We start from the raw sequence: 72,089 nt of genomic DNA, 5'->3' as shown, positions 1-72,089 counted from the left end.
AAAGTGCTGTGACCTAGGGCAGGGATGGATCCTGTGTGGTGAGACCCCAGGGTAGAAATTCCGGCCCTGCTCTTGGGGATTCAACTTCATTTCCATGGAAGTTTTCTTGCCATTTAGCAGGAGGTAGGCATAGCAGTCAGTCACTCCACCAAGGCCAGCTGCTTGGCCTGTTTCTTTCCTGGATCAGTACATTAGAGTAACAGCAGTCTTTTTCAACTGTTTTTCCACATTCTGAAAACCACAGCCATCTTTCTGCCTCACTCACATTTGTTAAAAAACTCACATGGGTGGCCAGCGCAGATGTAAATTACTCTGTCTCTAATTCCATTTTCTTCATCAAATTCAACAATGACTCATTATGGGTTGAAATGTTTATTCAGAACCAGTGAAAGATTACAGCTGGTAAGGCCAGAGGGCCTTTTTCATCACAATGAGAAATAAACATTGAATTCTGATGGTAACAAGCCATGTACTGCCTTCAAACAGGCATTGCAAGCATCTGATTTCAGGAAAATCTGAAGTCCTTTTTCAGGTTAAAGTGAACCAGAAATGTAACAGCTCAGGGCTGTGTGCAATTTTAGATTGAGTGTCCTTATTATAGGGTAAAAATAGAAATACCCAGATATTATTATTGTGTTGTTCTGAGGTAAAGTGGGAAATAAGCCTGTGGGACTTCAATGTCTTCTGGAATCCTGAGAATGAGATATTTATGAAGACCTTAAGTATACAAAACAATGAAGAAGATAAATGATGTGTTAAATTGTACACTACACTGAAAAGGTAAACATGGATTTGGGATTTTGCAAAAATATAAAATAGACTTCTGGGAAAGAGCTTGAGTCCTAGAGGAAGAAAAGAGCTTAATCTCTTTTCTCTGTGCCCTCGGTCATGACAATGGAAGTAAATCAAGACTGCGGCAGAGAGTTACACTATTTTAAAATTTTCATACTGGTATTTTTATCTCTCTCCTGCCCTTTCTCAAAAATGATCATCTTCCTCTTTCACTTTTAGAGGAGAAGTATTTATATGTGCAAACACTGTTTTTGAAAATCCAAGGAAAAACCATCTTCTTCAAATTCTTGCCAATTTTTCCTTGTTCTCCTTTTCAAAACGGGACCCATACTGATGAACCCATGTGGAGGGCAGCAGTAGAGATGCAGAAGGAAGAAACTTGCGGACACACTGGAGGAAGGAGAGGGTGGGATGAATTGAGAGAGTAGCGTTGACGGATATACATTAACATACGTAAAATAGATAGCCAGTGGGAATTTACAGTACAGCACAGAGCTGGGTGCTTTGCAACAAGCTAAAGGGGTGAGATGGGGTAGTTTCCAGAGGGAAGGGACGTTTGTACACCAATGTCTGCTTCATGCTAACATGTGGCAGAAACCAACACAACACTGTAAAGCAGTTATCCTCCAATTAAAAATAAATAAAATTTTTTAAAAAAGAGAGACCAGAGCTTCTTACTCCTAACTGACAATGGGTAATGAGTGTAGGGAATAGATAAATGATAAATTAGATGGCTGTTCCACCTTCACCTTTCAACAAAAGGTTTCTCATATTGTGGTGTCCAATTGCTTTGTCTTACTATTTGATGTTTCAAATAGGCCAGAAGGAAATCTAGGCCAACCTCCTATCTCCCCAGATCTTGAGGTAATATAGCAGACAGTGTGCAAGGAGGTTATTCATCTTTCATACCCAAAATTGTTAGCAGTACACTCCAATGTCTGATTGACAGGGTGTCTTTTTAAAAAGACATTCTATCACAATCAGCTGGGAGGAGAGAAGCCCAGGTAAAGTTCATTATGATGTCTGACTATTCAAAACCCTCTCAGTCAAAACTGCTACATATGAGCAGGAAGAGGGTCAGTTGGGTTCAGTTCAATCGCTCAGTTGTGTCTGACTGTTTGCGACCCCATGGACCGCAGCACGCCAGGCCTCCCTGTCCATCACCAACTCCCAGAGTCCACCCAAACCCATGTCCATTGAGTTGGTGATGCCATCCAACCATCTCATCCTCTGTCATCCCCTTCTCCTCCTGCCCTCAATCTTTCCCAGCATCAGGGTCTTTCCCAATGAGTCAGCTCTTCGCATCAGGTGACCAAAGTATTGGAGCTTCAGCTTCAACATCAGTTCTCCCAATGAACACCCAGGACTGATCTCCTTTAGGATGGACTGGTTGGATCTCCTTGCAGTACAAGGGACTCTCAAGAGTCTTCTCAACACCACAGTTCAAAAGCATTAATTCTTCGGTGCTCAGCTTTCTTTATAGCCCAACTCTCATATCCACACATGACTACTGGAAAAACCATAGCCTTGACTAGACTGACCTTTGTTGGCAAAGTGATGTCTCTGCTTTTCAATATGCTATCTAGGTTGGTCATAACTTTCCTTCCAAGGAGTAAACGTCTTTTAATTTCAAGGCTGCAATCACCATCTGCAGTGATTTTGGAGCCCAAAAAATTAAAGTCAGCCACTGTTTCCACTGTTTCTCCATCTATTTGCCATGAAGTGATGGGACCAGATACCATGATCTTAGTTTTCTGAAGAGGGTCACATTTGCCAAAATCTTAACCAATAGGGTGGATTAATTCTGCCTAAAGAAGTTAGTAACTGAGCCTTGAAAAATTATAAGGATCAAGTGTCTACTTGATTATGTTTTAATCATAAGTGTTAAAATCAGATACCTGAGCAATAGAACTAGAGAAATAACTTTGAAAACTTAAATTCTGTTAACATATAAGTGACGTATCAGTATTGCTTTCAGGACATAACTATAAATATGAGTCAAGAGGTTTAAGTGATGACAGAGATGAGTCAAAAAGAAAGTCAGACTAGACTAGAAAGAAAACAAGAACAAACATCATAATCCTTTTCTTACTTTTCCAGTATTCTTGAGTATATTCATTACATATGGAAAACGTACCAGCATCACAGACAGAGGTGACGTGATAACCAAGGCCATTGACTAAAAGTGAGATCTGGTACAAGATGCTGAAGCCTATTTCCCTCTCCTCAAAGCAAATCTCTTACCACTTCTTCCTTGCTACGGTTCCTCTCCGTTTGTCATCAGAACAACCAACTAAGCTGCCGTAATTAACATAATCAGATGTTGTCAAGAGAGGAGAGAATTCCTGGTGCATATCTTTAGGAATCTCATTTAGGGAGCTGACCTTTCTTTTCTGAGCCCTTGAGATGTCTGAATATGAAGGTCCAGTCAATCAGCATTTGAAAGCCTCTGTCAGCATCTCATCACCAAGGATACTATGCAGAACCATGTGTGTGTACCTCAAAGGCCAGCACTGATTCATCAAAGATGAGGCAACCGGCAAGGCCGCAAAGACTCTCAAGGCAGAGCACGTGATGTTAGAGAAGCTCTAGCAATACAAGATAGCTGAGATCCTCTAAATCTGTGAAAATAAAGAAACCAATCCTCCCTAGGGGACAGAGGCAATGTAGGAGAAAAGAATATAAGGCAAACTACTGACCCATACTCAATAAATACATAAACACTGGGTAAAATGAGTATTTCCAGTCTTTATACATTATTCCCTCTCTCTACACTAAAAAAAAAAGTGCAAGTGTTAGTTGCTCAGTCGTGTCTGACTCTCTGCGACCCCATGGACTGTAGCCCACCAGGCTCCTCTGTCTGTGGGATTCTCCAGGCAAGAATACTGGAGTGGGTTGCCATTCCCTTCTCCAGGGGATCGTCCCAACCCAGGCATGAGAAACCAGGTCCCCTGCATTACAAGCAGATTCTTTACCATCTGAGCCACCAGGAAAAGCTTTCCTCCAAATTCCTGGCTCTCCTTTCATGTGCAGCCCAATAACCACTTCTGTAAGGTTCATTATGGCATATCACTTCACTCTGCAATTTATCTTTCTGGGAATCCTTACTGTAGGTCATATTTGTTTCCAGCCTCAAAGTTAAAGAGTCTTGCTTGTGTGCTGAGCATGACAAGTAGAATCTAGGTGTGGTGATGGTAAAGCAACCCACCACCCCGACCGTGGTCAAGGCCAGGGCTTTGGACCAGGACTTGCATCTGGGATAGCCCCTCCCCCATTGACATACAACATGACTGACAATCAAGTAGATACTTAGCATTCTAACATCCAGTTTTCTCACCTGTGACCTGGGGATAATAATTTTTAAAAAGCTACCATAAAGACTTCCCTGGTGGTCCGGTGGTTAAGACTCCACGCTTCCAATGCAGGAGGTACAGGCTCCACCCCTAGTTGGGGAACTAAGATCCCACATGTCCCGTGGTGCAGGAAGGGAAAAAAAAGCTATCATATAGAGTAACTGGGAGGATAAAATGCAATAAGAAATGTAAAGTACCACTATGTCCAGTAAATAATAAACACTGTAAATATATGCCACAAAAATATTATTATCAGCATTAGCATGATGAACTCAGTGGTTCACATATTTGTAGTACTCTGCAAAAGAAGATCCCCTGGAGGAGGGCATGGCAACCCACTCCAGTATTCTTGCCTGGAGCAATCTCATGGACAGAGGAGCCTGGCGGGCTACAGTCCATGGGGTCCTAAAGAGTTGGACATGACTGAAGTGACTTAATACGCATGCATAAAAGAATAAGGGCTTCCCGCATGGTGCTAGTGGTAAAGAACACACCTGCCAATGCAGGAGACCCAGAGATGTGGGTTCGATCCCTTGGTCAGGAAGATCTCCTGGAGAAGGGCATGGTCACCCACTCCAGCATTCTTGCTTGGAGAATCCCATGGACAGAGGAGCCTGGCGGGCTACAGTCAGTCCATGGGGTCACAAAGAGTCGGACAGGACTGAAGCAACTTAGCATGCACGCACAAAGGAATAAAACATTTTATTTTGGGGTTCCCTACAGATTATTTATTTCATAAAAATTTACCATCATCAGAGTTAGATTGAAATCTCCCTAATCAAGCTGACAAAATTGGTAAATGCACTAATGATAATATTTTTAGGGAATTCCTTGCAGTCTGGTGGTTAGGACTCGGTGCTTCCACTGTTGGGGATCAATCCCTGGTTGGGGAACTAAAACCCCATAAACTGCAGCACAGCTAAAAATATTTTTTCCCTTTAAAGGCATGCACTTTTTTTCTCATAAATTCACAGGATAAGCAAAGATATGTAAACATACACACTTTTAAAATAGAAGTCATGTTAGAGAAAAAGTAATCACATATTTGTAATTAGCATAATCTCCTCAAATATATAGTAATATATTAAGTCTGTAAAGCAAATTTTAGTTTTAAATTTATTCTCCAGAACAAGTTAAATGTGTTCAAAAGTTTGCTCAGCAACTATCATTTGCTTTCTTCTTAGAAACCACTTTTATTTAAATGGTCTGCTTCTGTCCAGTACTGGCAAATAATAAAAATCCCAAGTGATAGAGTCTGATTATATTACACTAAGTATCAAGTTAAATAATTAAGAATTAATCTTCTTTCTAATGTCTTATATCTCATAGCCTCTCTCATAACTCATCACAAATCACATTTGACATTCCTCTTAAATTAATATTCTTACACAATTCTCTTTCTTTTTAAATAATTAAACTCCCAATTAGTGAAACCACTTTATTTTACTTATAAACTGTATTGTCATTTCTGAAAAAATTTCAAAATTATGAAAAATGTTTATAAATGTGGAAACAGATATGAAGTAGGAAGGATTTAAATTTACAAAGATATAAATACAATAATAATGTGAAAAAAGAATTACCACAGGCCCCAAAACCATTTTTTAATCACTATCACAGTTATGGTAGAGAAACATAAACATGATACATTGCTATGATAAGGGATTTTTACTTTATTCTGAAGTTTACAAAAATTAGACATTTTATTTCTTATTTTGATATATTCTCACAGCTAAATATAGGGGAACTTCATTGCTGGGGGAATGAAATTGAGAATGTTTAAGTAACTTCCCAATAAGTGGTAGAAGCTGACACTTGAACACAGGTACACCTTGCTAATATGCTAAATAACCTCTAGTTCACTTATGAACAATTAACAAGGGTATTACACACAGATTGTAAATGTTTTCAAAGCACTAGAATACAATTAAATGCCTTAAGCGTAAAACTAGAACTATTACTATTTTTATTTCTGATGACAAAAGAGACTCTTACACTGTTTCCAAATCACCTTTAGGAAACAAGTAATCTTACAATGGAGGTCCAATATTATAATGGAGGTCCAATACTGTATGGTGAATTGGGGAACCAGGACCCTGAATTCCTAGACTCTGCTTTGAATTGTTTGACTTTAGACAGTGAACCTGCAAAATGAAGGCGATGAAGCCAATTCTGGCTAAAATACCATCCAATGCAATAGGATGCTTCAATAGACAGAAGTCTTCACTATCATTAATAGAAATGTGCATTCTAAACTGCTGCATAAACCAATTTGAACTTTATACAAAATACACCAAGATTGAATTATGTCCTTAAAAAAATAATTATATGCAACTAAAATCTGACATAGGTTGCTCTTACTGGTTGAATTATGTTCCCTCAAACTTCATTTGTTGAAGTCCTAACACCAAACACCTCCGAACGTGACTGTATTTGGTGTAGTGGTGGTTGTAGTGATGGCTTAGTCGCTAAGTCGTGTCTGACTCTTGCGGTCCCCATGAACGGCAGACCACCAGGCTCCTCTGCCCATGGATTCTCCGGGCAAGAATACAGGAGTGGGTTGCCGTTTCCTCCTCCAGGGAATCTTCCCGACCCAGGGATCGAACTCACATCTCCTGCACTACAGCCGGATTCTCTACTGCTGAGCCATTAAGACAGGGCCGTTCAGAGTGGGCCCTAATCCCATGAGACTGACGTTCTTGTAAGAGGTGATCAGGACATAGACAGGCACAGAGGAAAACCCTTGTGAAGACACGGGAGAGGATGGCTCCCTTCAAGCCAAGGAGAGAGGCCTCAGGAGAGACGGCCATGACAACGCTTTGCTCCCAGACTTCTAGAATCTAGAACTATGAGAAAGGTGTGTTTGTTTCAGCCACCAAGTGTGTGGAACCTTGTTATGACAACCCTAGAAAATGAACAGTTGGCTTTTCTATAGCAGCTATATAATCAAAGCATTCTAATGTACATAAATACAAATATTAAGTAGAAGGAACACTAGGAATCTAATGAAATGTGAAGGTCTGAGAGGTCACATCTTCTCCATAAACATTAAAGTAATCCCTCTCACAACAGCCCACTCAGCACAAAAGCCCTCTAGTGAGCATGAGGGTGAGCCCGCACTGCCTCAGCCACAGCAGCGCTCTGTAAGGAGAAAATAAAAATGGAAACAGTAACCACCAGCGGAAGAAAATAGAAACCCTACAAAAGGCACATACCTTCAATAACCTCTCAAGAAATGTGAAAGTATGTTACAGGGAGTGAAAGACCTCCTGTTTGCACAGCCACCAAATAGGCCACCCACGTCAATGGACTGGGTTCTCTGGAACCTTAACTTTTTGACTAGCTAATTACATTTATATGATTTTCCCTTTCATTTTCCTTGAGACAGTAGCATTAATTAAGACAAATAAACCTTGCTCAGCAGGGTTCTCATCTCTTCCTCTTATGAATTCCCATTGCATTTTATTTCTAATTCTTAGGGCACTTATTAAATTCTGCCCTAGGGTGGGGGTGGATTTGTACACTTCTCTTATTCCAACAGAAAGCAAAGACTTCATTTCATTTCTTGTCATAACTCTTACCTCTACCTATGTCAGAGACTTGCGCCCAATTAACACTCAAGTACAGGATGGGGAACACATGTAAATCCATGGTTGATTCATGTCAATGTATGGCAAAAACCACTACAATATTGTAAAGTAATTAGCCTCTAACTAATAAAAATAAATGAAAAAAAATTAACACTCAAGTAATATTTATCAAACTGAAGTGAACTGAATTACCATTCGATAAACCACTGAAGTGTTATTTTGCCTTTTAGGTCATAGACCAATAGTACCCCAGTAGGAAATTGAGTACAGAAGACTGTGTTCACACCGAAAGTCATGAGAAATGTTTAAAGAGATTAAGCAGGCATGGAACTCCTTAAAATTCAAGGAACTTGTATTTTATCCTAGGGGTGATGAAATGAATTTAAAGCAGGGGAACAACAGTTTCACATTTGCATTTTTTAAGAAAAATGAGTCTGGGTGTCAGTTGGAAAATGAATATAGTCATGATGGAGGCTGGAAGCTGCAGGCAGAGTTGAATTAAAGAACAGTGAAGAGAGGTCTGAGTGTTTTGGTCTTTGTAACTGGGAGACTAGTGAAATCATTGTCAAATCAACCAAAGTACAACCAGGCAACATATATAGATGAAGATTTAAGACTTTTTTTTTTAACTGAAATATTAAGCCTATTACACTCGTGTGTAAAATGCTTTATTTTGAAATGAATGGCTTGATCTTGATGTATTTGTACCTAGATATATACTAAATGCAATGTCCTCCAAGATCAAAATAGACAATACTTCAAGTACCTCTCATGCCCCTTCCTAATCAATAACTTAATAATTACAAGGGAAAAAAAATAGTGATTTTACAGAGAAAATATGGCAGATACCACCTTAACCAAGCTGTCAAAGTTAACATCATCCAAATGACAAACTGACAGTATGCACTTCCAGATGTGATGCACTGCAAAGGGCAAAGACGACAACAAATTCTGTGACCTTCTCCTATTGGGAGTACGGCCGGTGCTCCGTGCCCTGGAATCCCTACCCACGCTCTCTGACTGCACTGACAGAAGAAGTGATGCTCTGACAAGTTCTGACAATTCTACTTTCTTTGTCCTGTACTATTTGCTTTCGGAACCCAGGCAGTCACCACGCTATAAGAAGCCCATGCCACATAGAGAGCCTGCCTACAGATGTGCTGATCCAGTCTTAGCTGAATTCTCAGTTAACAACCAGCAACAGCTGCCTGCCACGTGTGTGGGCCACCTTGGACGTCTGGCCCAGATCAGCCTTCAGATGGCACTTGTTCTGACTGAAATTACACGAGAGATCACAAGGGAAAACTGCCCAGCTGAGCTCCAACAATCTGCAAAACCTTGGAAGATAATAGGGAATTGTTTTTTTTTTTTTTTTAAGCTGCTAGTTTTTGTTTTTTTTTTTAATATAGTTCTTTATTTGCCTGTGCTAGGTCGTGGTTGCGGCACACAGAATATTCACCAAGGAATGCGGAATCCTTAGTTCTGGCATATGAACTGTTAGTTGTGGCATGCAGAATCTAGTTCCCTGACCAGGTATTGAACTCAGGCCCCCTGCATTGGGAGCATGGAGTCTCAGCCACTGGACCACGACGGAAGTCCCTAAGCTGCTAGATTTTGACATGATTTGTTGTGCAGCTATAGATAACTGAAACAGCGGCTAACGTAAAACTGTAAGCTTCATGATGTTATCTTCCCTGTGTTCCTAGTTTCTAGAAGAGTGCCTGGCACACAGTAAATAGAAAACTAAATATTTGTGGTGATGAATAAACAAATGAATAACCAGCAATATTACTGATTCGAGGAAATGATATGAAAAGCCACTTCTCTATTCAATATTATGAAGCAAGGGTGAAATGTTTGTCTTCTCTTGCCTTAATAAATTACTTGAGCAAGCAAAGTTTTAAAAGAATCATGCTATTAATCTTGCATCTACATTCAGAAGTGGGTCGTCCATTTGACCTATCTAAAAGTGGGTCCCTTAAAAAACAGAAGGTGCGACCTAAATATTTAATAAAGGTCTCATTCAGGATGCTGTTTTAAAGGCTTTGGAATCTCTCAAAATCTTTTATCTTACCTTTTGTTACTCCTCCTGAAGCACCATGGTCAGCAACAAAAGGAAAAGAGGTAACAAGAATAACCAAAGAGAAGAAAAGGTGCTCATCTGCTTCGGTGACATTGTGAAATGTTAAGTGTTTTTTCATCTCTCAGCAGCTTATCTGAACCAAAAGCATCAGTGTGGGCCAAGACTAGGGACGGAAGGCTGAAATAGAAATAACTGTATAACAAATAGATAATAGCCTAAAGCACAGAGTTCATAAGAGTTGAATATTCTATGCAGGGCTTTCCCCACAGTAATAGAAATTTAAGTAATATATAGTAACATTAAAGTAATATTAAATTTAATATTAAAACAAATAAAATAATATTAAATATTAAAGTAAATATAAAGTAATATTAAATTTAAGTAATATAATACATAGTAACATAGTATAAATATAGCCCATTTGCACTGTTTCTTAATTGAATAATTAAAAAGCAGCATCTTTTACATACTCACCAATTCATAAAAATTTATGTGGAACCATATGCCATATATTGAAAAAAGCAAGGTAAAAGGAAAATACAATTTAAATCTTACACAAAAACGTACTACTGTGTAATAAGTATCACTGAAAAATGAAACTATAATTACAAAATGAAATAATCTTCATTACATATTTCAGTTAAATTATTAATTTATTTGAATTATTATACCTTCCTAGAAATGCAGGAAGGCATTTAAAGAAAAATCTGGCTATAGTATTTCCCATACATAAGGTATAGTAAAGTAGCAAATTTGCTCAAAATCATTCTAAGTGGAATTTTTATGACAAAACATACATGTATTAAGAGCAATCATTACTTATTCTTTTGAAAAAAAGAAAAAGGCCTGAGGCTTATTTTACAAATAAATCAAACATTACTTTTTTCCTCAGTAGCCTGTTTCCAGATGTAAATGTCAATAATCAATCCTATGCATAAATACTTTTATTATTTTCTTTGGAACCAGAAGCAGAGCTCATTGTCACTGAGGTGACATTGTTGCAGCTCTCTTCTTTAAAAATGCACCTTTCCAAAGGTTATAGTCTCTCAAATAACCAAGAAATCTCTCTGCTCCTCAAGACTACAATGCTACCTATTTCCTCTCATCTCAGGAATTACTTCTCAACATCCAAGTACTAGCTTATCTCATTTTGACTGAATTCTTATCCCCAAATTATTCATCTTTATAGTGACCTACCCATTGCCTTTTTCCTCACAGGAAGTAAGGAAGAATCCATTTGGATGTTATCTGCTATGTACTTCACAACATTAATACATTAAAACTTACAGAAACTCATCTCTGCTTAGGATTCTGTTCTTCTAACTCCTACAGTTCTTCCCAAGACACAGCTCTATTGTCAGAGTGCAGACAACGGCAATGAAAAGCCACAGAATTAGTCACCTGTATGCGCTGAAGGTAAAGCTTTGAGTTTTTACATATGGACTTAGATCTAAGAGCTTCTGTTATTTCACCATTTCTCCTAACAAGTAACTCAGTTCTATTATAATATTCCTAAAGCAGAAGAAATGGAGTAGACAGATAAACAAATGGATAGTCCTCTCAAAACATTTAATGGTCTGTCAAGACAAGTGAGCTAGAGTAGCTATAAAGGGATGAGCTGTATAAGTGATGGCTATTTAGGATGTATAAAATCATTCTAACCCTTCGTGTTCATTTCTTACACATTTTCAGCTTGTACTCGATAAGCTGTCTGTAAGCTGAGCCCCAATTCAGGGCGCTCTGTGCCACTTCAGTTCAACCCCTGGAGGTAACAGGACAGAAGTGTCATCATACTAACCTAAACCTCCAGGGCCCCACCCCCCTTTCCTTGGGATTATGGGTGTTTTAGAGCATGGAGTAGATATGCAGGAGGGGATGTCCATGCGTAAGCATTAGTTGGGACCAAGAAAAGCCTTCTGGCACAGACAGGAGCCTCTCCTGATCGGCTAATGCTGAGGTGCTAAACGTTGACCATGCGGAGCTAAGGGGATTGCAGCCGGATCACACGTGGCCGAGCTCTCCATGAATGCCCTTCACCACACCTCCCGGCTTGTCCAAGACGTTCCAGCTTATGCCTGTTGTCCTAATGTAACTGGTGCCCTCTTCACTCTCAAGCGTCTCAGTTTGAGCAATAAATTATATGGTGACCCTATTTTTGGCAGAACTTTGCCAAATCTGCCCAGTTGGGCAGCTTTTCTGTATCAGCTTCCTGGATCCCAGTTCTGCTCATCCTATGATTAACTTCCCTGTCTTCCCCTAACCCTGCTAACCACGAACCTACAGGAATTATTCCCTTCTTCCTTTTTCATGCCCCATAAAATTGCTCTCCTTCAAACTCCCTCAAAATTACCCTCCTATCTCCTCTCCCTTTTCTTCTTTCATAGGAAACTTTAGACTCAGACAATGTTGATATTTAAACTGCACAGATGGTCAGTGCAACACGCTGGTCATTAAGTATTTTTAAGACATCCCTGATCCAGAGCTCATCAACAAAGAAGTCTCTCAGCCTTACTAAAGCAGTCTACCACAGCAGAGAAGGGCCCGACGTGTATTTTTCCAGAGGTCCACAGAAGATTCTTACACTCAGGGCACTGCGTAGTCCCGGCTTCACACAGCCCGGGCACCTTGCATGCCATCGCACTTAATTTCTATAATCCCACAGAGAAACAACGAAGGGAGTGCCGCGGTCAGGGGCACAAGGTTGTGAAAACAATTTATTAAAGAGTTTAAATCTGGGTTCCAACATTTGCTAGGCAAACTTTTATAGATACCCGTACTTCAATTTTCCTTGTAAAATACGGTAACAGTACTTATCCTCCTACCAGTGGTAAATACTAAGCAAGTTAACACATGTAAAGCACCCAGATCAATGCCTAGTACAGTAATTGCTATAAAAATGCTAGCAATTATTACCTGTTTTACAATTGAGGACACTTCTAACATCACGTGGCTAGGGGTGATGCTGAGATCTACATCCAGATTTTCTGAATCTCAATTCCATCCCTCCTGTGACACCACTACTGCTCAACACTCTCCTACATATGATACAAAGCAGTAATAGGCTAATCGATGATATGGGAAGGACTTCATCATGCAACACTACATAACCACAGCCATATTTATAGCTACCTATCCACAGTGCAGATCTGAATAGTGAAGATGGCTCAGAAACAGCATTACCATGATTCAAGTACAGGTATTGACCTTTATTTGGAAAAGAAAAACAGTTTTGATGATTTGAGTTACCAGAGTTTTAAAACACAATTTTAAAGACAGAATTCTTGTTTTCTTAAAAAAAAGTGGTTTTGAACCAAATATGGTCTAGGTATAATTTATTCATCTGAACACAGCTTAAAACTCCCATCTCTGTCAGTTTTTCTCTTCTCAGCATTACAAAGGCCTCATTCCATCACCATGCTTCATTCCTCAGCACCTTCCGTATTATTTCCAGGGGAAATCCCTGTGAAGTAGGGGATGCCTGTCTTCCCTCAGAAAAACACTGATAACTTGAAATTTTCCTTACCACATTCTATGAATATCCCACAGCTCACAGGAAAAATATACCACGAGGATTTTAAAATCCTAAACTGACTACGTCATAAACTACAGAAAAATCGTAAATAGGTCAGGAAACTTCCCCGGGCTTCTCATCTCAACTACAAAAATTCAAGTCGAATTTGTTCCATCCTCTGTAGTCATTATGCATCTTCACAGTAACCTTTTGACTTAATAAAGCAGCATTATATTCATTTTACAGAGGAAGCAATCTCAAAGAGGTTGTGCAATCTACCCAAACTCCCGGAGGTATTAATATGACAGAGCTAAACTTACGCAATCCTGCTGAAGACCCAAGTACCGGCTCACATTGCTCATAAGTTTGTTAAATGATCGAGACAGCAATCTTCCAAGTCTTTTCCAGTGATCACACTTTATATTTCTACTTGCTCTTTTTTATCTCATCTTTCAACCAGTATTTATATCGGAAAAAAACACATGTATTTGATCACCAAATTCAATTTACCATGGTTCTTTAACTATGCTTTAAAATTTTCTTATACTTTTACACTAAGTCCACAGAAAACTTATTTTTTTTTTCAGAGAGTTTCCACCGCCTGCCTCTCTGAAAGCTTTCGGACTTACCTGTTTGGTTGTCAAAGCAGAGGCTGACAATTAGTGTTTATAAACACTAATTCTTGCTTGTATTTTTTAGAAGTTATTTTACATGTAAAATTCATTCAAAACAAAGTAAACCTCCACTAGTTATTTTTCCCTGGAACAGTAATAAAAATATATTTTCTACTGTTTTGTATCCAGTCTCCTGTCTGCCTTTATTCAGGAAACACTGTTATTGGACTTCAATGTCAAGCGTCCCTTTTCTCAACAAAAAAAAAGTCCCAGTCTTAAGAGTCCGGAAAACTCTTCCTTTCACTATTCCACAGGAAGAATAAACCAGCCACCTACACTAGAAGATGAAGCTCTGAATGTTAAACAAAGGATTCCGGACATTTCCCAAGAGGCTACATGACCAACCTAAATGCTGATGATAGATTTGCTTAAAATACAGTAACTTTTATTTACAGTAAATTTATACATGTGATTAGTCATGCTGATATTACATAAGAACACAAACTAAACCAAAGTTTAAAAGGGAGAAAAATCAATCCTATCAGGCATCCTGAAAATTCAAGAGAGTTCATAAACAGCAAGCTCTCACCAGGAGGGAGCTCAACACAATCGGTAATTTATATAATTTAACATGCTACAAATGAGGAAAATAAACAGGGCATCTGGACAAAGACAGGAAAAGTCAAGATTCTCTTCATTTTGATTGTATTGCTTTCTTGCCTCCAGGGGGGAAGATTTTTACTTCAAAAGTAACAAAATATTTGAGAAGGGAATTTACATCTTGCTGTTCTAGATGGTATTCTTCAGCTATTTTCTTAGCAGTCCATGTGTCTGGATAAAGTTTATGATTATTGAGAAGTGTCAATGCCTCTACAACGGAAATTTTGCCTTTAGGAATGTTCTTAACATTCATAATGTCAAACTGATGGTCTTTCGGCAACCTGAACTCCTGAGGCTTCTGATGTGTTCCGGCATCCTTTACCTAGTATCAAAAGACAAAAACCAAAAACCAGGCTTTTAGGATGAGAGCAAAGATTTGACATCTACTTCTGTGCCTTGAATCTCTATTTTTCTTCTTCAAACAAATATTACCCATGTGTCTCCAAACTACATTTTCTCTTTATAATGAGTCTTAGCTTGATGGCACTTTTCCATATTTCACAACCATAGTTCAATCATTAAATTTAGGTAGAAAACAATCAAATGGATATCATCCACTCACCACATTATTTCATATATATTAAAAGAATAACAAGCTGACTGGAAAAAATAAACTGCTTTAGAAAGGCAGGAAACTGATCCTGCTCTAAGAGCTTACCTGACAATCTTCATCCTTTTTCCTAGTTTTCATATTCAGTTCAGTTCAGTCGCTCAGTCGTGTCCGACTCTTTGCAACCCCATGGACTGCAGCACACCAAGCCTCCCTGTCCATCACCCACTGCTGGAGTTTACTCAAACTCATGTCCATTGAGTCAGTGATGCCATCCAACCATCTCATCCTCAGTCGTCCCCGTCTCCTCCTGCCTTCAATCTTTCCCAGCAACGGGGTCTTTTCCAGTGAGTCAGTTCTTCGCATCAGGTAGTCAAAGTATTGGAATTTCAGCATCAACATGTCTTTTCAATGAACATTCAGGATTGATCTCCTTTAGGATGGACTGGTTGGATCTCCTTGCAGTCCAAGGGACTCTCAAGAGTCTTCTCCAACACCACAGTTCAAACGCATCAATTCTTCGCCACTCAGCTTTCTTTATAGTCCAACTCTCACATCCATACACGACTACTAGAAAAACCATATCCTTGACTACATGGACTTTGTTGGCAAAGTAATGTCTCTGCTTTTTAATATGCTGTCTAGTAGGTCATAACTTTTCTTCCAAGGAGTAAGCATCTTTTATTTTCATGGCTGCAGTCACCATCCGCAGTGATTCTGGAGCCCAAAAAAATAAAGTCAGCCACTGTTTCCACTGTTTCCCCATCTATTTGCCATGAAGTGGTGGGACTGGATGCCATGATCTTAGTTTTCTGAATGTTGAGCTTTAAGCCAACTTTTTCACTCTCTTCTTTCACTTTCATCAAGAGGCTCTTTAGCTCTTCTTCACTTTCTGCCATAAGGGTGGTGTCATCTGCATATCTGAGGTTATTGATATTTCTCCCGGCAATCTTGATTCCAGCTTGTGCTTCCTCCAGCCCAGCGTTTCTCATGATGTACTCTGCATATAAGTTAAATAAGCAGGGTGACAATATACAGCCTTGACATACTCCTTTCCTATTTGGAACCAGCCTGCTGTTCCAAGTTCAGTTCTAACTGTTGCTTCCTGACCTGCATACAGGTTTCTCAAGAGGCAGGTCAAGTGGTCTGGTATTCCCATCTCTTTCAGAATTTTCCACAGTTTATTGTGATCCACGCAGTCAAAGGCTTTGGCATAGTCAATGAAGCAGAAATCGATGTTTTTCTGGAACTCTCTTGCTACTTTTTCGATGATCCAGCGGATGTTGGCAATTTGATCTCTGGTTCCTCTGCCTTTTCTAAATCCAGCTTGAAAATCTGGAAGTTCATGGTTCACGTATTGTTGAAGCCCGGCTTGGAGAATTTTGAGCATTACTTTGCTAGTGTGTGAGATGAGTGCAATTGTGCAGTGGTTTGAGCATTCTTTGGCACTGCCTTTCTGTGAGATTGGAATGAAAACTGACCCTTTCCAGTCCTGTAGCCACTGCTGAGTTTTCCAAATATGCTGCCATATTGAGTGCAGCCCTTTCACAGCATCATCTTTTAGGATTTGAAATAGCTCAACTGAAATTCCATCACCTCCACTAGGCTTTGTTCATAGTGATGCTTCCTAATGCCCACTTGACTTCCCATTCCACGACGTCTGGCTCTAGGTGAATGATCACACCATCATGATTATCTGGGTCCTGAAGATCTTTCTTGTACACTTCTTATGTGTATTCTTCCCACCTCTTTTTAATATCTTCTGCTTCTGCTAGGTCCATACCATTTCTGTCCTTTATTGAGCCTATCTTTGCATGAAATGTTCCCTTGGTATCTCTAATTTTCTTGATATCTCTAGTCTTTCCCACTCTATTGTTTTCTTCTATTTCTTTGCACTGATCACTGAGGAAGGCCTTCTTATCACTCCTTGCTATTCTTTGGAACTCTGCATTCAAACGGGTGTATCTCTCCTTTTCTCCTTTGCTTTTGGCTTCTCTTCTTTTCTCAGCTATTTTTAAGGCCTCCTCAGACAGCCAGTTTGCTTTTTTTTCATTTCTTCTTCTTGGGGATGGTCTTGCTCCATCTCCTGTACAATGTCACGAACCCCTGTCCATAGTTCAGCAGGCACTCTGTCTATCAGATCTAGTCCCTTAAATCTATTTTTCACTTCCACTGTATAATTATTAGGGATTCATTGAGGTCATACGTGAATGGTCTAGTGGTTTTCCCTTTCTTCAATTTAAGTGTGAATTTGGCAATAAGGAGTTCATGATCTGAGCCACAGTCAGCTCCCAGTCTTGTTTTTGCTGACTGTTTAGAGCTTCTCCATCTTTGGCTGCAAAGAATATAATCAATCTGATTTCGGTGTTGACTATCTGGTGATGTCCATGTGTAGAGTCTTCTCTTGTGTTGTTGGAAGAGGGTGTCGGCTATGACCAGTGCGTTCTCTTGGCCGAACTCCATCAGCCTTTGCCCTGCTTCATTCTGTACGCTAAGGCCAAATTTGCCTGTTACTCCAGGTATTTCATGACTTCCTACTTTTGCATTCCATTCCCCTATGATGAAGAGGACATCCTTTTTAGGTGTTAGTTCTAGAAGGTCTTGTAGGTCTTCATAGAACCGTTCAACTTCAGCTTCTTCAGCATTACTGGTTGGGACATAGGCTTGGATTACCGTGATACTGAATGGTTTGCCTTGGAAACAAACAGAGATCATTCTGTCGTTTTTGAGACTGCTTCCAAGTACTGCATTTTGGACTCTTTTGTTGACTATGATGGCCACTCCATTTCTCCTAAGGGATTCTTGCCCACAGTAGTAGATATAATGGTCATCTGAGTTAAATTCACCCATTCCAGTCCATGTTAGTTCACTGATTCCTAAAATGTCGACATTCACTCTTGCCACCTCCTGTTTGATCACTTCCAATTTGTCTTGATTCATGGGCCTAACATTCCAGGTTCTTATGCAATATTGCTCTTTATGATTTATATTACGTGCCTCCAAACACCTTGAGTGAATTCAAAGGTTGCTAGAAATCTTGCCTCTTCAGAGGAAATGAAATAACACAAGACCTCCACAAATATAAATAAAACCACCTATCCACACCCATCTTTCCACCTGTCTGATCCAAGCTTAATCCTCAGGTTTGTGCTCGTATTTCATTCCTCTATCAGCTACATCAACTACAGCCCCCGACCCTTTACTTCCCCTTTCAAACATCCCTGCCTACTATTGCTTTTCAGTAAAATTATGAAAGTGCCCTGGCTGGTGCATAAATAAATTAAAAAAAAAAAAAAAAGAAAGTGCCCTAGTCACCAACTTTTACAAACACTCATCAAACCCAACAATAACTCTTCTTTTATGACCAGTTTCCTTCTTTTCAGTTCAGCTTTAAAAAATAGTACTTGTGATCTCAAATTTAGAGGATTACGTCTTAATCCAGAGGACACTTTTTAAGCAAACACTGCTGACCACTCCCACATACCCACAACTATTTTTTTTTGGTTTCCATACCACCTCTCTCCTAGTGTTCCATCTGTCTCTGCAGTGGTTCCTTCCTTGTGGTCTATTTCACCTCAGCTACCCCGTAAATGTTAGTATGCCCCCAAGTTCTGGTCCAGGCCCTCTTCTCATGCTACACATTCCCCCAAGCCATCCCACCACCCCCTTATTATTATTATCCACACATCAGTGACTCTCAAATATGGTCTCAAAGCTTGACCTTTCTCCTGACTTTCAGATCCCAATTCCCAAATGACTAACTACATTTTTTCTTGATAACCTATAAGTACCTCAAAGATCAACTTGTCCCTTTTCTCTGAAAATAAAATTTTGTCCCCATATTCTCTAGCTCAGTGACCAACCCCACCCACCTCCCATAGCCCACTTCAAGATTCCAAGTTTCTCTTATGTTATAGTTGACACTTCCCTCTCCTCACTCATTACAACCAACCAATGACGAAATCCTGCTCGTGCTTCTAAGTCCCTCTCAAACCTGTTCACTACTCTCCCAGTCACTAACTACCCTTGTCCAAGCCAATGTCTCTTATAGGAACTACTGCAAAAGCCTGGTCTCCTCTTCACTGGATAAAATGCCTTTCCCTCCCTCCCTCCCTCAAAACGAAGCAAATCTGAAGTCACTCTTACACAGGAAACTCTTCAATGACTTCCAACTGCCCTCAGGATAAAACTCAAATTCCTGAGCAAGACAAATAACGACCCTCATGATCTGGCCCCTATTAACTTTCTACCCCAATACTCCCTTCTAACTGTGGCTGTGTGCATTCTCGGTTGCTCAGTTGTGTCCAACTCTTTGCAAGCCCGCCGGGCTCCTCTATCCATGGGACTTCCCAGGCAAGAATACTGGAGTGGGTTGCCACTGCCTGCCTCCTCCAGGGTATCTTCCCCACCCGGGTAACGAACCCACGTCTCCTGCAGATTCTTTACCACTGAGCCACCTGGGAAGCTCCTAACTGTACTCAACTCTAAAGGCACCGCACACTCTCCTACCTTCATATTGTAACTCTGGCCTGAATCACTCCTAACAACTTCACGTTCCAAAAACTCAAGTTTCCCTTATCTTCCTAGTCCTGTATCTTCCTACCACCTAATACATACTTTTTGTATCCAGTTTTCCCTTCTGATTAATATTAAATACTAAAATTAATATTATGACACTGAAAAAATCTGATAAATTCAACGTCCTCTTTTAATTAAAAAAAAAAACTCTTAGAAAATTAAAATAGAACAAAACATCCTAACTGTGATAAAAGTATTTTTCAATCAGACCAAACCATTTTATTTTAATAAATTACAGGCACCCTCTGCAAGGAAAGAACAGGACAGAATAACAGACACAGCAAGAGGAGAATTAAGTATAAATACTAGAAAGAGAGAAAATTGTAATTCCATTTCAATGTATGAGAATATCTTTAGAAAAATATAAGAGAATCAACTGAAAAACAAAGAGAAATAATAACCTAGCAAAGCAGGTACCTGCAATACAAAAATCACTTTTTTGTGTGACATGGTAGCAATAAGTAGTTAAAAACTTAGGGAGAAAAGAGACCCCATAGTAACAATCTTCCCTCTACCCTTCAAAGACTCAATAAAACAAAAATGTTAATTCTCCTCAATTAATCTATAAATTCCAATTCAATTACACCCATAATCAAACTAGGACTTTTTAAGAACCTGTTCATATGGGGAAAAAATGTGTGACAAGAGTCAAAGAACTTCTGAAAAGAAAGAAAGACGATCATAACAGGTATCAAGATACTTTGCAAAGTTTTATTAATTAAAATAGTATAATTCTAGTGTAGACACAGAAAAATAAATAGAACTGATGAATCCGTTAACAGACTTATATGTGTATGTATTAGCATTTTAAATGAGTGGGAAAAGGACTGGGTTATTCAATAAATTATATTTAGACAACTGACCATCCAGTTGAAAAGTTCTCCCTCACCAATAACTTTATTTAATGCCAAATAAAGATTTTAATATAAAATATATAATCATAAAAGTACTGAAAAAATATAGAAGACTGTCTTTATGTTAGACTGAGTCCACACAATGAAACACAAAAAGGCTAATATAGCTCACAAAATTTTGAATAGCGATAAAAAGTCGGACAAAAATAAATTACTTGACATAATGACAGCCACAGCACCACTGATGTCTAAAGACATCAAAAGTCATTAAGAAAATTATGAACTGCCCAAAAGAAAAAGAGACAAACATAAATAGGCACTTCAGCCTTTTCTTAACTATCACTTGCCCATGAATGAGTCTTTTCAGATTTTTCCTAATACCCCTCCAAGAAATTTTAACACCACTGTGTATCTCCTAAGTATTATATTTACATTCCTGTAATTTACACATAAGAAGTATTAAATGTTTTTTGTTCCCCAAGAGTTAATTTTATTTTTTTAAGAGTTAATTTTAGAATGAATAAGTACATGTGAGAGAAACAATACAGAAGTATTATCCAACACCTGTCTAAAGATAATATAAAGAACACGAACATCAACCCCTATACATTTGTGTGTGTGTGTGTGAACATCTGAAAACTGAACCCTGTAACGGTTGTTGTAACAAGCTACAAACCTTATTTTAGATGTGCGTTTTCTCTTCCCTAGTTAAAATTATACTAATAACTATTAACATATCTGTGCAGTTTATTGCCTATCTACAGAGAAACACATTGGAGAATTTTAGGATGAAAAGGGAATTGTCACTGGCACTTCCCTCTCCTTTAATCAAACTCTTCTCCATACTTAGAAGCTTCCTGCCCCCATGAACTCATCTGGCTCACACCCACCCATTGCTCAGGCCTAAGTCTGAATGGCACTTCCTCAGAACCCATCCCTGATCCTTCTATCTCAAACAGCTCCCTGATAACGCTCAGTGCCTACACTTCTTCACAGACCTAGTCATTGTGTACCTGTGGTTGCTCACTTGTTTAATGCTTGTGTCCCTCACAACACTATAAACTCTGTGAGAGCAAGGACTGGAACTGCCGTGTTCATCACTGGACACAGAGCACCTGTGCCTGGTATTTACAGACAAGTTCCCACTCCCAGTGTATTCCGCGATCTCCCTGTTTTTACAAATCCTATCTGAATATTTTCTTAAAAAACAAACAAAAAAAAGCTCACCAACAACACAACACTAAAAAAATGCTCTGAGATCAGAACATACCTCAAAGCATTGAAGGAAGAGAAAATAGTATTAAAGCTCTCTCTTGGTGTCATTCAAATGACCAATTGTCATTTGGTAGAAGTTCCCTACCAAATCCTATAAACTCTGAAATAACAGGTGCATTCAACCAATACTTTCACAAGTCTGTTACTCATTTTTTCACAAGTCTTTTAGATTTCAGTAAATATCCAATGAACGGAGGCATCTGTGTCTTGCTTAGACCTCTGTGCTTCAACTTCGCCAAAGCTCCGCATTCTGGTTCAGAAGCACACTGACACTTTTACACTTGCAGAGCCCTCACTCCCTTTTACTATTTGCCACACTTCTCTACGTGCTTCTCCTGGAGCTCCAAGGAGTTAAATTATATATTTACTTAATGAAAACACACATTACCTGCAAAGAAGACACGGGATCTTGGGAATCAACATACACATCTTTTAGTAAGGACAGCAGTTTGTCATCCTTTCTATCAATTTCTCCCTTAATTTCTGGATGGCCTAAGGAAAGAAAAAGAATGTTACAACTGTAAAGCCAAAGAAAATTTCCTGTAAGATCCTAACACTTAACAGTCACTTTCTCCCCCCAACTTTAAAAGTTTTATTTTGTATTGGGGTATAGCTGATTACGGAGAAGGCAATGGCACCCCACTCCAGTCCTCCTGCCTGGAAAATCCCATGGATGGAGAAGCCCGGTAGGCTGCAGTCCATGGGGTGGCTAAGAGTAGGGCACGACTGAGCGACTTCACTTTCACTTTTCATTTTCATGCATTGGAGAAGGAAATGGCAACCCACTCCAGTATTCTTGCCTGGAAAATCCCAGGGACAGACGAGCCTAGTGGGCTGCCGTCTATGGGGTCGCACAGAGTCGGCCACGACTGAAGCGACTTAGCAGCAGCAGCAGCATAGCTGATTAACAATACTGTGGTATTTCAGGTGAACAGTGAGGGACTCAGCCATACATATACATGTATCCATTCTCCCCCAAATCTCCCTCCTATCCAGGCTGGCACATAATATTGAGCAGAATTCCATGTGCTAAATAATAGGTCCTTGTTGGTTACCCATTTTAAATATAGCAGTGTGTACATGACCTTCCTAAAGCCCCTAACTATCCCTTACACCCCCACCCTCACCCCCCACAACCATAAGTTCCTTTTCTAAATCTGTGAGTTGCTTTCTCTTTAAGACAGTCACTTTATTTTTTGCTTAATCAACATTCACTGGAACACAATAGGACGTGTTTCAAATGTAACTCATAATGCTAGATCAAGTTCGGTGTCCACTGTTCTGCGAAGACGTCTAGACAGCTCTCCTGCAAACGATTCCTTCTGATTTTGATTCCTTGTATCACGCCGCAAAGCGTTAAAGCCGAGGAGGGCGGGGTCAGCATGGGCAGACGCCGACACCCCCAGGACTACGGAGTAGGCGGAGCCGCCGGCTCCGCGGGAGCAAGGAGACAGTCTCAATGTCACCAGCCCGGTGGCTCCACCTTCCCGAGTTCCGCTGACCCGGGTGACTGCAGCTGACCCCGGTCACCCTCTCCACTGCACCGAGGCCCACCACTCAACCCGCACCCGGAGCCCGAGCGCCGGGGCCCGAGGCGCCCCGGCAGCACTCACTGCTCATCTGCTCTCGCAGGAGGTTCTTGGTGGAGGGGTGCCTGGGAGCGGGGGAAGGCTTCATTCTGCTGATTTCCCGCTCCGCCCGGTTCTCTAGGTTGAAATTCCTGACTGCGCGAGCCACCGCAGCCCCCATCTCTTCACAACATGATGCCCTAAGTTACACCACACGTGGTTAAACTGCGGCGCCGGCGACCTCCGGCACACACCGGCGCATGCGCACGCCTGGGGCGATCCGCGCTGGAGCTTCCAAACGCGCGCTAAATGCGTGCGGCTCGCCCCCTAGCGGTCGGGAGGGCGCACGCCGCGTCTCCACCCAGAGTGTCTCAAAGGGAGCGCCTCCCTCTGGGGCGGAGACACGCTCCCACCTGCGGCTGCTTCCCGCGGTTTGGGGCGGGACTTAGGCCTTGGGCACACCTTGTTTTTTACGCTCTGAGGCCTGGTGGAGTTGGGCGGGAAGCTTTAAAAAACAATTTTCTTGCCGGGTTTCCCCCCAGCTTTTCTGATTTAATCCCTCCCGAGTGAGGCCTGCCGTTGGTTCAAGTTTCCCACGTGATCCCAAAGTTGCAGGCTGAGAAGCAGTCGAAGCAAATTGACCTGAGTCTTTCACAGGTCGGTGCAACCGGAGGAAGCCAATAAAAATAGAATTAATGGCTAAAGGAAGGTTCTAAAACAGACCTTTCCTCCTTTTGTGAAAGGAAAATAGTGAAAGTTTACTCATTCTCGATAAATATTCGTTCTGTCGCTCTTTTGTTTCAATGTCGCTTATTTTCCTGTCCCGTTTCCTGTTGCGTTTGAATCTGAGCCCTGTTCTCTTTTTCCATCATCTGTTAAATCGCGCTCTCGTAACGCATTTCACCTATCGATTTCCATTATGCTCCCCTTTTCCTTCTTTTTGTGTATTTTTAATTCTAACTTGTGTTGTGTCTCTATGCCATTAAGCATTGAGTCATTGCGTCATTCCTTAGCCTATTTCTCCTTTGTTCTATACCTTTCTTATTCTTTTTAAGCCACGGAGACCTCCGTGTAACTTAGTGAAAGGAACAGCCAATAGGAAAAAAAAAAACAGACAACAGCAGAAACCAGTGGTGTTACATGTTTTCTTAATCTTCCTCTTTCTCTCTCTATCCTTCCTTCCCCTTCTCTCCCTCCTCCTCCTCCTCCCTCTGAAAGGATTACTGTGTTGCTTTTATTTAAAAGTCTTCAAAAATATTGTCGTTAATTCATAAAGAACCCACTAAAAAGCAGCAGAATTTCCAAAGTTACAGTATTTTTCAGACTGTAGCTGCAAGATCTGTTTTTAGGGTTCTCAGCTCTCCTTAGCAAAATGAGGTTTAAAAGCTGTGAAATGATAGAACAGTAAGTTAAGTAATGATTTTTAAAAGAATCTCAAACTAAAGAAAGGGCTGTTTTCCTTAAAGAAAACTAATAAAATTATTGCATATAGTAATCTTAGCAAAAGTTCTACAAGGAACATAGCTTCCACCATTAACTATCATGAACTGTTTTTACTGGAATTGTTGTTTGGAATTTACAGAGGCTAAAACCAGTATTCTCTGGTAGTGTTAATTGTGAAGTTATCCTGAAGGTGGCAGGCTGCTTCAAGAGTTCCATCTTTGAGACAAGCACACCTATAAGTGCTTTATAGCACAGTTATTCATATTTCTACGTATATACACCAAAACATTTTCCTTTTCCTCACACGTCTATGTGTTTCAACAATTATGGTAGTAATTCCATTCACTGCCTGTTAAAAATGTTTTAAAAGTGAAAAACTCATTTTCATAGAAATTCCACTGTACTTCCAGCAGCATGGAAAAGTAATGTGAGACAGAAGTTATAAGAAGTGTAGGGAGCTATGGGAATTACCCACATGAAAGAATTTATTGAGTTTGCATATTTAAAAAGACTTTGGATTCAATGCATCTGTATCAGGTGGCTCAGACAATAAAGAATCTGCCTGCAATGCAGGAGTCCCAGAATCGATCCTTGGGTCAGGAAGATCCCCCGGAGTAGGAAGTGGCAACCCACTCCAGTCTTCTTGCCTGGAGAATTCCATGTGCAGAGGAGCCTGGCTGGATACAGTCCATGAGGTCGCAAAGAGTCGGACACAACTGAGAGAATCACACACACATACTTGGATTCAGTATTTAAGGAACACCCCGTCCAGGACAGCTGCCTTGCTGGGCCTGGAATGTTCAAGTCCTCAAAGAGCAGGACAGAAGGCAGAGGTACTTGAGAAATACACAATTGCCTGTCATCCCTTGGGAGTCATCTAGAGATAAAACCTGAATCACAAATGCATAAGTCCAGCCCTTCTTGTTAAATATGCAAATTAACATGAAGTGTGAACTCAGAACTCTCTCTGGGCTCATGTTAAGGTTGAAGTCAGGTGCCCATGGAAAGTATAACTAGGATATTGCTCAGAATTAATCATCTCTGTGACTGCCATATGGTGTATATATATTGCTGAATATCCTAGGGTACCAATGAAGTAAACCCAGAGTCTCGCCAACACAAAAGAATGTAAATTTTTTGAGGACAGTAATTATTGTCTTTGTTCACTGCTGTCTGCATCTCACTGAACAATGCCTCGTACACAGTAGGTACTAAACAAATGTCAGATAAATATTGGTGGATGGTGGTTGTTCAGTCACTAATTCATGTCCAACTGTTGCAACCCCATGGACTGTAGCCCTGCCAGACTCCTCTGTCCGTGGGATTCTCCAGGCAAGAATGCTGGAGTGGGTTGCCGTTTTCTTCTCCAGGGGATCTTCCTGACCCAGGGATCAAACCCAACCTTCTGCATTGCAAACAGGTATTTTATTGCTCAGCCACCAGAGAAGCCCAGATAAATATTAAACGAACCCAAAGATGAGCAGGGACTTCCCTGGTGGCTCAGATGGTAAAGAATCCACCTGCAATGTGGGAGTCCTGGGTTCAATCCCTGGGTTGGGAAGAACCCCTGGAAGAGGGAATAGCTACCCACTCCAGTGATTTCCCTGGAAAATCCCCATGGACAGAGGAGCCTGGGGGGCTACAGTCCATGGGTTGCAAAGAGTTGGACGTGACTAAGCAACTTTCACTTCACAAAGATGAGCAGAGCCCTCAAGAGTCTAGGCCTTAGATAGATTTCTGCCTGAACACCAGCCCCTCTACCAGAAATGAGTCCTTGTGAAAGTCACTCACTCTGGTTATGCTCACTTCATCTTAGAACTGGGACAATAGTAATTATCTAATGGATTTCGCACCATTTGAAAATATGAAGTGTCTGATACAGTGCCTAGCTCACAATATGATATTGAGTATTTGCATTGGTTTCCATTTTCCAGAGGAACAGAAAGAAGTTTGAAAAAGAAGCAGATATTCTGAAGCCCTGGTCTATAGGTGAGTAAAATGAATAAAATAAATATCTGAAAGTAAAGTGATTCAAGTTCTTCAAGAATTTAATTTAAAAATATAGGTATTCCAGTTTCAGTTTCTATTCTCTGATTAGCATGCTCTGCACACAGCATTGCTGGGCCAGTTAAGGTGGAAAATTGGGTGGGCGTCATTAGCTCGCCACCAGGCTTTGCCTGGCATTGGCAGCAGAAAGAGTCCCTCCTTGCTCCCTTCCTTCATCCTCAATCTTTCTCTCTCTGTCTAGATTTTTACCTTCCTGCACTCCTTTCTCTTAGAGGAGGAAATGGCAACCCATTCCAGTATTCTTGCCTGGGAAATCACATGGATAGAGGTGCCTAGCGGGCTACAGTCCGTGGGGTCACAAAGAGTCAGACGTGAGTGAGTGTGCATGCACGCCTTTCTTTGAACATAACTCAAAGGCATTCTGTGTTCTCCAAAGGATGGCAGTCACTAAACCCACGTGACAAATGACTCAAGACGCTCAGGAAAGCCCCCAGAGGTTTCATTGACCAAACCCCAATTACAAGTGAGTAGCATGGCGGATTTGTGGAGGAATAGCTCATCCTGGCAGAGTTGTCCAGGTTCAGATGGAACTTCTCCAGGTCCTGGATTTCAGGACCAGGGGCCAAGGAATTTGTGAGTCCAGCTGAGGTCATTTGCCAGATTCCCAAGCTTCACCGGTTCCATTGTGATGTAGTGTTGTGCGTTTGTGAGACCTAGAATATTTCAGAAAAAAAATCCTGAAAACCAGAACAAACTAGGCCTTGGTAGATCCAATATTCATATTGAGAAACTCTAGGTTTCATGGATTAGAATTATCAGCCAACAATTATTCCCAAAAGCCTACTCTGCGGCCACCACACCCATGACTTTTGGTATTGTATTAGTTTCCTTTCGCAACTAACAAATTACTGCCAAATAATGCCTTAAACTGGAGGAGGAAATGGAAACCCACTCCAGTATTCTTGCCTGGAAAATCCCATGGACAGAGGAGCCTGGTGGGCTACAGTCCAAGGGGTCACAAAGAGTTGGACATCCCTGAGCGCTGCTCAGCAGCAGCTGTGCCTTAAAACAGAGCAAATTATAATCTTGCACTTCTGGAGATCAGAAGTTGGAAAGCTGGAAATGGATTTCCGGAGACTAAAATCAAGGTGTCAGCAGAGGTGTCTTCATGCTGGAGGCTCTGGAAGAGAATTCCTTTTCTCGTCTTTTTGGGCTTCTGGACACTTCCAGCGTTTGACAACCAGCAAATGAATCATTTCATTGTAATATCTCATTCTCTGACTATGACTCCCCTGCCTCCCTTTCCCCTCTATTACACCCTTATGATTACATTGGTCCTAATGTGATAATCCAGGATGATATCCCATGTCAACATCCTTAATTCAGTCACATCTGCAAAGTACATTTTGCAGGTTCTGGGGATTAAGAGATGGATGTCTGTAGAGGTCCATGTTCTACCCAGCACAGTCACTGTCTTCAGAACATCTATATCTACCTGTGTGTCTATGATCAAATTAATAAAATTCAAAACTAGAACAATGGAGAGAATGGCTAGTATGCTTTGTTCAGCCCCACAATGCTTATATTCCAAAGAAATAACCTAGCTGTTGAAAGAATAAAGCCATTTTGTTCAGGCAGGTGTATTCTTTCTTTTCGAGTTTGCCTAAGAGCCATAGTAAGCTTCCTAGTAGATTGGTCAGTACCTTGCCAGATCTCTACACTGCACTGAGAGGCAATTCTTCCAGGGTCCCATTCTTTCACCTCCTCTGGAGCACCTACGTCCAACAAGCTTCAGCGAGAAAGAGTATGTACTGGGTTGGCCAAAGAGTTTGTTGGGATTTTTCTGTAACATTTTATGGAAAGTCATGAACACACTTTTTGGCCAACTCCATCATCTCCCTTGTATATAAAGCAGCATGACCGCTTTTCCTAGTTATGGCAGCTTAGAGACACCAGAATTCTGCCACCTTCCTCTCCTTCCCACTCAGTTACTTCCCTCTCAGCTTAGAATTTCACAATCACTCACCTGTTCCTTTGTTTGCATTAATTTTTTTTTTCCCTTTTCTCGACCTAATCCACTTTTAAAAGGCAGGTACGCTTGGGGAAGGCAGGCCATTTGTGGAAGAGTTTATCAGTTCTTTGGACTTGAACTGGAAGAAGAGAGCTGTTGAAAAGTGGGAGAGAGAGGAGGGAGAGGCTACAGGAAAAAGTGGGAAAGGGAAGGAAAGAAAGGAACCAGAGAATAATCAGAGCAGAAAAAGGCGTTGACAGCCCTCCATGGGGCTGAGAAAGCTCCACACCCAGCTCCTCTCCCAGTGGCTTTTCCTTCTGCCATTCTCCTTGTGTAAACTCTTTATGAATGAACAACATTGAAAGAAACAATTATCCAAACCTGTGGGATGTAGGCAAAGCAGTACTTAAAGAAAATGTGTGTGTGTGTTTCTATTAAATGCACATGTTAAAACACTAGAAAGATTGAAGATAAATGAATTTGAGTTAAGCATCCAACTCAAAAGCACAAGAAAAAGAATACAAATCCAAAACATTCTTTAAAGAACTGAAGATAAAGCAGAAATTAATTACATAGAAAACAAAACCAAGTAGTTCTTTGAAAATTTAAAAATCTGACCTAAGTAAAAATAAAGGCACAAATAAAAAACCTTAGGGATTTTTTTGGAAAGAATATGATCACAAATATAGAGAATTTTTTTTAAATGAGAGAAAGTGATAGATGCAACTTTATATACAACTTTAATATATGATCTCTTCTTGAGTGACTTACTTATAGCCAATGAAATGTGGGAACTGTGAATAAAATGAGGTAGGACAGGACAGAATCAAATAGGCATAGATATCCACTGGAGAAGGAAATGGCAACCCGCTTCAGTATTCTTGCCTGGGAAATCCCATGGCAGAGGAGCCTGGTGGGCTACAGTCCAGGGGTTGCAAAGACTCAAACACAATTGAGCAACTAAACAGCAAATGGAACAGACAGACTACAGAATAGAATACATCACTCTCGTGATAACCTTACATAAAGACTCCATCCGAGGAATCAGGAGTGAGAGCCTTCTATTGGCGTTGGAACAGCAAGCTGCCGTGTTGTTAGAGGGTCTTTAGAGAGCCTGTATGGATGTGAGGGATCATAAGGAAGGCTGAATGCCAAAGAATTTGACGCTTTCAAGCCATGGTGCTGGAGAAGACTCTTGAGAGTCCCTTGGACAGCAAGGAGATCAAAAAAGTCAATCCTAAAGGAAATCAACCCTGAATATTCATTGGGAGGACTGATGCTGAAGCTGAGGCTCCAATACTTAGGCCACATGATGCAAAGAGCTGACTCATTGGAAAAGACCCTGATGCTGGGAAAGATTGAGGGCAGGAGGAGAAGGGGACGACAGAGGATGAGATGGTTGGATGCTGTCACTGACTCAATGGATATGAGGTTGAGCAAACTCAGGGAGATAGTGATGGACAGAGAAGCCTGGTGTGCTGCAGTTCTTTGGGTCGAAATGAGTTGGACATGACTTAGCAACTGAACAACAGGGAACCTGTAAGAGGCCACGTGGGCAAGAACATCAGGGGCCTTTTGGAGATAAAGGCAGCCCCCAGGTGACAATGAACTGAATTTTGGTAACAACTGCATGATCCTGAAAGAGGACCTCCAGAAATTAACACAGCCCAGTCAAGTACTGTATTTCAACTGATTCACAATATATACTTGGTTAAATTCAATACCCGTTAGTAGTAATACGGTTAGTCAAGAATAGAAGGAAGCCTCCTCTACTTGATAAAGAGTACATATCAAAAAATTGTAACAAATATAATTCGGAATGGTGAATGTTAGAAGAAAGACCAGTAAAGGCAGTACTTTTTGCTACTGGTCCTATTCAACATTTTGCTGGAGGTCCTAGCTAATAAAGAACGAATAAAGGAAGTAAGAACTATGTTTTCTTTTGACCAGTCAGTGTCTCTGTCTTCCCAGAAAATTTTGGAAATCATTCAAAGAATTATTAGATCTTAAAAAGAATTCAATCAGCTAGCTGTTCTGTACACCAGTGAGAGACTAGAATGGCCAAAAAATTTCATGTGCAATGGTCACAAAAACTATTATGCAGCTAGGAATAGACTTCCAAAAATGTGCAAAACCAAAATTAAGTTAACCACAAAATGTACAAAAAGACAAAAAAGGAACAAGTGGTAGACATAGCATGTTCCTTGATGCAAAGTCTCAACAGTGTAAAAATGTCAATTATTCCACAAATTAATACATAAGTTTGAGACACTTGAAACTTTCCTGGTGGCTCAGATGGTAAAGCGTCTGCCTACAATGCAGGAGACCCAGGTTCAATCCCTGAGTCAGGAAGATCTCCCGGAGAGGAAATGGCAACCCACTCCAGTATTCTTGCCTGGAAAATCCCATGGACGGAGAAGCCTGGTAGTCCATGTGGTCACAAAGAGTCTATGAACACAGTCCATGAGGTCACAAAGAGTAGGACACCACTGAGTGACTTCACTTCACTTTGATACACTTTCAATTGAAATTTTAAAATGAAACTTGACAACTCATAAAGTTCATCTGAAAGAGAAAATGTGAAAAAATAGCCAATGATATTTTTTCACAGATGTAGCATACAGTATATACTGTTTTGCCCATTTGTTCTTTTTCTTTTAAAATAAATTTATACCAATTCTCTCACTCCCCACCTCCTGCCTCTAGAAAACACCAATCAGTTCTCAGTATTTATAAGCTTGTGTTTTTGCTTTAAGATTTTACAAAAAAGAGAGGTTGCATGGTATTTGTCTTTCTCTGACTTACTTCACTTAGCATAATTCCCTCAGGGCCCATCCCTGTTGTTATAAATGGTAAGATTCCATTCTTCATTTATGGCTGAGTAATATGCCATTGTATGTATTTCTTTATCTGGTTTTCCATCAATGGACACTTATGTTGTTTCCATATCTTGGCTATTGTAAATAAGCTGCAATGACCATGGGGGTGCATGTATCCTTTTAAGTTAGTGTTTTCATTTTCTGTGGATAAATACCCTCAAATGGGATGACTGGATCCCTCGCAGAGTCAGACACCACTGAGCGACTGAACTGACTGACTGACTGACTGATGGTAGTTCTATTTTTAATATTTTGAGGAACCTCCAGTGTTTTCCATGGTGGCTGTACCAATCTACATTCCCAAAGCCAATACACAAAGATTCTCTTTTCTTCACATGCTCTCTAACACTTGTTATTTCTTGTCTTTTTAATAATAGTCATTTTTACAGGTGGTGGTGATATCTCACTGTGGTTTTGGCTTGCATTTTCCCCTGATTATTAATGACACTGAGACTCTTTTGATATACCTGTTGGACTCCTGTATGTTTTCTTTGGGAAAATGTCCATTCAGGTCCCCTGCTGGTTCTTAAATCAGATTGTCTGTTTTCTTTGCTGTTGAGTTGTATGGATTGTATATTGGATATTAGCTCCTTATTACATATATGATTTACAGCTATTTTCTCTCATTTAGTAAGTTGCCTCTTCATTTTGTTCATGGTTTCCTTTGCTGTGTATAAGCTATTTATTTTTGCTTTTGCTGCTTTTGTTTTTGGTGTCAGATTCAAATAATAATCACCAAGATCTATGTCAAAGACCTTATGGCCTATGTTTTCTTCTAGGATTTTTATGGTTTCAGATCTCACGTTCATGTCTTCAATTTGTTTTAAATGTTACGTATGTGTAAGATTGTGTTCGATTGTGTTGATTCTTTAGCATGTGGCTGTTCCATTTTCCCAACACCATTTATTGAAGAGACTGTCATTTCCCCGTTATATATTCTTGGTTCCTTTGTCATAAATTGACCATGTATATGTGGGTTTATTTCTGGGTTTTCTATTCTGTTCCACTGATCTGTGTACTATACTGTCTTCATTACTATAATTTGTAATAATAGTTTGAAATCAGGGAGGGTGATGCCTTCAGCTTTGATGTTTTTCAGCATTGCTTTGGAACCAACACATTTTTGAAAAACAGCAATAGGGAAGTCCTATCCTACAAGATATCAAAATACAGTATAAAACCTTAAAGTGTGATATTGATCTAGGACTAGGTAAATAAATCCGTAAATATAATAGTGACAAGATGTGTTTAATTACATACTACATGCCATTTAAAATCACCCAGTGATGTAAGGATCTAACATTTTTCTCTCCTAAACGGATAGCCAGACTTCCAACATCATTGATTTACCAGTCCACCATTTCCCCTTCCCCATGATCCCACCTGTCACTTGCTTCCTTGTCTCTTAATTAATTAATTTTATTTTTGGCTGTGCTGGATCTTTGTTGCTTTGTGAAGGGTTTCTCTGGTTGCAGGGGGTGAGCGGGGGCTACTCTTCTTTGCAGTGTTTGGGCTTCTCATCACAGTGGCTTCTCTTGTTGCAGAGCGCAGGCTCTGGGGTGCCCAGGCTCAGGGGCTGCAGTGCTCAGACCCTAGAGCATGCGGGCTCAGTAATTACGGCTAATGCGCCCTGAGGCATGGGCTCAGCAGCTGTGGTGCCCGGGTTTTGTTGCTCCGAGGCATGTGAAATCTTCCCAGACCAGGGATCGAACCCACATCCCCTGCATTGGCAGACACATCCTTGTCCACTGTACCACCAGGGAAGTCCCCCTGTCTTCTTTTTTTTTCCTTTTTCTTTTTCCCTAGATGTGGCAGCTTTCATAGTGTATCTATCCTTCAAATACCCACTTTTTGCTGCTTATATAAGTAGGGAACATTTAGTCATGGCTAGGTTTTGGTTTAATTCCAACAAAGTAATTTTGTTCTGTCCACAGAAATATAATCAGTACAGTAATTCTCCATCTTGGCCCCAGCCACAGAAGGTACTCCTGACAATTTGGCAAGGAAAAAAAAAAAGGCGGGGTGGGGGGTAGTCAAAAAGAACAAGCACATACTCAAGAACTAATTTTCATATCAAACTTTGTGAAAACAAGGTATATGAAATAGAATTTCAGAAGGACTGTGAAAAGTAAATTGCAACTAAAGCAGGTTACCTAAGCTAGTGAGCCCAACCCAGCAATTCCAGAGCTTGGATCCTCCATTTATCTGTCCATCTTCAGGTCTTTCTCCCCAATTGCAACTGTCTCTCTGACTCTTTCCTTAATGACCATAGAAAAACGTAATGATCACAAACAGGCATGACACTAGATGAACCTGCATTTGAATCTTGGCTCTATCTTCCTGAGTTCATGCTTTGGGGTATTTCTCGTAACTTTTCTGGTCAACAGTTTCCTCGTCTATAAAATGGGAGTAACAATACCGCTCAGCAGAGAAGGTTACTGTGAGACATAATCCTTGTGAAGGTATAGGACTTGACATGTAGCAAACCTTCAAATATTGTTAGCTCTTCTTTTACATAACAAAGCTATTAATAAAATATGAAACATTTGGATAGTAATAACATCATTTGGTTCATACTTTATAGTTTAGAAATCAGTATTTTCAGATACATTTCATTAATACCTTCTGGCAACACTCTCTAGAATTTTATTCACATTAGACATATTTTAGAAGGTGCGTTTAGCTGCTTGTTATTATTTTTTTTTTTAGTTCTAGCACTTTATTGCTACCAACCCATCTCCCTCCACCCTCTGCACACATGCTCAGTCATGTAATCCCATGGACTTCAGCCCGCCAGACTCCTCTGTCCATGGACTTTTCCAGGCAAGAATACTGGAGTGGGTTGCCATTTCCTTCTCCTGCTTGTTATTTTTAAAGTGGTGGGTATGGCCTTCCCTGGTGGTCCAGTGCTAAGACTCCGCACTCCCAATGCAGGAGGTCCAGGTTCAGTCCCTTGTTGAGGAACTGGGTCCTGCAAGCCACAACTAAGAATCCCACATGTTGCAACTAAGACCCAGCACAACCAAATAAATACAGATTTTGTTAAATAAATAACGTGGTAGGTATAGGAAGTACATGATATGCTCTTGCATAGAGAGCAATTTGGCTTTGGAGGGCAATTTTTTATTGCCAGTCCTTGCCTTTGTAGGCGCAATTCTATCTTTTTACCCCAATAGGCTCCGCTTTTACTAGCTTCACTCCCTAAACTTTTAGTGCACACAACTCCCTTCTGAATCTCATTTCTGTTGGATGTGACATTGTTAGCAGGGAGGCAGAGTTCTGTGACCACTACTGACCCTAAGCAGAGAACCCAGACGAGCTGGCCTGGACTTATCACCTATGGAACAATGAGATAAGAAATGGATATTGTTTTAAGCTTCTACGTTTGTGGTGACTAGTTATGCAGGGATAGAAAATGAATATAGCAGCGTGTGAGAGTAAGGTGGAGGTGAAGTAGGTGGTGGTGGATCCAAGCAATCCTAAAGCCTGATGAAGATGTGCCCCAACACTTGAACCCACAAATCCAAGAAAATTCAAGGACTTCATCCCCTCCCCCACATCTCATGCAACACATCAAGTGCCTGACAACTTGCCAAAGCACTGTATGGGGCACTAGGTATAAAGTCAGGATCAGATTTTGTGACCAAAGGTGACAGTACTGTGATGTAGTGTTATCACATGAGACTAGTAACAGAAAGAACAGGCTCAGAGCCAAAAACACAAGAGGGTAGGGGTGAGCCTACATGAAGTTACACAAAGGTTTTGCCAGTAGAAGGGGTCAATCATGACATACTTTATATAAAAACACATGTCAGTGATTTTGTTTAACTCATAAATGAGGGAACCAGCAAGATTTACAACCAGTTCAGAGAATCAAAACACATGTCATCACGGATTTAAAATAAAAAAGGAGAGAGGTGTTAGGAATGAAGAGGAAGGGCAGGAGAATGGGAAGAAGCTGTTGTTGAGGTCATCACAGCTCAGCTAATAGATGTTTTTAAATGATGGAATAGAGAGTTTAGTCTTCATTCTATTTGTCTTAAGTTCTCTTGAATGGAAGTCAGAGAGTCATAGACCTGTTTTAGAAAGATGATTGACATCTACATAAACGATGGTTTGTAAGAGAGAGACCAGATAAGATGCTGTTTTTGTAGTCCATATGGGCGGTAAGTTTTTTGGTCCAGTTTTCTTAGGGATACCTATTTAACAAGAGGTCTTTGTAGGGACACTCTTTCCATGTGTCTTCCCCTTAATCTGGATGAATAGATAGGATTCAGAGACAGGGTTCAGAGGTTGGGAGCATGAAATGTAGTCAGCTATTTTCCTAATCTCATGCCGCTCTTGGTGTAGTTAATCTTTTTTAGAGCTTTTATGGAAGAGCTCAGAATGTCCCACTGTGATCCTGTTGACTTTCAGGCTCCCAACCCATGGCCTCAGGCACATAACCCTTATACTTCCAGAGAAAGCTAAAAATGTCAGTTCTGTCTACAGGTCTCAGCCATGTGATCTAGTAAGCTAGCACATGAGGTTTCTCTTTCTGTCCAAAAAAAATCATGCACTTGGCTATATTTTGATAAGGAGTTTGAATGTGTTTACTATTAGAAATTTAAATGTTTATGCAAGTAAGAGGTAAACTTGTTTTTTACCAGTGTGGTTTTATTAGAAAACTGGTGGTAGCCCTTTTAAAAATAACTTTTGATTATGAAATTTCAAATACAATTAAATATACAGTTAGTATAGTGAATCAACATGTTACCCATTAGCCAGAATCAATCATTATCAATTCATGGCCAACCTAACTTTTTCTTGTATATACCGTCCCATTTTCCTGCCTTCCGCCATTATTTTGAGACAAATTCTATTCATCTTATCACAATTCTAAGGGCATCTTGCCAAACAACCATAAGATAATGACAGTCTTTTTCAAAGAGCTATGAATGAGAAAAAGGTACAGACTTTTGGATGGGTTTATATTTGGTAAATTTGTTATTATTTGCTCTCAGTGAACTTGAGCAATAAAGTCATAGTGTGACTGTTAAACGCTGCATGCATTTGAAGCTCTTGAAATGGTGTCTTGCCCTCTCTGCATACCTCACTACCCACAGGCCTCCCTTTCACTGGTTTTCCTCCCTCGAAAAGGCTCTAGAGTTGGCTGTTCATCAGAAGAGTGACTCACATGAGGCCCAAACTGAGCTTACCCAGCTCATTCCTGTCCTGCTACAAGGCCATTTTTGCTGTTAACTAGTTTGTTGATCCAGATGACAAATGAAGTATGATTCATGTGAATGTCGACATCCCATCCCTGTCTCCTTGCCAGCCCTCTAACTTCACCCCCTGAAATCAGGGTTTGGGTTAGTGCCTAAGATGTACAACAACAGCTCTACTTTGCATGTGAGTGACTAATCAATTCTTTCATCAGAATCCAATAGAACAGATAGAAGATTCCTGTCCTCACAAATAGTAAATCACACAGCAAAATTCCTAAACTTAACACACGGGTCAACTAGGATCTAGAGGCGTGGTAGCTAAATAATGACCCCAAACACATTCAGGTCCTAATCTCTGGAATGTGTAAAAGTACCTTGTCTGGAAAAAGAGACTTTGTAGGCATGATTCATTTAAGGCTCTTGAGATGAGATTATCCCATTGAACCTTAAATGCCATGATAAATTTCCGTAAAAAGAGGAAAACAGAGGAAGGTTTGACATAGAAGATGATATAATGAGTGAAACAAGATGCTATATTGCTGGCTTTGAAGATGGAGAAAGAGGCCATAAGTCAAGGAAACAGATTCCTCTCTAGAGATTCTAGAGGGAACATGGACCTAAAGACACCTTGATTTTTAGCCCAGTTAAACTGATTTCAGATTTCTGACCTCCAGAACTATAAGAGTTCCATTCCACTATTCCAGTGCTTTGTAGGCAACTCCAAGCCTTGCTTGTGAAAAGCAGGATGGGATACATGGAGTTTTCACAAAAGACACACAAATAAGGGAGGTAATAAGTACATATTAATAAACAGGGCACCCACAACATCCTGGTGTGTATGACTGTGACCCAGAGTTCATCTGCAAACTGCTTCCTGTCTCTCCCAGCTCTCAGAACAGCCACAGACTGGACAGTTTGGCTTTATTATTCTGGCTGTCAAATACCCAAAATATTTTTACTCTTTAACCTTGTTAATTTTCTTGATGCTCACAGATGGACCCTGTCGTCTTTTGCTAAAGCAGTGGTCCCCAACCTCTGGGATCTAATGCCTGATGGTTTGAGGTGGAGCTGATGTAATAATAACAGAAATAAAGGGCACAGAAAATGTAATGCGCTTGAATCATCCGGAATCCATTGCCCCACTCCCAGTCCATGGAAAAATTGTCTTCCATGAAACCGGACCCTGGTGCCAAAAAGGTTGGGGACAGCTGTGGTACAGAATAGCCTTAAGAGAGTTGGAGTGAGAGAAATCCTGAAGGTCAGGCTCATATCACAGTTTTACCATTCCCTGGGGCTCCTCGGCCATGCCTTCCCTTGCCCAAACCTGGACTAACCTCCGATGGGTGAGCACCCATGTGGTCTGCCCCAGGACACCTAGTCCAGGCCTGACACCTGTCATGTGCTCTCCTAATGCTGAAAGCGTTCCTGAGCCCTGATCCTGTAGTCAGTCATCTGATCACTCACTCTTAGATGCTCATAGTGAGAACTCTGTCCCAACGGACAGGAGACTTTGAATCAAGGGATGAAATTTCTGATGGTGGAATCTCAGCCTATAAGACAGACTGCCCTGGGAAAACCTTGGAAGGGGGCTTGCTTTACCTTCTCAGGTCTCCTGTGGAATGCAACCTTGAGGCTGAGCCTTGTCGTGTGCCTTTAGAAATGTAAACGAGGACAACTCTGGGATGTCTCAGCAGGAGGCTGAGATGTCGACATCTGGTGACTCAGGTCCAGCTACCTTGTGCTACTGGAATTTTTCCACCCCAGGTGTAAATTCCCAACAAGAGGGACACGAATTGACTTGATGCAGGTTGTGAAGTGGGTCATGGGGTATTGGGCATCCCTACCTGAACCTTATGGGCTTCCCAGGTGACACTAGTGTTGAACAACCTGCCTGCCAATGCAGGAGATGTAAGAGACGCAAGAGACATGGGTTTGATCCCTGGGTAGGGAAGATCCCTGGAGGAGGGCATAGCAACCCACTCCAGTACTCTTACCTGGAGAATCCCATGGACAGAGGAGCCTGGTGGGCTACAGTCCAGGGGGTCACAAAGAGTTGGATACAACTGAGCATGCACAGGTACCAGAACCTCATGGAGGTGGGGGAGGTAAAGATCGACACATTGCCTAGAGAAAAACATTCCTGTCAGCTCCTAAAATTAACTGTCTGCTCCCTGGTTCTCTGACGGTAAAGAACCCGTGCAATGCAGTGCAGGTGACCCAGGTTTGATCTCTGGAAGAGCTTGATTAGTTTGATCCCAGTTTGATCCAGGGAAGAGCCCCTGGAGAAGAAAATAGCAACCCACGCCAGTATTCTACCCTGGAGAATTCCATGGGCAGAGGAGCCTGGGGCCTCCTGGCAGTCTCCTCATGGACAATCCACAGGGTCACAACGAGTCGGACATGACTAAGTGACTACCACTTTCCCTGGGATTTCAGGCGTGTCACAAAGGCTTGTTTTGGAGCCTCTTTATGGCTTTAATGACCTGGTTTTTGACCTTGTGTGATTGGTCTTGATTTCAGTTCTGGACTGTGGTTAGTTGTAATCCAGTTTATCCCACAACTTTAAAAACTGCCAGTCTCTGACTGCCCTGGTCACCTTGTTCTGGGTTAACCTTTAGCTAAGTCAGTCCCATCTCTGAGCTCCATAATCAACAGCTGGAGAGAAAGGACTCACGAGAGATGAGATCCTAGGGATGGTTAGGGAAGGTTCAGAACTAGAATCCAGTATACTGATTCCCCATCCAGTGCTCTTTCCTTCCTCGTGGACTGTCAGTCCAGCATTTGAGAGCTACTCATAAGAGGAATCCAGACAGAGCTATTGCCAGGGCATCAGCATATTGAGAGGAGATTGAAAGCGCTGTGCCTTTTGTATGCAGGCATGGGATCGTGATCTGGACACATTAAAAGTGAGAAACAGGAACTTCTCTGGTGGTTCAGTGGTTAAGAATCTGCCTGCCAATGCAGGGCACATGGGTTCGATCCCTGGTCTGGGAACTAAGATCCCACATATTGTGAGGCAACTAAGCTTGTGTGCTATAACTACTGAAGCTTGTGTGTCCTAGAGCCCCCGCTCCACAACGAGAGTAGCCCCTGCTCCCTGCAACTAAACCCTGCACACAGCAATGAAGAGCCCATGAATGGCAATGAAGACCCATTGCAGCTTTAAAAAAAAAAAAGTGAGAAATAGAATATCAGCCATTTGTCCTGCTGGAACTGTGTAATTATTAAGAAGATGGACGATAGTTTTGAATCAGAAGATTTAAATGACTTTGCACTTTTCCATACACGTGACGGTGGGGAACGAGGAGTGGCAGGAGGAAGACTGGAGGTGTGTGCCGGGAGTTCAGGAACAAGGCGCATGGAGCCAGTTTGGGAAGCGAGCCAGGTTACCGAAGCTCACTGCAACTCTATGCTGAGATGGCACTTTTGCCAGACCCTGCAACAGCAGCCTCTCACTTTAGGGGTGAAGAGCTGCACCGGGTCCCTGCACCCTCAACAGACCTCTCCACTACCTACGACATCCCCCTTTCGTGGGGTCTCCTTCCTTTGGAACCAGAGAATGGCATCTGAGAAGGTCCACACCTAGGACCTCCCTGTTTTTAATGACCCTGGTCCTACAACTTTTTTTCACAGTTGTCAGAGAGGTTTCTCATAGGACAATATCCAAGGATAAGTTTATATGAGAGAAGATTGACTCCCGTGCTCAAAAATGCAAACAGTGTTACAAAAATGTAAACAGTATTTAGATAAACAGCAGCCTTTTGTGCGACAATCTAACTTGTGTTGCTTACTATTTCTACTTTTGCACTGACTTTCCCAGCTGTATTGTAGGACCCATGGAGAGGTATCTTCGCCACCTCCTCCATCACTGTATATGGTGATCTGAAATATATGCTTAATAGATATCTGTTCCTGACAATAAAATGCAAGTTTATAATTTTTGTTTACTTTAAAAGATCAATTTTATCTTAATGGGAGTTACTGATTTATTCCTCAATCTTTGCTGCATTTCCTCATGTAATCCGTTAAGCCTTTTAGGTAAATCCTCAGTTATTAATAGAAATATGATTTGAATCTGGATTACTATGAAGCAATTAGATTTGGCAGTTTGTTGATAAAATTAGAGAGACACAAAACTAGAAGAAACTCAAGCTTTGACACTCAAGCAGGTGCTTGTGCAGAATAAATAACTGTTTCTTTAAAACACTACTGTTTACTAAAGTTATAGTTATTTATGTGTGACCAGTCTGGTGCTCTGTGATGATCTAGAGGGGTGGGATGGGGGGAGCGAGGGAGGCTCATGAGGGTGGGGATATACGTACAGTTGTGTAGCTGATTTGCATTGCTGTACAGCAGAGACCAACACAAATAGTAAAGCAATTTCCCCCCAATTGAAAATAAATTTTAAAAAATAAATAAAAATATAAGATACAACTGTGTTTTAAATATCATTTTTAAAACTACATTTAGTGCTTTGACATTCTACATATAGTGTGCTAGGGCTGTCTTAACGAAGTACTGCAGACTGGATGACTTAAACAGCAGGAAGTGATTGTCTTTGCAGTTCTGGAGGCTAGAAATCTGAGCTCAAGGTTTGGCAGGGTTGATGCCTTTGGAAGGCTGTGGGAGAATCTATTCTAGGCCTCTCGCCTGGCAGCTGGTGGTTTGCCGACAATCCTTGGTGTTCCTTGGCTTGCAGAAGTGCCGATCTCTGCCTTCATCCTCACATGGCATTCTCCCGCATGTGTGCCGATATCCAGATTCCCTCTTTTGATGAGAACAGCACCCGTATTGGATTAGTCACTGGTCCCACTGCAGGATGACCTCACCATAACTAAGTATATCTCCAGTGACTCATCTCCAAATAAGGCCATCATATTCAGAGGTATCTGGAGCTAGAGGACACAGTTCAACCCACTACACATTCTTCAGTCAGTTCAGTCGCTCAGTTGTGTCTGACTCTTCCAGACCCCATGGACTGCAGCACGCCAGGCTTCCCTGTCCTTCACTATCTCTAGGAATTTGCTCAAACTCACGTCCTTTGTGTCAATGATACCATCCAACCATCTCATCCTCTGTCATCCCCTTCTCCTCCTGCCTTCAGTCTTTCCCAGCATCAGGGTCTTTTCCAATGAGTCAGTTCTTCGAATCAGGTGGCCAAAGTATTGGAGTTTCAGCTTCAGCATCAGTCCTTCCAATGAATATTCAGGACTGATTTCCTTAAGCATTGACACATTCTTACATTAAGAAATTTTTCTTTATGTCTAGGGACTTACCTGTGGTCCAGTGGTTAAGACTCCATACTCCCAATGCAGGGGTCCTGGGTTCAATCCCTGCTCAGGAAATTAGATCCCACATGCTGCAACTAAGACCTGGTGCAACCAAAGAAATATAAAAGTAAATGTAAAAAAAAATTTTTTTTTCTTTATGTCTAACTAAATGATTGATTTGTTCAAATCAGGTCCCTTTTCTTTTCTTCCTGGAAAGAAGGCCTGATTCTGCTCCTTAACTATGGCACAGAAGACGAACTGTCTTTCTACCCCATTTCTACCTCCCACGTAGGAGCAGGAAGAATGATGAATGTAATTGATAAACATTCTTTAGGTCACATTCTTTTGGATGAAGCTATTATGCCTTCAAGGCAGGACCCAGGCCTGCAGCTTCCTCTTTCCTGGCACTTCTGGATATCATCCTGAAAACAGACTAGCCAAGTGTCTGCTCTTTCTCCTAGAGGAGGCAGTTGTGGCCAGCTATCCCGCTAGTAGTTCCAGCTCCTCGGCCAGGATGCAGCCGGCCCATTCCCCTCCCTGACAGATGCCTTCATGTCCCAGGGTTAGAGAGGGAATCAAAAGCTCCTGGCAGGCATTGTAGCTCCTGGGCCGAAGCCTCCTGCATGCTTCCCAGTCACTGTATGGGGGACGAGGGAAGGGGGTGGTTTTTATGAGGGCCTATTCTGCCAATGATGACTCCTAGCCCTGGTAAGCGTGCTTCAGACTGGGCTTTCTCTCAGTTATTGGTGAGATCTCTCACACTTAAGGCTTAGGAGTCAAATGGGCAGATTCAGGGGAGAAGACATGGGATGCCCCCCAAGTAACCTTAAATATGAGCACTGTGTGCAGCCTCATGTTTTTCTTCTGCTTTGAAATTTCTTGGGCACTTGATCAAATATTAGGAAAGCTGGTATGTTGTTTCACTGTGGCTCTTGTTTTTCTTGAATGTGCCTCTGATACAAGCAACTCAGTGATATGTAAAGTCGGTTGGCATCTTCCCCTCTTCTTCCCCCACATTTTACTGCTGGAAACAAGTGGAGTCATTCTCCACCAGGAATAGCACTATGAGGGTGGGGCAAACTGAGAGAGTAGCGTTGACATATATACACCACCAAGTGGGAAATAGAGAGCTGGTGGGAGGCGGTTGTATACCACAGGGGTTTCAGCTTGGTTCTCTGTATTGACCTAGAGGGGTGGAATTGGGAAAGCGGTGTGGGAGGAAGGGAGACTCAAGAGGGAGGGGACATATGTATCCTTACAGCTGATTCATGTCGTACAGCAGAAACCAATTCAAATTTAAAGCAATTATCCTTCAATCAAAAATAAAATTTAAAAACATGTATTTCAATAAAAAGACCAAAAAGAAAAAGAGCTGGACTGTAAAGAAGGCAGAATGCCAAATAATTGATGCCTTTGAACTGTGGTGCTGGAGAAGACTCCTGAGAATCCCTTGGACAGCAAGGAGATCAAACCAGTCAATCCTAAGGGAAATCAGCCCTGAATACTCCTTGGAAGGACTGATGCTGAAGCTGAAGCTCCAGCATTTTGGTCACCCGATGCAAACAGCTGACTCATTGGAAAAGATCCTGATGCTGGGAAAGATTGAGGGCAGAAGGAGAAGAGGGCACCAGAGGATGAGATGGCTGGATGGCATGACCAATGCAATGGACATGAACTTGGGCAAACTTTGGGAGATGGTGAAGGACAGGGAGGCCTGCATGCTGCAGTCCATGGGGTCAGAATTGGACATGGAAGGGCAACTGAACAAGACAATCACAGCTCTCCAGTGTTCAGCCAGTTTCCTGCCACTTCCTCACTGGACCCATTGCTTCCTGCTCTTTTCAGCAAGACTTTCCAATCCCTGACCGCCATTCCTAGCTTTTGATAACTATGTCTACTCTTAGATTTGTGATTCCAAGGGGCACTTTCCATGATTCACTGATTGTGTATTCCCATTCAGCTCTCTGCTCTGAACACTCTGATGCTCTGGACAGTTTGGGAAAGCCTTTAACTTAGAGAAGCTCAGCTGTCAGGCCAGCCCCCCTTTTCTGTAAGCCAGGGCAGAGGGATGTGAGGCCTCTGCTGTAGACCTCTATCCTGAGTCTTTCGACACCGGGAAGAAAAGCAGGTGATAGAGAAGCTACGTCTGCACTGTATAGAATCACAGTGTTCAGTTTCCATCATTCACGGCTCAGCTGGTAGAGGGGCAGGGGGCCCCACCAACACTTGCACTCACAAATGGCCACCAGTCAAAGCCTTTTCCACACCACTGTTACTCCCATATTCTGAGAGGTGACAGCAACTTTTTCTAACACTTTCCCACAGTGTTATACCTATACAATCCCAGTTGGATTCCTGGGTTGAGAAGATCCCCTGGAGAAGGGATAGACTACCCACTCCAGTATTCGTGAGCTTCCCTAGTGGCTCAGATGGTAAAGAATCTGCCTGCAATGCAGGAGACCTGGGTTTGATCCCTGGGTTGGGTAGAGCCCCTGGAGGAGGGCATGGCAACCCATTCCAGTATTCTTACCTGGAGAATCTCCATGGACAGAGGAGCCTGGAGGGCTACAGTCCACGGGGTCGCAAAGAGTCGGACATGACCGAGCGACTAAGCACAGCCCAGCATACCTGGGCTTACACAGCGTACAATATTACCTAGAAACAAACCACTGAGCCACCTGCTTCCTGGACGCTTCCTCTCAGGTGTCATATAGGCCTTTCAGATGTGTTTTGAACCAGAACTTATCTTCCAAATCCAGGAGGCAGCTACCTTTCCTCCTGCATTTCCCATCACAGTGATGAATGTAACCACCTCTCCAGTGATCTGAGGCAGACCTGGGCAGCATCCTCAGCTCTCACCCCCTCTACACCCCCTTCACTATGCGTATTCATTCCTTCTCATCTCTTTCCTGAATTACATCTTCCTCTCTGGCTTCTCTCCCTCTGCTTCCGTACTTACACTGCAGTGATTCTTTTAAAATAAACCAACTTGCTCATTATCTGCAAGCAAACAAATAAACATTGCTTATTAGGTCCTTTACGATCTAATCTGTGCTTTTCTTGGTTGCTTTCATAGTTCATCACCCTCCACTTGAATGTTTAATCAGATGAACTTGTTTTCTTTTCCTAGAACTCATCCTGACTTTCCGTATGCTATCCTCTTTACAGGAACAATCTTCTCTCCACCATCCCCTAACTCATACTCTCCCAGTCCTACTCCCACTATAAAACCTTGGGCAACTTTATCTAACTTAGCTGTGTCTCAGTTTCCTCATTTGTAAAATGAGGATAATAATTATACCTACTTCATGGGTGTCAGAAGAACTAAATGAAGTAAAATGAGTTTAAGACCTTAGGGCTTAGACTGAAGCATGGAAGTAGTCAATAAATATTAGTTATTATTGCTACTATTACTACTACTTGTTGGATTCAGCTTATATGTCACTTCATCCAGGACTTCTTGCCTGACCCCGGGCAACCTCAGTAAGTTGACCCTCATAAAAATTGAGTACTTCCAAGAACCAGTCACCCTGCATTGTAATTACTTATTCATTTGTCTGTTTTCTCCTCTACCCACTGCCTGTAGTCATGCATACACACACACATACACACACACACACACACACACACACTTCCCACCAAGGTAGCCTGTGATCCTTCTATCCCTAGTACAAGCTCAAATTTTTTGGTTGACTGTAAGAATATGGATGAAACATGATTCCAATGTAATATTGGATTACATGATTCCGTATTCCAATGGAATATTGTCACCTGTTCTGCTAATTCTCTACTTCCTGGATGAGCATTGAAGTGCTTGAGCCCTCATGAAGGGTGGATTTGTGGATGTTTCTAATCTTGTTAAGATCAAGATGTACCAATATTATTCATGGAGGAAGGCCTTCCTGGCATCCCCACCCAGCTTAGGTACATCATGACTCCGACTGACTTTGGCAACACCCTAGCAACTAAAACTGAATTCTGTGTGTCCTACTGGAGAGCAGAAGCTCATTAGACAAAATTGTAATATATGGTTTTAGTGTTTGTCTGGGAGACCCAGACTAATTGCAGCAGCCAGCTACTATCTTTGAAATGATGTGGGTCGCAGCCTGATTGCTGATGATACTCACTTTTAAGTTCATACATACTCAGTGGTATGGCAAATGTGTAATAACTGTATCTCCCAGGGCAAAGGCTCTCATTTGCAAGGGTTTGCTCATCACTATGGTGTTAATAGTCCTACCATAGCCGATGTTACCCTGATGCTGCAAAATTCTTGAAAATGCAAAAGCTTTTTGCAAGCCTTACAATCTGGCTCTAGCACACCAGTCTGAATGAGTGCGATAGAGGAACTATGTGAACTCTATTTCCACAAATAAATGTTCATCCTGAATGGAAAAAAAAGTCTGAGAGACAATGTGGTTTTTGAGACTGGCCTGGCTCAGATGGTCTCTAGGCTTTCCATGGATATATTTGCCCCTCAGCAAGTAGGGCTCTTCTCATGCAATCGAGATCTGATGCCATCCCTCCCAGGGAAAAGGGTGTGGTAGATAGAATAATGACCAACCCAGGTGCCCATGTCCTCATCTGTGCAGTCTGTGAATATGTAATCTTATGTGGCAAAGGAGTTAAGAGTACAGGTAGAATTAAAGCTGCTATTCAAATGACTTTAAAATAGGGAGATTATCCTGGATTATCTAGGGGGCCCAATGTAATCTCAAGTTAAGTAGTTTAGGCTTTTCTATGTATGGGAGGATGCAAGAGTCTGGGCTCACTGAAATTGTTCTTTCATCTGTCTTCTCAGGGATTTCCTCCTCCCATTCAGAAGCAGTTGCACCTCAATGAAAATGACTTTGAGTTTGTGAGCTGGAAACCTGATTTTGGCCCCAGTTCTGCAATTAATTTCTTGAGGAATTAAGTTGAATTGCCAAGTATTTATTCATGAGGGAAAAAATGGTATAAAGAATATTTATAGAACTATGAGTAGTAAGAGTGAGAATTAAGAATGCTCTGTCATCTGAATAATGTAAATAAGATCCCAGTTTACTTATGAAAAAAATCAGAACATGCCACCCCAAAATATGCCTCTTTGGCCTATGGATTATTTTTTGCTGAAAGCAATTAAGAAGCAGCAAACACAGAGTTCTTTTCCCTCCATCTGCTCGAATTTTCCTTTGTGACAGTGTTTCCCCTCCCCTCACTGACCAGGTGTTGACTTAAAAAATAGTCACAACCGAAAAGTTGAGAGTTATGTTTCATTTGGTGGGAATGTTTAGAACTTCAAGCCCAGGAGACAACATCTCAAGTAACCCTAAGAGAACTGCTCTGAGGTGGCGAGGGGAGGAGCAAGGTTATATGAAGTTTTGCAACAAAGCGCAGGTAATTCGAATATCAAAAGATTGTTGTTAATTAAAGAAAACCAGATATCCCAAGTTAAGTAGTTTAGGCTTTTCTATGTATGGGAGGATGCAAGAGTCTGGGCTCACTGAAATTGTTCTTTCATCTGCATCTCAGCTATCCTGGGCCAGTATCCTGTGTTTTTTTCCCATCCTGAGCTCCCTTGGGGCTCACCATGGGGAGTGACTGCAGTCCTGGGGGCTGCTAGATGGCAGGCATTCATCCCCTTCCTAAGTGCCCTTAGGCTCGGGAACTCACTGGAGGGCTGCAGTTGCTGATGACTGTGACATCCTTGTTTACTGATTGGCAGAAAACACTCCAGTTCTCACAGGAGAACAAGGCTTATCACTGGAGCCAGAAAACCAGCACAGAGATGGGTCTGCACAAACATACTTCACTTAAGTGGCCCTTATCTTCCATTTGTTCCCCCGATATTTACCTTCCCACAATTTACCACCCGGAAAACCCAAACCTCCTTTCCTTTGTCTTGTCTACAAAAATGTTACATAGCCCCCAGGTGTAACTAATTCTTGTGTCTTCACTCTTTTCTATGAGGACCTCCATGTGCATAAAAATTAAAATATTAGCATCAAATAAAGTTTGGATGCTTTCTCTCCTGTTAATCCGTTTTTTGACAGTTTAATTCATGGGCCTCAGGCATATAAGAGAAGCGAGTAGAGGTAAAGGTTGTTTATTTTTCCTCCTCTACACTTATTTAAATAAAACCCATTATTAATGGCTGAGGTCAAATATCATTTCTTTTTTCTTTCCTTTAAATTCCTTTAATTTGCTATTTAGCTCCCTTGTGGCTCAGCTGGTAAAGAATCCGCCTGCAATGGGGGAGACCTGAGTTTGGTCCCTGGGTTGGGAAGATCCCCTGGAGAAGGGAATGGCTACCCACTCCAGTATGCTGGCCTGGAGAATCCCACGGACTGTATAGTCCACGGGGTTTTGCAAAAATACGGACACTGCTGAGCAACTTTCACTAGTGCTCATCATAAAGGAACCGCTTTTTCCATTAAACAAACATGCAACTCAATGGATAGTTGTAAAGTGAACAATCTCGAATTCTTTTTAGAGTGCAAACCAGAACCAGAACCTCAGCAGCCCTGTATGTACTTCACTGGGGCATTTTTTCATGCTGCACTAGCTGAAATCTGGCCTCCGTACACTGGTATACAGAGTTGAATCTCAGAGTTTGGGGTAAAGTAGAAAAGAATAGCTTTATTGCTTTGCCAGGCAAAGGTGGGGGCCACAGCAGGCCGATGCCCTCAAAATTGTGTGTCCCAACCTGAGGGTAGTAGTGAGGAGTTTCACAGTAAAGAGAAGAGCTATACCTTGTGGACCTTCTTCTGATTGGTTGATGGTGAGGTAATCGGTAGTCAGCATCATCGACTTTCTGTTTCCAGCCAGTCTGGGGTCTACATGCTTATGTGTGTGCTCAGTCATGTCCAAGTGAGGCAGAAGGCAGATGGGAGCACCCCTCCCCCACACCGCCCCCTGCCCCCCACCCTGGGTAAAGCAGTTGGAGATTCATTCCCTGTGGACTGAAACTCCAAGACAAGAATAGCAGAACAAGTAAGGGAGAAGGCTGGGCCTTGGCAAGACCACATATTTCTTGTTCGTGAAGCCAGGACACCTCCCCGACCACACATGCACAGAAAAGTCTCCTGGAAGGCTAAAGAGGAGTTATGTAAAGGGGTGTTCCCTACCCATATGCCTTTTCACTAAGATCCATCTTGGCTAAGAGACTCATGTGCACACACCGGAGGACCCTGAGATATACCAAGTATGGACTGTGAACCAGGCTGTTGTAGCCATGCGTTCCGGGAAACAAACTCACTCAGAAGGACAATGCAGATAGTGGAGTGCGGTTTATTACACCAGTGGGCCCAAGGCAGAGGCTCCTCTTAGCCAAGGACCCTGACCAGTTTTTGTGAAAACCTTATACACGTGCCCAAACCCACCTCTCCAAATTCCCTGAAACTAGTCTGAACAAAGGGGGAGAAAAGATACATCAAAGTTAACCTGTGATTCATATATCTTAAGCCCAGGTGGTTAACCGTAGACAATTATCAATAGGCCTGTGGTCATACCCCAATCAGCATAATAGAATGTATGATTCTATTCAGTTACACAGATAATTAGGGTGTTCTTTTAAGCTACAGAGTCTAGGTAGGAGACCTGGAGCTCTTCCTTCCGGGAGCCTGGTTTTCCAGTTGGTATGTCGTTTCCATAGATACTGAGCATATAGCTCAAAGTCCACAGTCCGGCCCAAGATGGAGCCTTGCTTTCTAGATTGAGCCTGTTCTGTTTCCACCTTCCAGGCAGGAACTCAGGGAAGGCCATGGAGGCTGAATGAAGCCTGTTTCCCACAGGCGATAAAGGGAGGGCACAGAAAGACTTTTTGGCCCAGGAGCCCCACAAGGTCCTGCTCCACTTTAATCTGCTGCTCTATACTACTGTATTGAATTATAAGGATTTTGAAGACACGTGTATTAGCCAAAATTCTTACGCTGGAAGTGATAAAGACCCTGATTAACCTAGCTTAAACAGAAGATGAAAACTGCACATAAAACCAAATGGTAGGACGTATGGAAATCGAACTGGACTTGGGAAGACCTGGGATGCAAGCGCTTACTTTCTCTCACTTCCTCCTCTCCTTGTTTTCTTCCTCTCTGCTTCTCTCTGTAGGAGAGCCTCATTATCTCAAGATGTTTCCCCCCCAGAGCCTCTTACTATATAGCCATCAGGCCAGAAAAGAGATTCTCTTTCCTCAGCTTGAGTGAAAAAGAAGAACCTGGGGAAGGCCTATTGTTTGGCTCACCTGAGTTATAGGCCCACCTCTGGAGGTCAAGGCAGCAGGATCTGCTACCAGACGGAGGATGGGGCCGGAGAGAGTATGGTAACAGAAAACAATAGCTATGACAGAGAGACTCTTCAGTGTCTCAGATGATCATTACATTCTCTCAAGAGGAGGCAAGTCGGCCTTTAATGTTGTAAGACTCCTATCATGCTCAGGAGAGGCAAAGAGGAGGAGCATGTTTAGCTTAAAAATACCAGAGGTGATTTTTGAGAATGGGAGAGCTACTTTTCCTCAGATTGTCCTGTAGGCCAGCTTTCTGAGACTCAGGTCTCTCTGCCTCAGCACTATTGGCATTTGGGCCCAGTTATTTCTTGTGAGGAGCTGTTCTGTGCATTGCAGAGTGTTTGGTAGCATCCCTAGCTCTATCCTCTAGATGCCAGTAGCATCCTCCTTCTGCAGTCATGAAAAACACTAACACCTCCAGACATTATGCCTCTGGGAGGCAAGATTGCCTTTGTTCTGGAAGAAAGGAGGTGTTAAGGGAAAAAAAAAAGTCAGTAAAAGGACCAGAGTTGATGTCCAAGGCATGAGTGGAAGCCTCATGCACTGTGTCTGCAGCAAAAAGGCTGCCTCTTCTGTTACCAAAGATATGTCGGGTGAGTCATCAGATCTTCTGGGTAAAATTCCTTTGAGACAACTTGAAGTGGGGCTGATGCTTTCTGTTAAGTGGCAGGCTGAAGCTGGAAAAATATTTTTGTTATTTTTGACAGCTGCACGACCTATTTTACCTTTAGGCTGATGTGACCTGGGAAACATTAGTAATGATTGAATGAAAGGATGAATTTAATGAATGAAGTTAATTTTTTTCTTAATGGCATGCTTAAATTCATACATTGCTGCTGTGGGATTAGAATTTTCAAAGCATTAGGAACATTCATCTGCATTATACTACTGTAAGATGGTCTTGAACTTTCTGTGAAAATTGATCCCACACAGATAGTTCTAAGATTAGAAACTAAAATTTTGATGTATCATCAAGTGTTCCATTTAAATTCCACAATAGGTGGCCTAAACATAAGGGAGAAATGTTTCTAAACAGGGTTCCTGAGGTGTCATCCTTGTATTTAATAGGTTGCTCTTCACTTTTAAAAGAATTTACATCACTGAAAAGAATTTTGGAGACTTCCCTGGTGGTCCAGTGGCTGAGACTTTGCACTTCCAATGCAGAGGGCCCAGGTTTGATCCCTGGTGGGAGAGCTAGATTCGACATGCCATAACGAAGAGGTTGTATGCTGAAACTAAGATACAGCACAGCCAAATAAATAAATATAAATTTAAAAATGAACTTTCATTAATTTGCTTCAAAATAGCTTCAATCCCATCTGAAATATGTTTTGAAGCAGTTAAAGGGTGGGAGAGTAGATAATAAAAGTGTTAGGTAGTTAGAATAGGGAAAAGGAGTCCAAAACGGCGGTGGCTAAAAGACCTGGAAGGGAAAAGCCGGCGAAACAGAAGAAAGGAAGGTCCGAGGACCTGAGTGAGGACCTCGGATAAAACAAACAGCACTCCTGGCTGGCCCAATTTACAGAGGACAGGCCTGGGGAGAGAGAGACATATAAAAAGAGGAGCCAAAGCTCTCTCTCTCTCTCCCACGCACTGGGGCGCTCTTCTCTTTACATCTTTGGATCGAAGTGCCCTCATGCCTTGAAGATGGACTTTCCTGATATCTTCTAAATAAAATAGAGCTGTAACACAGTGTTGTAACACTGATTTGTCTCAGAGCTATAATACGGTCTGTTCAAGACCTGAGAGCTATAACACGGTCTGTCCAAGACCCGAGAGCTGTGACCCACCGAGGGGGCTTTAATGTCCATCACTCCAAATCTTTGTTGTGACGAGACAAAGAACCGAGGAGCATACACTCGTGTGACAAAAGGAAATAAATATTCTTTAGTTATGTCTCCATTTAAACGATGGCAGTAGTGGACAGTCATTGGTTTTGTTTGCCCAGCAACCCTTGCCTTTTCTGGGGGGTAAGAGAACTTCACTACTCCTTTCCTTTTGGGAACCACTTCTTTCCCATTCCATTCCATATGGTCAAATCCACCCTTCACCACTGCCTCTCCAATCACAAACCACATCATGATGGACTTAGGACTTGTGAATTGTGAAGTCGCTCAGTCGTGTCTGACTGTTTGCGACCCCATGGACTGTAGCCTACCAGGCTCCTCAGTCCATGGACTTTTCCAGGCAAGAGTACTGGAGTGGGTTGCCATTTCCCTCTCCAGGGGATCTTCCCAACCCAGGGATGGAACCCGGGTCTCCCGCATTGCAGGCAGAAGCTTTACCATCTGAGTCACCAGGACTTAGTACTTAGACTGGCTCAATTAGACTCTCCTGGCAATTTGAATCTTGGCTAGAATGGTATTATTTCGGGTTTCTGGTCTTTCAAAGCTTGGCTCTTTGGACTTTCCCTCCCAGCCCTTCTCTATTTGCTGAGTCACCAGCGCCCTTGCTTAAGGCATTCTTGCGTAAGTGATTCAGAATCAGTGCCTGCCACTGAAAACAGAATTCAATGAACTGTGACTAATATAGGAGATCCTGAGCAAAATATTGAGATTGGTTTGTGACCATGGCCACAAAGAAAAGGAGAAAGTCAGGAAAGCGTATGGAATCAGAGTTGAAAGGGAGAAGTCTTGGGTCTTTGTTTACCAAGTGTTGGAAGTATAGGGTCAATTTATATATGTTTGTGTTTCTTTGTGTTTTAGTCTTACATCCTTATCAGGCTTGTATGCAGGTAGAGTTATGTAGAGGGCTTCCCTGGTGGTTCAGCTGGTGAGGAGTCTAGCTGCAATGCAGGAGACCTGAGTTCTATCCCTTGGTTGGGAAGATCCCCTGAAGGAGGAAATGGCAACCCACTCCAGTATTCTTGCCTGGAGAATTCCATGGATAGAGAAGCCTGGTGGGCTACAGTCCATGCAGTCGCAAAGAGTCAGACACAACTGAGTGACTAACAGACACATAGTTATGTAGTTGCCAGTGTGGCCTGATTAATGTCAGGACTTCCTGACTGCTTGAGATTCACCTCTTTCCACCTGAGCCAGTAAAATGAAAAAACATACTATTATGTACACATCTCCCTCCTTTCCTCCCACTCTTGCTCTGCTTTTATACACGCTAGTTCATGTTATTGCTATTGATCTTCAACTTGCTTTTTTACAGTTAGTAATATATCGTTGACATTAGTGTTTAAAGATCTACTTATTTTTTTAAATGACCACTTAGTATCCTAATAATTTGACTTGTCTCCAAATGATGGACTCTAATTCTCTCCACCTGGCCCCCTCCCTGTCCCTATTTTTTTCTCTTTCCCTGTTTCTTTTGGCTATTACCAAGCTATCATGAACATTCTTTTACATGGAATTTTGCACTTTTAAAAAATTAATTTTTATTGCTGCATCGTTGATTTACAATGTTGTGTTAGCTTCTCCTGTACAGCAAAGTGAATCAGTTACACACATACACATATATTCACTCCTATATAGGTCATTATAGAGTATTGAGTAGAGTTCCCTATGCTATACAGTAAGTTCTTATTATCTATTTATATATAATAGTGTGTACCTGTCAATCCCAATCTCCCAATTTATCCCCCTGCAAATTTTCCCCTTGATAACCGTAAGTATGTTTTCTACATCTGTGACTCTATTTCTATTTTGTAAATGAGCTCATGTGTACAATTCTTTTAGATTCCACATATAAAGTGATATCATGTGATATTTTTCTGTCTGACTTCACTCAGTGTGACAATCTCTAGCTCCATCTATGTGGCTGCAAATGGCTTTATTTTGTTCCTATTTATAGCTGAGTAATATTCCATTGTATACATGTACCACTTTTTCTTTATCTACTCCTCTGCTGATGGACATTTATGTTGCTTCTGTGTCCTAGCTATTGGAAACAGTGTTGCAATGCACTGGGATACATGTATCTTTTCAAATTATGGTTTTCTCCAAATGTATGCCCAGGAGTGGGATTGTTGCATCATAACATAGCATGAGGTTATGTAAAGGTATCCCTATTTTTAGTTTTCTAGGAACCTCCATAATGGCTACATCAATTTACCTTCCCACTAACAGTATAGGAGGATTCCCTTTTCTCCACACCCTCTCCAGCACTTATTGTTTGTAGACAGGGAAGCCTGCTGGGCTACAGTCCACGGGGTTGCAAAGAGTTGGACATGACAACAACTGAACATACACACACATTTTGATGGTGAGCAGTGTGAGGTGATACCCCGTTATAGTTTTGATTTGCATTTCTTTAATAGTTCATGATGTTGAGCATATTTTCCTGCACTTCTTGGCCATCTGTATGTTTTGTTTGGAGAAATGTCTACTTAGATCTTCCACCCAGTTTTTCATTTTTCAATAGAGGTAAGTCCGGGAGGAGGTCATGGAGAGAACATAACCACTGGTTGACTCATGAGATGGACTCAGGCAACTGAAGTCTCCTCATCTCCTCTCTCACTTTTGGAATGCATGTTCTGCCTATCTTTCCTACATTGGGAGCTGTTCAAAGGACATAGCCTTGAAAGAATAAAGCATTGTTCAGACTGTCTCAATGACGTGTGCGATGGAACTCCATTAAGGCCTCTATATAAACTTTGAAGGTTCAGGAGGGCAGGTGCAGAGATCTACTCCTGCGTAAGTTCCCTTGCTTATTAAAGCAGCCACCTCCCAATCCGGAGTGGCCTGCCTCTTTTTTCAGTCTCTCCTTGCCCTCCATGAATGAGGACCAGTTTGCAAACCAACAGTAACCCCGGGATAAATTCCTAGAAGTGAAATTGCTCTAACAAGAGGAAGGTGCATTAAAAAAATGTAAATACGGACAAGTTGTCACCCACAGTGTTTGTACCCATGTTCATTCACGTTCTTATTTACCCATATTCTAACACTGGATATTATAATCTTTTTACATCTTTGTTAATCTGATACATGGAAAAAATTCAATTTATTTTAAAAGTTGCCTCCCCTAATGATGACTAAGAACCCCTTTTGTATTTTGTTTGTATTTATTTAGTAGAGCACTTAAAATATTCTGTCTTGTGGGCAGGGACTATTTTGTGTTCAGAACAGTAAATATTTTCTAAGCACCCATTATGTGTCTACTTGATTATACTGAATCAGGCTAAAAACAACATAAACAACAGTGTTTGGTACCAGACAATGTGGCAGAGAATATAAATATAAAAAATATTAATGGTAAAAGATTTTCCCATGGCATTATTAGTTTTGAGTGACACTAGCTCCCAAGAAGTAGAATGAATTAGCTACAAAATGTACCCAACAGGTAACTGAATAAATTGAGGTGTTTTGTTAAGCTAGTTATTTTGTATTTTCCACTTGAGAACTACAGAGTATCAGCCAAAAAAAATCAATTTTGGTTTAGGCATAATTTATAATGATCTGTTTCCCCTGGAAGAATAATTAGAAATTTGGCTCAGCAGCTCCTTCATGTCACTACTGGCTTAGGACAGAAAACCATGACAGGACATTAAGAATGACACTGAGCTCCTCATTGGCTATGGGACAAGGCAGCCACGACAGGTGTTTATTCTGGAGTTGAAGCTTCTCTCTCATGTCACTAGACTGAAACAGGGAAAACATCTAATTATTGACAGTTGAAGTCCTACACTGATCATTCTGTGAAATACATTTTAAGAGCTCAAAAATTTTTTTGCATAGCTTTTGTGAAGCATTGTTTTCAACTATTTTCTTAACAAAGAGAACCACCATATGTAGTGGCGCCCAAGGGAGAAACAGTGCCTAAAATCTATTTGCTCTGGTAACAAAGTATATTGGAAAACACACTGGCATTGACTTTTTACGGCTGTTTAACAAAATGCCAAGTCTTATTTCAGAGAAATAAAAGACTTTTTATTTTATTTTTTTTTTCAGAGAAATAAAAGACTTTTTAAATTAAAAAAACTGTTCTTTAAATCAGTCTAAAGGAGGCATTTAGGAGAAAATTGCCCTCTCTGAACTAAACATTTTAATAGACAATTTAATATATATTTTCTTCTTTAAACTTCAATATCTATGCATCAACAATATTTACTGAACCCCTAATATATGACAGACATTCTGCTAGCTTATAGGAATACAATGATGAACAAGGCAGACTAGGCTTGAGCAGTAAGAAACCCTTCTATAGTTGCACAGATGGTGAGTTGGTGACATATTTTTTCTCTGTAAATAGTTAGATTCTTTTCTTTTCTTTTCTTTTTTTTTTTTTTTTAAATAAATGGCTTCCATTTATTCCAGTGAAGGACAGGGAAGCCTGGAAGGCTGCAGTCCATGGGGTTGCAAAGAGTCAGACGCGACTTAGCAACCTAGTAACTGAACAATTCTACAAACAAACAGATAATCTAATCATTATACTATAGATGAGTTTAAATTTTAAGCATGTTCAAAATACTTTATTAATGTTAAGGGAGTGTTGTGCTTATTGACACTAAGTCATTGTCAGTATTTTGGGTTCAAGCATGGTTCGATTTGAACTTCTGGTATAAAATAACACTTCATGGAAAATATAAAACTGCTTATGAAAAATTCTAGAAAATGACCCCGCACCTCATGTTTGTAATCAGTTTGTCATTCTCCCTCTGCCCTTCTTTGTGTCCAGGACTGCTAGACAAGTAGGCCTGAGGATCTGAAGTCCAAATTTCAAGACAAATGCAATGAAGCACTGAATGGCCAGAGGCTACAAGGGAGTGAGCATGGGGCAGCCTTAGAAAATCTGTGGATTGAAAGTGAAGAAAAATTGCTGAACGATTGATTTGAGACCAGTAGGAATGTTAGGAACATCTCAAATAGATCCGGGCACTGTTCCCTAGCCCAACAGTGGAAGAACCTGTAAGCGAAGAGACTCAACTGTGAAATTCCATCTTCCTAAAAGTTAAATCCTGATCTTCTACAAAACACAGTTTACTTCCATTTAGAGTTTCATTTCACTGTTACATGCATGCATGGTTAAATCGCTCCAGTCGATTCTGACTCTTTGTGATTGGATAGGCTGTAGCCCTCCAGGCTCCTCTGTCCTCACTCCAGGCAAGAATACTGGAGTGGGATGCCATGCCCTCCCCCAGGGGATCTTCCCAACCCAGAGGTCAAACCTGTGTTTCTGACATCTCCTGTTTTGGCAAGCGGGTTCTTTATCAGTAGCACCTCCTGGGAAGTCCCATTTCACTGTTAACTGGCTGCATAACTCCACACTGGATGAAATTTTTTCAATTCCAAAGTGTAACACGTAATATTTTACCTATCAAAATCATTCACTTTGCTTCTAAGCATGCTTTATACAAAAATGACATGAATGACCCACAAGTGACACCAGAGTGGGCCAGGCCCCGGCACTTAATGGTGGTATTCTGGGGATGCTGTCTGTTCACAGGTTTGATGCTGGGTTAGCTGCAACCAAATAGTCTTCCTCATTCCTCAGGTTCACGGCTTCCACACAACCCTGGGATCCCCTGTCATTTAAGGTTACTGGAAAGCCCTTTTCGACACCACCATAAAGTGTATTATTCTAAGGAGGGCCGAGATGTAGGTCCTGCAAAGCGGCCACTTAGGAAAAGGGGAAACTTGAACTTCACAAGTTAGTTGGGTCGGGGGAGGGAAGCAGAAGGCCAGCGCTTGAGATCACCCCGTTGGGGTCACGGGATGTGTTCCCACAGGGCGCTCTCCAGCCCTGGGAGGCAGTCTGGGAGCAGGCAGGCTGGCTCACAGTGTCTCGGCCGTCGCAGGGGGCAACGCTGCTGAAACTGCAGGCGGTCCAAGCGCCCCAGCAGTGAGCAGCGCCGGTGCCAGACCGGAGGAGAGGCGCGGCGCGGGGGAGGCGGACTTCCGGGGAGGGCGGGCGCGCGCGGGCTCGCCTTAGCAGGGGCCGGGGGTGCGCGGCGTGCGCGCCTCCCGGGCGGCGAGGCTGGGGGCGGGGCGCGCGTGCTCGCCGGGGGGCGGGGCGCGCGTGCGCGCTGGCTCGTCCGAGGCGCGAGGGGGCGGAGCCGCTTCGCAGCCTGAGCCGCCCGGGTCCGCGGGGGTGCGTTCCCAGCCTGACGCTGTCGCCTAGCGCGGAGCGAGCTGGACGCGCCACCCGCAGGGCTGGCTGCTGCCTTTATTTACTAGGAAACACCGTTTCCCCGCCGGAGAGTCGGGGAGCGCGCAGACACACACACACACGTTCGCACACACGTTCACGGATACACATACGCACACACACGCTAGCGCGCTCCTTCCTCACAACTGCATCCCCAAGCCGGCAGAGAGAAGCTACTGCGGTTTCTTTTAACCTCGGTATCGGGCATCGTGGGGCGACGCACGACCATTGTGCATCAGTGAGAGCCAGGTGCCTACGCTGCCGCCTCGGGTACGTAACCCCGCAGACAGCTCACCCTCTCTCCGCGGTACCTGTTCGGAGTTGGTCCTTCAAACCGGTGGGAGAGGGTGGGAGTCTGCGTATGAGCCAGTGGGGCGAGATCGGAGTTGAAATTTCAGGGGCTCTGCAGCCCATGCAGCTTCTAGCAGCGTCTTCTAGCGGGAGCAGTTACTACTCCCGGTTACTTATTCTACCCACCCCTTAGAGTTGCTGTCCCTTTTTTCCCTTCCTCCTAGCCCAAGATGTACTTGGCTCCTTGGTTGCCAAGGAAACTTGCTTAAACATCAGCCTTGGGGCGTCCGTTGAAAGAATTGGTTTTCTTAAATAATTCTGTTATTTACTTTGATTAAAAAAAAAAAAAACGTACACTGAGGACCATGTGGTAATTTGACACTCGTTAATCTGTATTCAGGCGAAGGGTTCATTCAACTTCAAGAAAAGCGGTAATTGCCCTGTATGAAGTGCTTTAAAAAGGATTCGTCAGAGGGATTTTTCAGCGGATTGTGTCTTAAATCATAAATTACTCCCATTTTGGTGATCTTATAAAGAAAGCTGATTCCAATTAAAATCCCTTCTCTCATTATATGTTGCCGTTCACTCAAGCGTGATTGTGTGATTGTCGTAACATTAAAAAGCAGTAAATGAATTAATTGTGGTTCCTCACACAAGGATGATCTTCTGTTGTAAAATGACCAGAACAGGAATGCATATGTGAATTCTTAATGTAGGGAGATAGCATTCATAACATACATCTTTGCTAACATTTCTGTATTTATGGTATCACTCTTTAAGTGCAGTTTTCTGCTCCTCTGCCCTTTTTCTGAGAAGATTCTGTTTTCTTTTAAAACTCTTATTATTTTTCTCTTGGTGATTAGTAGTATTTTTTTGTCGGGGTATAGTTGCTTCGCAGTGTTATGTTTCTGCTATACGGCGAAGTGCATCAGCTATGTGTATACATATATCTCCTCTTATTGGCTTCTGACATACATCTATATGTAGATAGATATAGGTATAAAATGTGTGCCCTGGCTTAACATACCAGATTCTAAGGTTTTAGAGCTTATATTAACATATAGAGAGGAAAGAAGCCCAGAAAAGCTTTGAAGATCCTTTTGGGTTTTTTTTTCTGATGGACTGGATCCTTTCCTGGAGCACTGCGTGAGGCCCAATGAAGAGGTTTGTCTCACTGGAACCCCTAATAACTGGGCTGTGAGTTTTACCCTGAGGCCTTAGGAGCCTAATGTGAACTTATAACACAGCACTTGGAGAGATTAGCAGCCCAGTAGTTAAACTCTGCACGGATTTCATGCCTTCATTACAAACAGAAATGACCACTGGCATTCAACAGTTCATTTTGTTTTCCTTTGATATTTGTTCATCTTTTCTCTCTCCAATTAAATGGAGGCCAGGAAATGCATCAGATTATTTTTATTTAGATTTTAAGCTGTGTTATACAGAGTGTAATAATAAGAGAAAGAAAAAAAGCAGTAATAACTGAGGTAGGTAGAGGGGATTTGTGCAACTGACGGGGACTGAGAAATGAATAATGATGACAAACATTTTACAATTCCAGATTACAGAGTATTTTTTGTGCATTTCTATTTTAATCCGCGTGACAACCTTGTAGGGTCACGGAATTATCTTCGATTTAAAGCTGAGGGACCTAGGCTCAGAGCTTGCTGAAGGTCACAGAGCTAGTGAATGGGAAAGCCCTTTTGGATCCAGGCTCTTTGCCTTCAAGAAAATCCTGTGTCTGCTTGTCCAGTGTGTGCAGGTGTCTAGCAGGTAAGGTAAGGCCAAGTAGGGGGCACGTGGGTGAGGGGGTGTGGACTGTGACCTCTGGAACCTGTGTGCGCCTCTGAATGGGGCAGCTCTCACTGGCCTGTTGCTGGTTGCCACCCTGGCTCTAAAACATTCTTGTGTTTTCAAGAAAAAAAGTAACTTCCAGATTTTTTTTTTTTTAAGTGTTTTTAATTTAAAAGGGCTTCCCTGGTGGCTTAGACAGTAAAGAATCTGCCTGCAATGCAGGAGACCCAGGTTGGATTCCTGGGTTGGGACAATCCCCTGGAGAAGGAAATGGCTACTCCAGCGTTCTTGCCTGGAGGACTTCAGGGACAGAGGAACCTGGTTGTAAAGAGTCGGACATGACTGAGCGACTAACAATTTAAAAAACTGTAAGGACCGCTTTAAAAATATATCTGGGCCACAAGTGGCCTGGGGCCTACTGGTTTGCTATCCATAACTACTTAAGTCTCATTCAATTTAAAACTGTTTTTCTGTAATAGAATACTAATGTAAACAAATACACCCATTATTATGAGAGTGATTAATAGTTTCCTGATTTTGATATTAAAATCTCTAGCAAAGTGGCTCAACATCCAATAAACACATCCAAGTTTGTTTCTGAGGGTTCCTTGGTCTCTTTTTTATACCTCAGAGAAAATGGAAGAGCATGAAGTGCTCTGGAAGAAGAATTTTTGAATATGGTGAGACAAAATCATTTATAGTTTAAAATATTTCATGCTCCTCATTTAATTTATTCTGCATACAGAACGAGTCGGTTGGTTACCTGTCGTTGTAGGAAGAGGTAGAATGAAAAGAACAGAAAAAAGAAGAGTATCCTGAACCTTTCAGTGAAAAGTTCCTTTTAAGGATTTAGGTAATTAGTTAGCTAAAACCTACCACAAAATATTGCAAGATTCCAAAGGAACAAATGTAAATGGAAACTCAAAGAGACATTTGATTTTAGGACCCTGGCAGAGAAAATGCTGTTTACTCCTTAAATAATCTTATAATGAAGCAAATATTTTTGAGAGGCTGCCACTTTTTCATATGTCTGCTAAAAGTGCAGAGATGTCCATAGATTTCATCAAGGCAGACCTGGTGGTCAGAAAGGAGTGGTAGTTTATTTCCATCATTTCTTTCGTGCATCCAAATAAGGTCTCATTAAAAAAGAAAAAGCCAGCCTTTGGACAGTAGCTTCTGCTAGTTCTGTCATTCTAAAATTACTCTCTTGAAGGAGGCTTTAGTGATAAATAAGTGAATTTCAGTTTTCAGTTCTTGAAAGTGTGTGGCACATGGAGTAAAGAGTCAGGCAGATGTCAGTCAGTACTAATAAAGTTCTGGCTGGGTGCTGTGGAGATAACACCTCTGCCCTTGAAGATTCAAGGCAAACAAGCATATTGTTCCTGGCAGCTTTTACTTTTCCAGTCCCTTCTGCATGCAGGCTGCTTTCCATGTTGTCTTCATAACACCCCATAAAGCAAGCATGTTATTTCTGTTTGACCGCTGAACAGGATTTTTTGAAGTTAAATTGGACCAATGAAAGAAAACTCGAAACCTCAACAACACTCCTCACTTGACACCCACACTTCTCTGCCAGTTTCCTAATGGGTGTTATGGATATGCACATAATTGTGATTTTGAGGCAGTTGTGTGTTAAATGCTATGACAGAGATACAGAATTCCACAGAAACACAGATATGAGAAAAATCTTAAAAATATTCTGATTCTGGAGGTCAGGTAAGTCCTGTGTAGAAGGAGAATTAGTGCCGGACCTTGATGGCTTTGTGGGTCTGATTATAGTAAATGAAGATCTCTTTAGCTGTCAAAAGATGGAAGGTTCTGCCAGACAGTCATTTGGAATTGTGCATTGAGAGGCTAATGTACATGATCTCTGATACTGATGAGGTCATCATTGTAGCTGAATGGATGATGCAGAATGTAGGCAGAGATACTGTCTCCAGCTGGAATGCAGCAAGAAGGAAGAACTGGGGATATAGAGAGGGGGTGGGGGAAGTCGGGTTGGTGAACAAGACCAAGAGGGTAGTTGTAGACATAGAGAGAATCCAGAGAGTGTAGTACTGATTGTTCGAAAAGAGTGAACCTAAGGCAAAGGATGAATCAAGTATTATGATCTCTATACAGAATCTGGTACATGGCAGATACCAGTTAACTACAATGGTGTGTCTGTATTCTTAACATCCAACATCTGGCACATAATTTCATCTCATATTATCACTTTTCTGTGGAAAGGAACATTTATAAATATTTTGTTGTTCAGTCACTCAGTTATGTCCAACTCTTTGTAACCTTATGGGTTGCAGTCCGCCAGGCTTCCCTGTCCTTTACCATCTCCCAGAGCTTGCTCAAACTCATGTCCATTGAGTCGGTGATGCCATTCAACCGTCTCGTCCTCTGTCATCCCCTTCCCCTCCTGCCTTCAATCTTTCCCAGCATCAGAGTCTTTTCTAATGAGTCAGCTCTTTGCTTTGGATGGCCAAAGTATTGGAGCTTCAGCTTCAGCATCCGTTCTTCCAATGAATATTCAGGTCTGATTTCCTTTAGGATTGACTGTTTTGATCTCCTTGCAGTCCAAGGGACTCTTCAAGAGTCTTCTCCCACACCACAGTTCAAAAGCATCAATTCTTTGATGCTCAGCCTTCTTTATGGTCCAATTCTCACATCCATACATGACTACTGGAAAAAACATAGCTTTGACTAGACGGACCTTTGTCGGCAAAGTTATAGATATTTTATATAAATGCGATTAGAATGGACAAATATTTGAATTTTTAAAAATGGGAAAGAGTGTGAAAATCAGATGAGAAAAGAGCATTTATTAGTGTAAATATCAGTGTAAACATCATAGGCTTGGAGGTTAGAGAGTCTCTTGCAAATAAGAGATTTTATTGTTAGGTACATCTTTGATGACAGAGTCTCTTGCAAATAGAAATTTTAATGTTAGGTACATCTTTGACTTCATCATCCCTCATCTCATATCTGTGGGATAAGTGAGGAGAAATGTATGGTGTGTTAGCTGTTTGGAAATCTATACTCACACTGAGAGAGAAGCCTTTAGTGACAGATAAATGTACTCTGTTCTTGATCCTGATTGGCTCAACTTTTTGTTACTTGAGTGGAAATATGAAAAAATATGACAAGGGAAAGTTAGATTTGAATTCAAGTACTCGATCTGGAGTGACTGGGCTGGAGAACTCCCGTTCGATGCTGGGCACAAAGTAACAGGATGAAATCAGATAGAAAACGTGACGTAGCCAGCTAGAGTCTAGCGCTGAGGACATTCGGCTTGTCAGGAGTTCACTTTGAAGTTGGAGGGATTTTAATTCCAGTCGAGCGCAATATAAGCCAATGTGATGATTTGCTCTTCACAGATATATTTGGCAAGTAATGGAAAATATGAACAGGTGATGTTAGGAGCCCTTCTTTCAGGCTTCAGTAGAGTGCTGACTCAGTAGTTGGGGCACACACCGGCTTAGCTGCACCGTGGCGTGTGGTATCTTCCGGGACCAGGGACCCAACCCACATCCCCTGCATTGGCACCAGGAGAGTCCCCTGCCTTCTTATTAAATGGAGCTTTTGGTGACGGTGGAGACAGACCTGGTTTTGTCTCTGTGTCAGGCAAAGCCTTACTCACCTTTCTGTCCTTCTATGCCTGATTTGTGTTATCTGAGAATTTCTTCCAGTTTGGAGAGTAGAACTTGAGAATTTATCCCAGAACACCCTTTTGTTGGGAATTAATAGTTGAAATTAATTTTGTTCACTTATTCCCTGGTTCTGCACCTCTGATAGGGTCCTTCATGCTTGTACCTACTTGCCAAGATCTTTACCTGGGAGGGAGAAGAAGCACTCAGCTTTCTTTGTCTTTGTTTTGTCTTGTTTCATATGCACGTTGTGATGCATTAATGCATTTAGCTTAATTTGGTTTAGACATATGGTGCTGTAAATCTGGGTAAGATTTTAAGAAGAACTATGTATAAAAAAATAACAGTTTTGCAAACCTGACTTGAAGTCAGATTAGTTCTGCATATGGTGAAAGCCCGGAAAGCTGTGAATTTGCCTAACGACGTTTTGCAGGGTTGGAATTACTGACTGATAAGATGATTTTTAAATGAAGAAGGAAAATCTTTGGCAGTTTTCATCGACTCTTGACTTACTCCTACATGTTTATTTGAGGTATAATATATTCTGCTTTCTATGCCAGATGAGCTAGTTCCAGTTACTTAGAAGCAGGACTTGCCTGTAATCCCTCTACTCCCCAGCACAGCCTGTCTGGCTTACAGGATATTGTTCCAGTAAGTAGTCCCATCCCGGGTGATTGCTTCAGTGGGAACACAGTCACTGCTAATGGGACAGACGCCAAGAGCGGTGGAGGAGGCATTTTGCAATTGTTTTTATGATGTGAGTTCTGGTGCCTCATTTTAAATCATTATTTAGAAATCTTATCATTTATAAATTTTAGTTCTTCCAGTTCTTGTGCATTGTCTGTACAAAGTAGCATGACATAGCCTTGGAGCCTGGATTCAAATGCTCAACCTGACACTTCTTGGCTCTGTGATCTTGGTACTGGCTCTGGGATCGAGCTCTATATCTATCTCCCCTCAATCTCATTTTCCTCATCTATAAAATGGGAACTGTATTACGCTGATGGCAGGACTGTTCTGAGACTAAATAAGATACGTGTAGTAAACATCTAGCACAATGCCTGGTGCATAATAAAATCTCAGTACTCACTAATTCCTTCCCTTTGTCTCTCCTTTCCCGCCTACCTTTTCCTTCCTCAACATGAGGGTAGAATTCACTTAAATTTTATATTCTTTTAGTATATAAAAGGCTTCCCTGATAGCTCAGTTGGTAAAGAATCTGTCTGCAATGCGGGAGACCTGGGTTCAATCACTGGGTTGGGAAGATCCCCTGGAGAAGGGAAAGGCTACCCGCTCCAGTATTCTGGCCTGGAGAATTCCATGGACTGTATAGTCCATGGGGTCACAAAGAGTCAGACATGACTGAGCGACTTTTACAGTATATAAAAGTCTTAATCAGCGTTAAGAGAGGAGCAGCCTCTTTTTGTGTATTGGAGTTTGAGGGAGCAGGGGACTGCTTATGTGGGCTCCCCTGGGGAGAGGAATGTGTATGTTGGGATTCTGTCTGTCAGAGGCTTTGGCAAGCCTCCCCTCTCTTTTCCCCTGTTCCTGGAGCCGCAGGGCAAAGGAGGGAGGGTCAGTTTTCCCCACGGAGGCAGCTGGCTGGGGCTTTATTTTAGGATCTCTTCAGGGGGCCCCCTCTGTGGAAGCACAGAGCTGCCTCTTGTGTCCCCTGTGGATTAGTAAAAGCAGCACCTGGTACCTGGTGGGTACAGACCTGGTGGGTACATTTCTGTGGGGTCAAGTTCTTGCTGCCAACATCTTTCTATTCAACCTGGGGTTTCCCTTCATGCTGAATTATGTAAATTTTATGAAAAGGTCAAGAGCTCCCCAGGCTCAAAGAAAAAACTCCTCAAATTCACTTTCAAGTCAGATAAGATTAAAAGTCTTCCTGAAGAGAATACTTTCTAAAAGTTAAATCTTTTTTTTTTTTCTTTTTCCTCTGTACCATTTTCTGTCCCCTCTCTCCTGCCCCCACCAAACAAGTCTCGTCTTCACAGATGGCAGAGTGATCTCCCTCCTGTTTTGGATATCATGAGATTCTCTGATAACCTAGAAGCGCAGTTGAGGTTAGTGTGTCCTGAATTTTTTCAAGGTTATCCCCCAGCTCACAGGCCTGAGGTAACTCGGGAGGCAATGGAGACTACTGGCAGCCTACCATACTGGTGACTTGTAGTATTAATAACAAAAAATATTTATAGAACAGTACCCACCCCAGTGTTCTTGCCTGGAGAATCCCAGGGACGGGGGAGCCTGGTGGGCTGCCGTCTATGGGGACACGGCTGAAGTGACTTAGCAGCAGCGGCAGGAGCAGTAATTTTAGGAAACTGTATACCCCGTGGACTCCGTGGACATGAATTGGGGCAAACTTCGGGAGGTGGTCAATGACAGGGAAGCCTGGTGTGCTGCAGTCCATGGGATCACAGAGAGTCAGTTACAACTTAGCGACTGAACAGCAGAATACCAAGCTAAGATCTGTTTTTATCATACAGTGAATTACAGAGCGTTTCATTTACAGAGAAGACTGTTTCTCGTGCTACATGTGTCATTTGAGAAACATGCACATTTAAGAAACCCATGCGTATATGCATGCATATATGTATGTATTTATTTCAGTGTTTCTTTAAATGTGTTGCAATTTAATAATTCAAATGTACGTTTAGTAGTTAGTAAGTAACATCAGTTTAGATACCTAAAATAAGGGCTTAGGAAATTTGTTTATGCTGAATTTGTGATCATTTGTCAAGGACAGAATATCCTTTACCTATGTCTTTACTCTCTAAGAAGCCAGAAGAGAATATAGTAAAATTTTTAAAAAGATTCAGTATGTAGTAGATATTAATTACAGTGAAGTGTGAATTCCAGGATGAAAAATAGGGTAGCCAAGATGATATCAGTACCAGATCTTGTGTTTGCATCCAATCCAGATACTAACGGAGTTCTAAAATCATATTGCTGAGGAAAAAGAGCCTTTAAATATGAGCATATTCTTAACCACGTCCCAAGTGACAGCTGTGCTTATTATTTTAGAGATTTATGTTCGTAATTGAGGTGGACATCCAAATGGAAGAGATTTATTTTGATAGAGTCTCTCATTGACTTGCATCCTCATCTGTTCTGTCTGACATTCCCTGAAAGAGACTTAAAAAAAAAAAAAAGGATGCTGTTTTTGTGATGGGCAGTAGTGTAGGTATAATCCAGTAGCCCCTCAACAGCAAAGATTCACTAGTCTTTCTCAGACTGATGTCTTAGAGCTGATATGGCTGATTGATTTTTTTTTTTTTTTTTTTTAAGAATACAGAGCCTAAAGAATTATGGAGTGAAGGTTTTGGTTTTTCCTTCTATGGAAACATTAATTAACTACAGTCTGATTTAATTTGGGCACAGCTTATCGTCTTTAGCTTTAGGTCAAAGCTGTTTATCATTTCCTGAAGGTATTTCATATCATCTAGAGACAGGGCTTCTCAGTTGATCAAATATCATTTGAGAAACTCATGCATAGCCCTTAGGCCTTTCTACACAGCGTTTAACTTGACTTTTTACTGAAACTCTATGATTTGTGAATGTGTCATCCATAGGGTTTTATGGTTAAAATTTTCTTAACTTGTCATATGTCACAGAGTTGTCAACTTCTTATTTCTGTTTCATGTTGTTCTATCAATATTGCTCTCCAGAAGTTTGTAGTTAAATTATAGTCATTGCATATTATTAATTGCTTTAAAATGGAATATTGATATATTTAATGCATGTAACTGCCAAGGGGTTTGTAGATGTGGGTGGAACTCTTTGACCAGCACCTTCTGTCTTTGTGGCTGAACGTCTGGTAAGCATGGAATTGGGACAAGAGGAGTAAGTTACATGGTTCAGCTACATAGTAGCATCAGCTGTATGTATTGCCTTTGTAAATGAGGACATACTTTGCCCTTGGACCTAAGGGGGCATGAAATTCCCAAATCCCGTCAATATGTGCCTCGCTTACTGTGTTCTTCTTTTCAGACACTCTATTCTTAGAGTTCTTCTACTTCCTCTGTGTGGACCCCGTTTTGGAAAATATCAATATTCTGTGATTGCTTCAGAATTTTGTTGCTGTCATTCTTTGCTCATGTGCAAACTTGCAGTGCCTCAATCTGCAGCTGTTGGTATACTGTTCCTTTTGTTTATTTTTGTGTTGATTGATGAAGAGACAGAGGCAAGGATGAAAGAGGACCTCGTGTATCTCAGCATTAAGTGAGCCCGTTAAGTGGGTTGGGCAGTAACCAGTGAGGACCAAGATATTTAAGAAGCCCAGATATCACTGACTCAAGAACTTTTTTAGCTCTCTTCTCTTCTTATCTGGGACCTCATGGTTGACCTCAGGGCTGGGAGTGGAATGAGAGTTTCAGGAGAGGGTTTTTCTAGATGGTGGCAAAGCACCCATCAGTATCTTAGCCAGCAAAGAGAATCTCACAAGAACCAGCCATATTTCCCTCCCAGGCCAGCTCCCAGGCTTTCTGAGGGCAGTGCCCGTATTGATAAGGCCTCTTTTTAAGGCTGCTTTTACCTGTGGTTGCTTGGGTCCCGGGGCAGAACTGAAAATCCTTCACCGATCATATTTCTGCACATGAGGGGAGGCACAGCGAGGTGGATCAGGAGAGCAGGGGCGCTTGAACTCAGAGTGTTCTTGTTCCCGGCTCTGCCAGGGGAGCTCTGTGCCCGACTCTCCTTCTTTATAAACTGGGATAATAGAATCGTAAGAACAAAATTGGATATGTTTTTTAAAAGCTCTGTTTATAAAAAAAAGAGCTGTATTATTAGCTTGTTTGGCTGTTCTGGAACCTTGCTTTAGAAAATCATACTTGATCACTGTTCTGCAAGTAAGTCCAGCCCTAACGTTGCAACCAGGCTGATCCTCAGAAGGACCTGAAGTTGTTTTAAAAATACAGATTCCTGGAATCTCTATATTTTTTGTGTTGGAATCTGTATTGGTTGCTGAGCCCCAGTGTATTAGGACACCTTTCCTGAGTGATTCTCATGGTGGGCCTGATCCCAGAGCTGCAGGTCAAGAGCAGAGGGACCTGGTCACACTCTGCTCCTATTCCTCGCTCCCAAGGACCCACTGGGCCCCCTGGATCTGGGCCTCAGTTTTCTTTTCATTCGCACTTAACAAAAAATAACACAGCAATAAGTCCTGAGTCACAATGCTCTCTGGATCCTCAGTCGGCATTTAAACATTGTAGGCAGTTCTTTACTAAACAAGTGCCCTGGATGAGAGTTGTAATGTGTGATTAACATCTCCACTGCTGAAAGAGAACTTAGGATTTTCCACTCAGATTTGTGTACAACTAAATCAGGTGAATTGCTGCAGAGAGTGTCTTTGTAAATATCCTCATTGCTATTACCCAACATTGAAGTAGTTTGATTGATTTAAAAATGGACATTTCTTTGTGTGTGCTTAGTCGCTTAGTCATGTCCTACCCTTCGTGACTGCTTGGACTGTAGCCCGCCAGGATCCTTTGTCCATGAGCTTCTCCAGGCACAAATACTGGAATGGGTTGCCATTCTCTTCTCCAGGGGATCTTCCCAATCCAGGGATCAAACCCGGGTCTCCTGCATTGCAGACAGATTCTTGAGACCCGGTTTTGATCCCTGGGTTGGGAAGATCCCCTGAAGAAGGGAATGGCAACCCACTTCATTCTTACCTGGAGAATCCCATGGGCCGAGGAGCCTGCTGGGCTTCAGTTCATGGGGTCACGAAGAGTTGGACATGACTAAGTGACTAACACTCCTCCCTTTTAAGGGATCAGACTGGACATTTCTGCACAAGATGAAATGAGATGCTTTTTATTTTATAACTTTTTAGATTTAGAGCATTGATGGTGATTACATGACATTATATAAGCCAAATGGGAAATACGATTTCCACAGGGGATGAAATCCTATGAGTCATTGATTAACAGTAGTGAACTGTGACAGAATAGTGTAGATCTTTACAGCAGGATTTTGTGAGCAGAGAAACCATAATTTTGAATTGTCGTTTGCTCTTTGTTTTAGGGATAGTTTAGAAGGTGTTTTGCAGGTGTTTTTTTTTTAAATATGGGTTTTTAAATTTAATATTCTGTTCTTAGAAACTGGCTTAAACAGTGTGACTGTGTGTATGCATTTTTTATGTCTGAGGGGAATTTCATGACTGTTTTAATTATCATCATCTTAAAGCATCAAAATACTTGAATATCAGGCATTTTGAGGAGACATGCAACTGTTAAGCACCAGCATATATATAAGGAGAAAAGGAAGCCTTGTCATGAGACATTTATGAAATTATGCATGATTTTGATCAGAGAAAATGATCAGAGTTATGAATGGTGAGGATGTTGCCTATTTATAAATATAAGAGAAGTCATTTTAAGGCATGTGAGTATATGAAAGAAGGGCAGATATCATACTCATATTTATTTGTCTGTGATCAGTCTAATCATTATTATTACTGCTGTGATGGTTTCTCTGTTATTGAGTTAGGTACAAACCAGCTTAATCCCTTTTGCAGGATTATTTTTGAGTTGAAGGAAAAGTCTTTTGACCTAAAGAATGACCATTTTAGAATTGGAATTGTTTTGTTGAGTTATGTTTAGAGCTTTATCAAATTGGAGTTAGGGTATACGCTTTCTTCTGCCTTTTGTGCCAAGGACAGGAGAGACAGAATGGTGAAGTTAACTGTACAATTGTATTTACCATCAGTTGGTTTTTAAGGCTGCAGCTTCATTAGGTGTTTAGCACTTGACTGTTCTGCCAAAAGCATCTTTTTGGCCATCTGTGCCAAATTAGAGGAAGTAATGGCCTTGGGCACAGCTGCTGAGCCTACTGTGTATTTCTAACTCATTTATTAATGATAATGATCACATGGAGCAGTCCGGTGGCCAAATGTTTAGAATAAATCGAGGGAACCAAATACACACATAGAAATTTAGAGGTGCAAGAAAGAAAAACCTGTGTTTTACATCGTGAAATGAAAGTAGCTGTTATTTAAATCTGCAGTGAGGAGTTTAATGTTTTCTACTTTCACCTCCTTATGGTAGCTTTCTTCTGCTGGGTTGGTGGTTTAGTTGCTAAGTTGTCTCCGACTTTTGTGACCCTGTAGACTGTAGCCTGTCAGGCTTCTCTGTCTGTGGGATTCTCCAGGCAAGAATACTGGAGTGGGTTGCCATTCCCTTCTCCAGGGGATCTTCCCGACCCAGGGATCGAACCCCGGTCTCCTGCATTACAGGAAGAGTCTTTACCATCTGGGCCACTAGGGAAGCTTTCTTCTAAGGAGAAATAACTACAGGAGAGACTGACCGTGATTTTCAGCACTTCTTTGTGATGCTTCATGGATTTTGCTCTGAAGTTGATATTTTTATAGGAGATGAAGCTCATTAATATATCTCAAAATTCATTGATTGGGCCTTTTCTCAGCTCAGCAGCTCTATTAAGGAGGATCACTGAGGGGTGAGTGACTGGCATTGGTGTGGCTGCTCTTCTTTTGTTGGTTCACTTGGACCAACAGCAGGACCTTTCCAGGCAGGGTAAGTCTGGTGTCATTAGAAGTATCATTGAGGAGTTGTAAGGAAATAAGCTATTCTACAGTCCTAAGGCTAAAAAGAAGGCCAAGAATCAGGATTTTAAATAGACATTTCTCAATTTTGCGTGGCCAGTTCATTCTCTAAAATACCCCAACTGATGAATATGTTGGAAGGAAACCCTGTAATGAAATTGACCTTTAAGAGAAAGTCACCAAAGTTATGTGTTGTG

General features: G+C 41.7%; 2 protein-coding genes and 1 non-coding gene across 9 annotated transcripts in view; 2 read left to right on the top strand and 1 right to left on the bottom strand.

Moving 5' to 3' along the window:
- Window positions 1-13,003: 13,003 nt before the first annotated feature.
- NDUFAF4 (NADH:ubiquinone oxidoreductase complex assembly factor 4) lies at window positions 13,004-23,704 on the bottom strand. The gene is made up of 3 exons (XM_043890419.1): window positions 23,474-23,704; window positions 22,249-22,352; window positions 13,004-14,925 (listed from the first exon to the last, which is right to left on the bottom strand). The coding sequence occupies exons 1-3, from the start codon at window positions 23,607-23,609 to the stop codon at window positions 14,638-14,640; spliced, it is 528 nt and encodes a 175-aa protein (XP_043746354.1). The 5' UTR covers window positions 23,610-23,704; the 3' UTR covers window positions 13,004-14,637.
- Window positions 23,705-31,169: 7,465 nt separating this feature from the next.
- Window positions 31,170-31,242, top strand: TRNAC-ACA. Its single transcript has one exon. It is a non-coding gene; the product is annotated as a tRNA-Cys (tRNA).
- Window positions 31,243-58,492: 27,250 nt separating this feature from the next.
- Window positions 58,493-72,089, top strand: part of KLHL32 (kelch like family member 32) — a 205,483-nt gene continuing 191,886 nt past the window's right edge. For all 7 annotated transcript variants that reach the window (XM_043890030.1, XM_043890027.1, XM_043890029.1 and 4 more), the window contains exon 1: window positions 58,493-58,872. The gene's annotated coding sequence lies outside the window, so the exon portion shown is untranslated. The remainder of the gene's footprint in view (window positions 58,873-72,089) is intronic.

The sequence above is a fragment of the Cervus elaphus genome, chromosome 28 (genome assembly GCF_910594005.1).
Source record: "Cervus elaphus chromosome 28, mCerEla1.1, whole genome shotgun sequence".
Lineage (NCBI taxonomy): Eukaryota > Metazoa > Chordata > Mammalia > Artiodactyla > Cervidae > Cervus > Cervus elaphus.
The sequence above is the reverse complement of the archived record's forward strand: the minus strand, read 5'-3'. Positions and strand labels throughout refer to the sequence as shown.

Bases quoted from the DNA above. Each gene is read 5' to 3' on its own strand.
- NDUFAF4 (XM_043890419.1), bottom strand. From the start codon at position 23,609: ATGGGGGCTGCGGTGGCTCGCGCAGTCAGGAATTTCAACCTAGAGAAC. The intron at 22,353-23,473 runs GTGAGTGCTGCC...TTCTTTCCTTAG, and splicing joins CCTGCGAGAGCAGATGAGCA to GCCATCCAGAAATTAAGGGA. The intron at 14,926-22,248 runs GTAATGTGTGTT...TTTTGATACTAG, and splicing joins ATCCCGTGTCTTCTTTGCAG to GTAAAGGATGCCGGAACACA.